This window comes from Cornus florida, unplaced genomic scaffold (assembly GCF_030987335.1).
Source record: "Cornus florida cultivar Cherokee Brave unplaced genomic scaffold, ASM3098733v1 CherokeeBrave_3.0.0_Hap2_Chr02, whole genome shotgun sequence".
NCBI classification, from domain to species: domain Eukaryota; kingdom Viridiplantae; phylum Streptophyta; class Magnoliopsida; order Cornales; family Cornaceae; genus Cornus; species Cornus florida.
In genome coordinates this window covers 23342457-23414545 of record NW_026775572.1, presented here as the reverse complement: position 1 = coordinate 23414545, position 72089 = coordinate 23342457, and the positions used below count along the sequence as shown (strand labels likewise).

The window sequence follows — 72089 nt, the reverse complement described above, 5'->3', positions numbered from 1 at the left end:
GGATGAACTTTTGGTAGCTGCAAGGATTCCAACATGAGATCTTCCGAAAAGATGCAAAGAACAATACCACTGTGCTATTTAGCTCCTCGTGTCCTCCTATCTGCCTATAAATACTTATAACCTCCAGTGCTGCAACGCTTCTTCACTTTATCTCTATTTTTGCTTGCTTTCTTCCCATTCTCTACTTATTACAAATAAAATATAAAACATATATATAATAGTAATTGCATAATATAAATAATAATAATACATATACATTAAGTATAAAAAATAATGATTTCTGTGCCCTTATAAATTATGTGGGCGTGTAATCATAGGCACGTACTTCTTTAAATAATATATAATTTATATTTTTACGTGTTGCAAAACTTTAGGTTTGCAAGGGTACTCAGTGTAAATGACTTCAGGTTAAAGAACTTCAGGTTCACTTGGACTTCAGGCCAACAAATTTTATGAAACTTTGAGTTCGCTTGGACTTCAGGCCAATAAGTTTTGCGAAACTTTGGGTTTGCAAAAAGTACTAAATATTCGTGAAACTTCAGGCTCACAAAGAGTATATTAATATATGCAAAACTTCGGCTTTACAAAAATCATTAAATATAAATAATTTAGTATTTGTGAGACTTCGGGCTCTGTAATTCATTTTTCTGTAAAGAATGAACTAAAATATTATAATATAAATAAATAAATAAGTTGAGGATGCAATAAGTGGCATGGGCCGGTTATAGCTCGCGGGCATGGGATCGGGTCAAACAATTGAAGTATGGCCCATGCAAAAGCATCACGGAATGGGCCGAGCTTAGAGGATCCACTGAAGAAGATCAAGCCCATTGGAAAGTCAGGCCCAAGAGGAAGAAAACCCTTGAATAGGAGCCTTATGTAATCAGTTAGTTAGAGTATTTGTAATGGTCTATAAATAGACCATTACGGAAGGAGTGAAAGAGGATTAGAAGTGTAATAATTCTAGAGAGAGAAAGAAGAATGAATTTCTTGCATTTTCAATTGGGGCCGTCTGTGGGAAAGATGAAGAAGATCGATTCGAGCCTGATCAGTATCATGTTAGTTCAATCAAGTTTGTGAGCACACAGTTTAATTTCTGGAAGTCGAATCCAGATCTGTGAGATTGCAGTTTCTTCAGAGAAAATTCTTGCTTATTGTCGATTCTGAGGCATTTGCTTCGGAATGACATAACTGTGATTTGTTCAATTGCTGTCAGATCCGGTGAATTCAAAGCTAGAAAAGCTCAGATCTAGCAAACGGTGACCACAATTCAGTGAAGTTGAGCCCAGATCTAACGAAATTTGCATCGGTGACGCTCAGATCTGTTTCGGAGTTCGTAATTCATGCCTTTGCTTTGATCCGGAATCATGATAGGGGGTGAGAACTCCAATACGGTAGAGAACGTCTAGCAGGTGAAACTTAATGAGTAAATGAGCATGATCGAAGCTCTCCGGAGAGAAAATGCGGATCTAAGGACTGAAATGCAGCGTCAAGAAGCTTAAGTAATTCTGCGACCGCTCCCGGTAGGGGAAGAAGGTGCACGTACCGATGCGGCACCTCACGGTAAGGAGGTCGGAAACAATCTAATAGATCCTCACCCCGAGGAAATCTGGCCAAACGGTTTGCCGCCAAATCTTCATCGTATTGATGATCGTGAAGGATCGACTCACGTAGATCCACGGCGTGAGCAGATCAGGCGAAACGAAGCAATGACTTTTGATCCACATCAAGAAACACTCAGCCGAGGTGAAGCAATAGAGTTGGATCGTCACAAAGCTACGCCTCCATGGCGCAAAGATTTTGTTGAGGACAGATCATTCGATCCGACTTATCGGCCTTCCATGGCGACGTTCGACTATCACGGCTCAGAGAGGAGATCTATAGACCAGAGAGCAACCGCGGGGTGCAGAGGGAAAATGAAGCACTCCGTTCAGCAGCTCGAACGGTTGATTCACCGTTCACCGATGAGATTCTGAATGCTCCGAGTCCGAGGAAATTTTCCACGCCCGTTTTCATTCTGTTCGACGGAACGACCGATCCGATCGATCATGTGTGTCACATCCAGTTGAAAATGGCTCTGAACACTGAGAATGACTCTTTGATGTGCAAATGCTTTCCTACGAGTGTAATTCCCCTAATTTTAAAAGGTTATTCCTGGAATTTAATTTATGGTTTATTTGCATAAAATTTGCTTATTTGCGTAATAGTTTTATTTAATTAAGGTTTATTTGTTTAATTAGTCATGTTACTTAAATTATTTTTTGGTAATTATTTATTTAAATTTTTTTATTTATTTAATTGTGTTTATTTAATTGTTTAATCAATTTGATTTAATGGAAATTTAAATTTAAGGGAATTTAGTTTTTCTGTTCTCAACGTGAATTTAGGTTTGCAATTCATATGGGTGACCGACGTAGGTATATATCCTAGGTTGGTTTATGGGCCGAGATGGGCTTTGGCTTTAAGGTTGCGAGGATTAGGGTTCAGAGTTAAGCTTATAAATATATTACGTGCGGTAAGCTTAGGGTTTTGGATTCATAGCAGTTAACTCAGAGACGTGAATTGAGTTTTGTGAAAGACACAGGAACTGTGAGTTACAGAGGGAGAACAGAGGAAGATAGGAGGTGTCTCTGGGTTGAACCAAGTTACTGGGGAAGCATACTTGCAGTTTAAGACACAAACATATCACCACAGAAGCTGAGAATTTAGAGTTTCAAGTCTGAAACTCAAAGGCAAGTTCTTTTCCTTCTTTTTCCCTTTGCTTGTGTTCTATGCACCTAGGTGGCCTCTAGGATTTAATTAAGAATTAACTGAGTTTCTTATGTATATTTGATGGTATATCAATGTTCTGTATGTGTGAATTATTCAATTACAGTTTGTGCGTGTCTGTGATTTATTTGTTTCTTGAAGCATGAAAAATCTGATGAATCTGTAGCCTCTGTTTTTGTATTTAACTGTTATAAACACATCTTGGGAATGATACTGGACTTAGATGGAACTCTTAGGATCAGTTTAAAACCAACTAGACTGGTTGTGAATGACCGAAAACACTGCAGAAAGTTGTAGGAGCAACAGAGGTTGAAGGAGGCTCGAGGAGGAGGAGAGAGACGGCTCTGGAATACAAAGAGCCGCCTCCCCCATCAAAGAGCCGGCTCTAGGAGAGGTAGAGCCGGCTCTACCCTCCTAGGAGGCGGCTCCAGGTGTATTTAGAGCCTGTTCCAAAAATCTGGAGAAGGCTCTTTCTCACGTATAGTTTCAGAACTTGTTTTTTTTTATAAATTATGAGACTGTAGGAATTGGGGACTGTTTGGACTGAGTTTGGGACTTCATTGTATGACTAAAAAGTTAGTCCTAGGTATTATTAAGACCTTTAAAGGGCTAAAAGCTTATGTTTAATCAATGGGACAAGCGGTATAAAAATTACTAATTTTCTATACGGTTAACGGAGGAAAGATGGATTAATTGCCTAACTAAATTTTGGCAATGTAGTGGGATGTAGGATGGTTACAAAAACCTACTAGAATGCATGATAGGATCCTCTATATATTTATTTTTTTGAATCTGTACATGTTTTGGGATCTAAATCGTTGAAACAGTAAACTTTTCTACTATTACATAGATTACTGTTGATTTTCAATTGCTAGTATAACAAAACCATTTATGAAATTATTTGGATACTAGTTGGGACTGTAAATTACTCAGTTATGATTTATATATTGTAATTTGCATGGATATGGAGGATTGTATGCACCGGTATGGGACGGTGTCATATTGGGGATGGTTTAGCTCAAAACGCTAAGACCTAACCTACCGGATGGAAAGTATGGATTGTAAAATATTGAATCCATTAATGTGTTGAGTTAAATCAATTGACCAGGTTGAATGACTCCTTTAATTAATTGGTTGTGGTTAAGTCACTTCAACTGAATAAGTTGAGTGCTTATCTGGACGGTATTTTATATGTCTCCTTATTGAATAAGTGAATGACATACTATGGTTTTGGATGGACTTTAGATATATGATTATGATACCATAATATGAGCGTGAGTCTCAGAGTCGTTGATTAAGGTGCGTATATGCAGTGGATGCGTAGCTGGATTTAGTAGGTAGGTGTACCCTGTTAGGTCTAGGTACTCATGCCCACCTTTGGGTGCGTTTTCGCATGTTGCCTTCTATTCAGGTTGAGACCTCTGCTATAGTCCAGTGAATGTCCTTAGTATGGATATATATGTATATTTATGGATTACGTAGTTATGTTGAGGGTATCTAGGGTGTATCTGCGTATCGGGCACTGTATGGATTACATTGGAATAAGGACTTGCATGTGGACCTGACCCACTTCTTTATTATTCTTTTCAGGTAACAGACGGTTCCAGTCTCAAGCTTGATCGTGCTAAGCAGGAACTCTTATTCATTCTACCGACGATGTAGGATTTCACTTCATGATTTAGTTTTGGAATATCTATACTTTCAGTTTTTCAGTTCAGTTGGAGTTTTATTTCGGGGTCCACTAGTTGGATTCCCAAGTTGTAACCTTGGAGGTTTTTGAGCTGGATTATTGAATCTTTATTATTTGAGGATTTTATTTTAGTTTCTATCAGCTTAAACTTCATTTCTTATTTCGGTTTGTATTCTGTGTTCATTATAAAATATTAATTGTTTGATATCCCTCGGGTTTGGGCCTGGGCCTGATCAACCCGTGTCTCGGATCCGAGGGGTATCACAACGAGTCTAGCTGGACCAGCCCTCTCAATTGGTTCAAGAACCTGCCGAGGGGCTTAGTGGATAGTTTTCGAAGCTTGTGTGATCGGTTCATAAGCCAATATTATGGAAATAAGCGTCCAGCGAAGGACATTTCGAGCCTATTCACAATGAAGCAGCATGACGATGAGCGTCTCCAAGCTTTCCTAACCAGGTTTAACCTTACTAAAAGCATGGTGATTGAATGTCACCCTTCAATGGCAGTCCAAGCGTTTATATTGGCCATGACTCGTGGCACTCCATTCCACACAAGCTTGGTGGTGAACATACCGAAAACTATGGATGAACTTAATGAAAGAGCCGATGGATTTGTGCGCTTGGAAGAAGAAGAGGCAGCAAACTCTCGGAAAACATCCATCATATCCACGGAGGAAAAGACCAAAGCAAAGATCAGACAAAAGCAGGTTCAGCCGCAGCGTTCCTCGTGGAAATCTGAGAAGAGGCCCAGAAAGGAAGAGCTGGTTACTCCATTGAAAGTTACGTTAGCAGGATTGTACCAAGAAAATAAAGATAAGTTCCGACCTCCTTTACCAATCAGACAACCCCTCAAACAGAGGGATCAGTCTAAGCACTGTGCATTTCATTCTGATTTTGGCCATCAGACTAACGAATGCAGGAACCTAAGGAGACAGGTAGAGATGCTGATAGCCAGAGGGGAGTTCGCAAGTTATATTCAAGGCCCAGCGGTGGAACAGAACCGACCAATGAAGCACGTGAAGAGGAATCAGAAGTCTAATTCTCACAACACGCAACCAGTCCGAATAATCAATGCAATTCACGGTCGGCCTGAACCTGTTGAAGAGTCAGATGAACTGCTTTGAATACGTCTTCGCCAGGCACAGATGAAGAGAAGGATAAGCAGTGTAAACACTCTGCACCAACAGAGCGCATCAACGCAGATAAAGTTTGAAGGAACAGATCTATTGCGTGTTCAGATCCCTCATGAGGACCTGTTGGTCGTAAGTTTGACAGTGGCCAAATGTTTGGTGCGTAGAGTTCTGATTGAGCCTGGAAGTAGTGCGAACATCATGCCAAGGGATACATTTGATCGGCTTGAGATCCAGTAGGATCGGCTAAAATCCACCAGGAATCCTCTACTAGGGTTTGATGGAAAACGAGTGGAGCCCATCGGTACGGTGGAGGTAGCGGTACATGCTGCTGAGAAGGTTCTGATAGAAACCTTTGTGGTTGTTGAAATTCATCCCTCTTATAATCTTCTGATGGGCAGAGGGTCGATCCACATAGTTCAATGTGTTCCTTTTACTCTGCATCAAGTAATGAGATGCCTGGGGCCAGACGGGACAAAAGTGATTGACATTCATGGAGACCAGGTTGTAGCTAAAGAATGTTATTCAGTAACGCTGAAGCGTACCGGAAAAGGGAAAACTCCCATTCGTTCAGCAAGTCTGAGATAACAATTACAGGAGCCTCCCTCCAAGCAGAATAGGGAGGAGGAGCCAGGGGGCTTGACTGAAGAACCCCTGGTTGATGTGCAGATAGATCAGTTCTGACCGGAACAAACAACCAGAGTGGGAGAACGACTCCCTGAGGAGGAGGAGCAGGAGTTAGTTAATTTCTTGTCTCAAAACATAAATTTATTTGCATGGAGTCACCTAGACATGCCAGGGATCGATCCTTCTGTATCTTGTCACTCCTTGAACGTTAATCCCAATGCAAAACCTGTAAAGCAGAAGCAGCGACGGTTTGCTCCCGAACGCAATCGGATCATTACCGAAGAGGTTAACAGGCTGCTTGTTGCGGGATTTGTAAGAGAAGTGTACTACCTTGACTGGTTATCAAATGTTGTCGTTGTGCAGAAGAAGAATGGGAAATGGCGAGTGTGTATTGATTTCACCAATTTAAACAAAGCCTGTCCGAAGGATAGCTTCTCGCTGCCAAAGATTGATCAAATGGTGGATGCAACTACTGGATATGAACGTTTGACCTTTTTAGATGCTTATTCAGGTTATAATCAGATCCCCATGGACCTTACTGATGAAGAAAAAACTTCTTTTGTTACCGAACCCGGGACTTATTGCTACAAAGTCATGCCATTCGGACTGAAGAACATCGGAGCAACTTACCAAAGACTTATTAGCAAAATTTTTAAGGGACAAATAGGGAAGACCGTGGAAGCTTACATTGATGACATGGTGGTAAAAAGTAAAAAGAAAGTTGACCATGTGAAACATCTACGAGACGTAGTTGATGTGTTGAGGTAATATGGAATGAAGCTCAATCCAATCAAGTGCTCATTCGGTGTAAGTTCTGGCCAATTCCTGGGGCACGTGGTTAATCATAGAGGCATCGAGGCAAGCCCTGCCCAAGCAGAAGCTCTGACTAAGAATGCCGAGCCGACGACAGTCAAAGAAGTGCAAACACTTACGGGACGGATCGCTGCACTGAGCCGGTTCATTTCTAAATTGTCAGATCGCTGCAAACTATTTTTTGACACAATACGAAGCCATGGCAGGCAAGTTTGGGGGGATGAACAGTGCCTAACGTTAACTGCTCTGAAAAAGTATATGCAGAACCTTCCAGTCCTGTCAGCTCCAGAACCGGGCGAAAAGCTATTTTTATATCTCGGAGTATCCAGCATCGTGACAAGTGGTGTTTTGATCAGCTATGCAGAAGGGAAGCAATATCCAGTGTTCTACGTTAGCAAGACAATGACTGAGGCTGAAAGGCGTTATTCAAAAGCAGAGCGGGTGATACTCTCGCTAGTGCATGCGAAAAGAAAGCTCAGGCATTATTTTGAATCCCATCATATCATCGTTCTAACCACTTTTCCTATCAGAATAATCCTGCATAAACCAGACCTCTCAGGAAGGATGATAAAGTGGGCCATAGAGTTAAGCTCATTTGATATCACATACGAACCCAGAATAGCAGTCAAAGGGCAAGCGGTGGCAGATTTTTTACTAGAATGTGATTCAGAGGACATGGAGGAAGACCTTCGTGGTTGCTTATGGAAACTCTTCGTCGATGGATCCTCAAATCAGATGGGTGCAGGCATTGGGATCAAACTGCAGATGCCAAAAGGTACATTCTTAAGTTAAGCGCTTCGGCTTGAATTCAGAGCCACGAACAATGAGGCGGAATATGAAGCACTGCTGGCAGGAATTAAGCTTGCCAAGGAGCTGAAGGTCAGGAATTTGACTGTTTTTAGTGACTCGCAGTTAATTGTTCGGCAGGTGAATGGCGAGTATGAAACCAAGGATGAAATGATGGAAGCATATCATTCTGCTGTTATGCGGGAGGCCAAAAACTTTGAAAAAATTGAATTCATTCAAATTCTGAGGGAGCATAACGAGGATGCCGATTGGCTAGCATGTAGTGCCTCGGGTTCTGGAGAAACATTGGCAAGGGTGATTCTAGTAGGAATATTAAACCAGCCATCCATTTTCGAAGAACCTTCAGGCTCAGATCCTTGGTAAGTGAATGTTATTACATATGAGCCAAGCTGGATTGATCCGATCCTAACTTACATCCGGGATGGTACTCTGCCTGAGCAAAGAGATGAAGCTAGGAAAATCAAATCGAATGCTGCAAAGTACGCCATAGTGCATAACCAGTTGTACAGAAGATCTTTTTCCGGACCGTACTTAAAGTGCGTCACCCCCACAGAGACTTGGCAGATATTACGAGCTATTCATGAAGGTGTATGTGGAAACCACTCAGGGGGGAGGTCTTTAGCGCACAAAGCAATGACGCAAGGGTACTTCTGGCCGAACATGTCGCGAGATGCGGAAGAATTATCCAGGAGGTGCTTTAAGTGCCAAAGGTTCGGACCACTGATTCACCAACCACCTGAGGACTTGCATGTAATGGCCACACCATGGCCTTTCGCACAATGGGGGATGGATGTGGTTGGTCCTCTGCCAACTGCAAGAGCTCAGAACAAGTATGTGTTGCTGGCTACAGATTACTTTACTAAGTGGGTAGAAGCAGAGCCGTACCCGAGCGTGATTCAAACTCATGTGAAACGGTTCATTTGGAGTAATATTATTTGCCAGTTTGGTGTTCTGAGGTCAATTGTCATGGATAATGGGACCAATCTTGACAACAAGCAAGTAAGAGGGTTGTTGGAGGAATATAGAATTAATCAAAAGCTGGCGGCAGTTAGTCACCCCCAGGCCAATGGACAGGTGGAAATCACAAATAGAACAATCTTTGCTTGTATCAAGAGGAAGCTTGAAGAAAAGAAAGGAAAATGGTTAGATGAACTGCCGAACGTCTTATGGGCTTACAGAACGACCCCAAGGCGACCGACCGGAGAAAGCCCATTCGCCATGGCGTATGGTACCGAGGCAGTTATACAGGTCGAGCACTTGGTTCTGACTGTTCGAAGCTTGGTATAGAACCGATAGCATAATGACAGTATGTTGAGGTTTAACCTCGATTTGTTGGAGGAAAAAAGAGATGCAGCGGCGGTAAGGCTCGCATCCTACCAGCAGATGCTTGCGAATAGCCATAACAAAAAAGTAAAGCACAGAGACTTTACATCGGGTGATCTGGTTCTAAAAAAGAAGGTGGGGATAGTCAAAAAGATGATGTCCCCATAGGAAGGTCCATATAGAATTGCAGAAGCCATAGGAAATGGGGCATATACCTTAGAGACCATGGCCGGAAGGCTGGTTAACAAGCCTTGGAATGCTACTTCTCTGAAGAGGTATTATCAATAAAAATTTGAATTTCAATATTGAATTTTGTTCATTTTCAATTGAATACAGGCGAATGTACAAGTTCCTGAGATTTATAAAAATAATATTCCTCTTTAAGAGGTTGATTAAGTAAAAATAAAAAAGCCAAGTGGCAAGTGGCATTCTAGCCAAGCGCCAGGCACCTAAGCAAAGTAAGTGGCAGCTGGTACTATGAGCCGAACGCCAAAAACTTGCCAAAAGAAATCAAGGAGTGAAAGTGGCAAATGGCATTCTAGCCGAGCGCCAGGCACCTAAGCAAAGTAAGTGGCAGCTGGCACTATGAGCCGAACGCCAAACACATGCTAAGAAATAAAAAGCCAAGTGGCAAGTGGCATTCTAGCAGAGCGCCAGACACCTAAGCAAAGTAAGTGGCAGCTGACACTATGAGCCGAACGCCAAACACTTGTTAATAAATAAAAAGCCAAGTGGCAAGTGGCATTCTAGCCGAGCGCCAGGCACCTAAGCAAAGTAAGTGGCAGCTGGCACTATGAGCCGAACGCCAGACAATTGCTAAGAAATAAAAAGCCAAGTGGTAAATGGCATTCTAGCTGAGCGCCAGGCACCTAAGCAAAGTAAGTGGCAGCTGGCACTATGAGCTGAACGCCAAACACTCGCTAAGAAATAAAAAGCCAGGTGGCAAGTGACATTCTAGCTGAGCACCAGGCACCTAAGCAAAGTAAGTGGCAGCTGGCACTATGAGCCGAACGCCAAAAACTTGCCAAAAGAAATCAAGGAGTGAAAGTGGCAAGTGGCACTCTAGCCGAGCGCCAACCATTCAGCAAAATAGGTGGCAGCTGGCACTATGAGCCGAACGCCAAAAACTCGCAAAAAAATAAAAATAAAAAAAATGATGAAAGTGGAAAATGGCGTTCTGGCCAAGCGCCAACCGCTCAGCAAAGTAAGTAGCCTTTGGCACCATGAGCCGAACGCCAAAAACTTGCACAAAAAACTATTTTTGCTGTGACACACTAGCTGAAAGCCAACCAATGACATACAGGGAAGAACCAGATCAAATCATTAAATCAAAGAATTTACAGAAAAAGTTTGATCAGAAGTCAGCCATCTCATTAATAATAAAGTTTAAAGAGTTACAAAAATGATAAGGTATACAGATGGCAAAAATACAAAAGAAGAAAAGTCAATACATCAAAAAGGTTCTAACTAAGAAGCGTTTGCCTCATCAGCTTCTTGATGGTGCTGGACGGTCTCCTCATCATTGTTGGTGTCACCGTCCTCACGGGGAGGAGAGTCGAGCTGAATGACAGAATCGTTCTGCTGAATCCTATCCTCAATAGCGTTGGAAGAATTATTCCGCTGAGGGTTATCTTCAGCAGCAGTAACAGATGGAGTCACGATAGACAGAGGAAGAATGTCCAAAATCAGAGCAACAGAAGGAGTAGGAGTGATCCGGGAAGAGGCAATCTCTTGGCACTCATCAAATATGCCCTCAACAGCGGTGGAGTCTGGATCGGCATAAGTACCCGGAGGGTCAATCTCCAGCTCCCTGTCAATATCATCAGGGGTAGAACCAGTCTGACCTTCACCCAGAACACGATTGGCATAACCCTCTCGGAACCCCTGAGCATATCTGAGGGCCCTAACTCTGGAAAACCGAGCATGCAGAGCTAGCATACCACCATTTACCCTACTAATGGTGTCGAGTAAAGCATTGCGCTCGTCCAAAGCCCTTTTCTCAAAGGCCATCCGAGCGGATTGCTCATCACTTAGAAGGTGTAGCAGTTCTTCCTTTTCAGCCTTAAGGGATTCCCGCTCGATATGCCAGATGCTCTTCTCGAGCTATAATGCATTCCTCTCATCCTGAAGAGAGTCGGTCTCCTTCCTCAGCGAGTCCCTCTCCTTTTTAACCTTACCAAGCTGAACCATCAACCCGGTCTTCTGAGTAGCCAAAGCATTGTTCTCCTTGTTCGCTACATTAAGGCTGTCAGAGAGCGTACGAACCTTGGCGTTCACAAGCTCAACCTGCTTCTGCATAGCCATCATCCCGTATAGGGTTTAAAGAGATATACAGGACAACTGGTTAAGCCGAGCAGATGGTTAGAAGAAACTAAGTGTAAAGACTGTATAAAGATTTATTGACTAAGAGGCAGAAGCTACCTCCATGGCAGATAAGGGAAATCGGCTGAACACTTCCTTCTGAGACAGACCCTTGGCTACCTCAATGTCCTTGGGAGTCCACATGCTCCTGTAGTATGCCATAGAGGTCTGACCATCCTTGAACATGGTCTCATTCGGTTTTACAGACGATCCGTTTGTTCGAATGAAGCGAGGGTTCCATGGTGCCGTTCCTGAGGCAGAGGCATGCCCAGAAGGGGTAGGGGGCCTAGTTTGAGGAGGCCTTGCTAGAGATAGCACATTCGGCCCAGAGGGCCTAACCCTCTGTGACAAAGGAACATCATCGAGGCTGAGAGCACTATCAGGCTGGTGCCTTTTTCTTCTTACCTTTTCCCATGCGGAAGCAGTAGTAGAGCCGGGAATATTACTGACAGAGGGGGTCACGTTCGGACTGGCGGTCGCTGTGTTTGAGATCTGGTCAATAACCATCATGATCGGATTGGTGGAAGGAGTGGTATCAGAAAGGGTAGCAGAGGAAGATACTGAAGCTGGTGAAGAATTTGCTAGAGGGGTGATAACAGGCCTGGGGGCAGTTTTCCTCCTGCCAAAAGAAGGGATCTGGAGTTGACTCATTGTTTTGCCGAGGGCTGAGAGAGCAAGGAGGTTGTCTAATGTGAGGAGGTCTGAGCATGAGGGAACGTTGGTCAGAACGTACTGCTTCATGTAGTTATCCCTATCCCTGCACATACCGTAGCTCAAATCATCACAAGGAATGCCTAAGGAACGGCACAAGAAAGTACAAAAACGGGGAATGCAAATCTCGCAAGGACAGTCACTCTTATGGGTTTTGTATTTCTTATAAAAAGAGATAGAGCACTCTCCAAAAGCGCTCGGGATAGGGAAATCCTCCACAGTTAGAGGAAACTAGGCTCCCCTAACCCCAATTATATTTTTCCTCCAACCCTTCTCGGATTTGATCTTATCTGTGCAGATGTACCTCTTCTCAAAGGGGTAAAAATGGTAAAACGGTTCATCAGTCTTGATCTTGCTAACCTTGTAACAGAGGAGAAGATCAATAAGGTCCAGATTTAGACCTCTGTCACAGATCAGAAGTAGCATAACAGACAAAATCCTAAGGAAATTTGGGTTTACTTGCAAAGGGGAAAGTTTCAGTTTGTTGAAAACGTAGCAAAAGAAGGGATGCAAAGGGAACCTAAGGAGGTTAAGATGAAGGTGTGAAAATAGAACCTCGCCGAGAAGAAGGCCAGCACTGGTTCTAATATTCACCTCTCTAGGGCAATTTCTAATTTGTATATCGTCAGGGAGGTGAAGTTTCATGCGAAGAACATCTAGATCTACAGTCATAGTGAGAATGAATGAAGATTTTAAGGAAGAGAAAGAGGTCTTCTGAAAGAAAAATGCAAATGAAACTAACCTCAGAAAGTGAGAACGGCAAAGAGTACTGCAAGGTCGCTGGAAGGAGGATCTTTTGCAAGAAATTACCGGAGAAGATTCGAGTAACAGAAAGTGAGATGGAGATGGTAAAGAGAATCGATGGAACATCTATGAGGCTTATAAAGACAAGGTAGGCCCGAGGGCCAAGGAGTCAGGAAAGCGAGGAGTTTTTTTTGAATCTCGAAGCGCCGACCCCCAAATCTAACCGTCCATTCTCCCACGCGATCTTCTCGAGCCGTCAGGTCATGATTAGCAGCCTCTAATAATTACTCCCTAATCAATAGGGAGTAATTATGGGGGTAGTTGAGGATGCAATAAGTGGTATTGGCAGGTTATAGCTCGCTGGCATGGGATCGGGTCAAACAATTGAATAATGGCCCATGCAAAAGCACCACGGAATGGGCCGAGCTTGGAGGATCCACTGAAGAAGATCAAGCCCATTGGAAAGTCAGGCCCAAGAGGAAGAAAACCCTTGAATAGGAGCCCTATGTAATTAGTTAGTTAGAGTATTTGTAATGGTCTATAAATAGACCATTACGGAGGGAGTGAAAGAGGATTGGAAGTGTAATAATTCTAGAGAGAGAAAGGAGAATGAATTTCTTGCATCTTCATAAGTATTTGTGAGACTTCAAGCTCAACAATTTTAATTAACTATAAAGTATGAACAAGAACAATTTAATATAAATAATTATTTTTCTTACCATTTGAAGTGAGAAAGAAAAATAAAATTTCTTCCCAGTTGGCAAAGTATCGTGCTGATAACGTTTTATAAATATAGAGCAAGAAATATAAAACACAAAAGATGAGAATGAACGAGAAGAGACAAAAAATTTCTAATATTTCATCTTGTTCGGTGTATTGAACTCAACACAATTCATGCATATTTTTAGGCAAATTTTCGCTCCCACTTTATTGTTATTTTACTCTATCTCTTGTTCACAGTCCATGCCTACACAAATACAAATTATACATTTCTTTTCTTTTGACATACATAACTCATATAATTAGTACAAAACATTTAATATATGAACCCCACATCAACTTTTACATCACATCCGGATAATTGAGCAGGCCATCATCTTCTTTTTTTTATTTTATATATATATACACACACACACATACATACACAAACACACATCTGGCTTTGTGCACTCCGCTGTAGATTTTTTAATTAATGTTATATAACTTATATGTGTGTATCTGCTCAAGATAAATGGTTCTATCATGATTATTAAACTAATTGGTTTTTGTGTGTATATACATACACACACACACACGTGTGTGTGAGGTTTTGTCATTCTTTGGCATTGACATATTATTTGAGTTGTAAATTTGAAATGCTTGGATTTTTCAGAAGAATTGATGGTTTGATACTAAGTCTACTGACATTGGGTCCTTTACAGCAGAACAATTCTCGGAGGATTCAGAAAACTTAGAGAAGGGGGTGTCTAATGAATTGGAGTGGAGAGCTGATACACTCGACGACACCCGACTAGTCAGTTGTCTCACACAACACCCGACTCTTTGAGTTTTTTTTTTTTTTAATTTTATTTATTTTTTTTATTTTCCATTGGGGAGAGCTGTCCACCTGAGGGTTTTTTCTTTAAGATTAATAAAGATACAACATGGATAGGGATGGCAAAAATTCCCAACCCGGTGGGGAATCGCCCCACCCCCGCCCTGTTTACAACGGGTTTGGAGAGTTTAGTTAAATGGGGTGAGGATGGGGATTTAAAAAAAAAAAACTGGCCGGTTTCAGGACGAGGACGGGGGAGTCCAATCCCCGCCCCAAACCTGCCCCGCAACCGCCCCTGATTAGTATATATTATTATATTTACCAAATTAACCTACACTATATATATATACATGTTGTAAACCCTAGACTCAATTCACTTCCCATATTCCTCCTAATAACAGTGAGGCAGGGGTAGGAGGTGGCACTAATAGATCTAACGAAAAAAAAAAAATTGCAAGGAGGACGAAGCAACTAGCAAGCACCCGGAACTCCTACCGTCCTACACTCCCTCCTGTCTCCTTCACCATTTTCATCCACCGCTTCAGCCGACATCCACCTGTTTTCACATATATTTTTCTTTTCTTGTTGAATGATATATTGTGTACTCAATCCTGGATACTTGGAAGCCCATTGATTTGTTCAAACAAAAAGATCCACCAATTATTTTTCTGGTTCTGATTTGAAGTTATTAGAGGTGAGATTACAATTTTGTTAATATTTGATTTTCTTAATATTTGATTAAAGAATCAGAGGAGTCCGCACATCTCAACGAATTGCTTTGAGTTATATATATATATATATATTTGGTTGATGAGTGATGATGTCGATTGATGATGTTATTTTGTGTTTGTGTGGTTTATATTTGCTTGAAAGTTTAGATTTATATGGTTTTGTCTTATCGAAAAAAAAAAAAAAAAAGTTCAGATTTATGTAGTTTTGGAGAATAAAAAAAATTAGAATTTTCAAATTTAATCAGTTATGGGGCGGTGGTGGGGCGGGGGCAGTTGTGGGGGTTGGGGGTAAAAAAATAATCGATTTTGGGGCGATTTTGGGGGGTTTTAAATTTAAACGGGGATGGGGATGGGGACTGAGAAACCCGCCCCAAACCGTCCCATTGCCATCCCTAAACATGGAGTAAAGAACTTCATCAAAGCAGAGGAGGTATTATAATTATAGAGCTGCTTGCTTTTTTTCACCTTCAACAAGTGCCAAACCCTACTCTAGTAAATATTGGTACTTAGGAAATCAGCTAAATATATTATGAGTTTCATTTACTATTGTCAAGTTGTTTTTGAATATGATACATAAGGTCTTGTGACAAAAATTTCATATTTATCTTATGTGGTACAAGATATTATAAAAAAAGTAGACACCGAACCCTAACGTACAGAAACAATATTGTGGATGTGCGTATGCTTCGCCTTTCGAAAGGAGTACCAAAAAAAAAAAATTCAGATAGGGGTGGGCTTTCTTTGTCCCTACTGACCAATGTGAATCTATGAATAAAAATCAAAGCAACATAAAAAAAATGCTTGGTACACATTTCTATCTCCATCATTTTCATTTTCATCTATTTATCTCCATCATTTTCATCTGCATAGTCACCATGGACTCTGTGAAGAAGCCTCATGCTCTTTGCATTCCACTTCCTGCCCAAGGCCACATTAACCCAATGCTAAAACTAGCAAAACTCCTCCACTCCAGTGGCTTCTACATCACCTTTGTACTCACAGAGTTTAACTACAATCTGTTTGTGAAGTCCAGAGGTCCAAATTATCTGGACAACTTGACTGATTTTCGGTTCGAGACCATACCGGATGGTTTGCCATCGACTAACCAACGGGGAATACTCGACCTCCCGGACCTGTGTGCGTCAATGACAATCCACTGCTCGCGGCCATTCAGAGACCTCATAGAAAAGCTCAATGCTTCACCAAATGTGGCCACTTGCGTAGTCTTGGACGGTGTCGTGAACTTCACCTTAAAGGTAGTAGAAGAGCTCGGCATCCCAGAGGTGCTCTTTTTCACTCCTATTGCTTGTGGTTTGTTGGGCTATTATCAATTTCAGGAGCTGATTGAAAGAGGCTACTTCTCACCAAAAGGTAAATATGTCTGTATAGTAAATTTTGTTGAAAATTCATACACAAGCACAACACACAAATAACTAGTCACTAAATGGCTATATTTGATGTGGGTGAATGGAATCAAATCAGAGGGAATGGAATGATTTTCTTTCCATTATTGTGTTTGGTGTGGACTATTAAAGGTGGAATCATCATTCTCCACCATTCTTGGAGAATGGTCATTCCATCAAAATCATTTATTCTCTTTATCAATGGAATGGGCATTCAATTCCCACATGGAATAGGATTAAAAAAAATAAAATAAAATAAAAAAAACCTATTCATCATTCTTTTTCTAAACCAAACCCATCTCTGTTCTCCTCCAACCTATTCGTCTCTCACTACCCCTTATCTCACCACCGCCGCCGTCTTCCTCTCTCACTACAGATTCTTCTTCCTCCGTCTCCCTCTCTCACTACCCCTTATCTCACCGCCGCCACCGGAGACCACGACACAACACAACACAACCCAACCCAGCTATCTTCCTCCATCGCCGGAGACAGATTCATCTTCTTTTCTCACTACCCCTTATCTCACCATCGCTGCCGGAGACCCTTCACCTGCAGTTACAATTAAAAATTGGCATAATTCCATCCACGAGTGTAATGTGATACATGCTGACATCTGATGTTGTGTCAAAATTGTAAAAAAATTTAGGGTAAAGTACAACCACACCCCCTGAGATTTAGCAAAAGGACACCTAGAGGAAACTTAGCTGTTTTTTTGGACAAAGACACCCACTGAAGGTTCAAAAATGGACAAAGACACCCCATTACAGGAAAAATTGACCATATTACCATTTGACCGTTTAGGAGACTTTTTTAACTTTACAATTAATTAAATTGGACCAATTTACCTTCATGAACAATTTATGCATAAAAAAAAAACCTTTATATTGTTCACCCTTTTTTTTATTTTTTTGTTTACTTTATAAATGTCCTAACTTCTTAAAAATGTAGACGTCTAAATTGATTTTTTGATCCAAATATATATTTCAAATAAATTATATTTTGTTATTACTTCTTTTCTTTTTCTTTTTTCTTTTTAAATTAAGATACTTAATTCTTTCATCTAAAAAATAAAAAAATATGGTACCAATATAACTTTATGCATCTTAAATTATACATCAAATATTATGTGTTTCCCAACATAAAAGGGAAAAAAAAAAAAAAAAAAAAAAAAAAGGCAATCATAAAGTTAAGATGCATAAAGTTATACTGGTACCTATTTTCTTTTATGTTGGGAAATGAATAATATTTGATATATAACTTAAGATGAATAAAGTTATATTAGTACCATATTTTTTATTTTTAAGGAAAAAAGATTGGTTTAATTTTTTTACATGAAAGAATTAAGCATCTTAATTTAAAAATTAAAAAGAAAAAGAAAGGAAGTGATAACAAAATATAATTTATTTGAAATATATGTATTAAATCAAAAAATCATTTTAGACGTCTACATTTTTAAGAAGTTGGGATAATTTTTTTTTAATGCATAAATTGTTCATGAGGGTAGATTGGTCCAATTTATTAAATTGTAAAGTTAAGAAAGTCTCATAAACGGTTAAAGGGTAATTTGGTCAATTTCTCATGTAAAGGGGTGTCTTTGTCCATTTTTGAACCTTCAGGAGGTGTTTTTATCCAAAAAAACAGGTAAGTTTCCTCTAAGTGTCCTTTTGCCAAACCTCAGGGGGTGTGACTGTACTTTACCCATACTTTTAATTTGGGATTCTACTCCCTGCAAAGTTTAAATGAGAATTATCGCCTCCCCTTTCGATCACCTTCTTCTCAACATGGCGTCTTCTTGCATTCTTGCCCTAATCTTCAACAGCTTACCCCAAATTGACGTTAATGCTTGCCCTAAATTGATGTTAATTTTTTTTGTTAAATTTTTTTTTTTTTTTTTTCTTTTAAGTTAAATTTCTTTATTCATGATAAAGGGTAATTTGGAGATATCAATATGAATTAATTCCATTCTATCTTTTAAATTGGTTTAACCAAACATATGAATGAGAATCATCATTTCATATTTGCAGCATTCTGTATTCTCATTCTCATTCTCATTCACATTCACAATTTCATTCCATTCCCACTTCATTTTGTTTTTGCCCACCAAACTAGCCCAAAATTCCTAGTGAGAGAGTTTAGAGAGAGAGAGAGAAAATGAAAGGATGGTGAAGATGATGTTTGACTGCACAGTCCATTCATTGCTACCGTGTATAAAATTTCTGACCAGACCTTTCTCATCAAAGAATCCATCGAATCATAGTTTAATTAGCCCCTACCAAGTGTATTCTTTTACCACCACCAATCAATTAGTCAGAGTTTATAGTAGGGGTGAACCTAATCCGATCCGCTCTCAAAAAATTAGAAAAATTTTAATTCACGACTGATCTGTTATTCCACTGATCGAATCCATGCAATAACGAATCGAATCGAACTGGATCCGCGGATTGAGTTGTATCTAAATTATCCATTATTATTATTATTATTATTTTTAATTTTTATAAGTAATATTATTTATTTACCTTTTAACCTTAACCCAATACATAAAATTTTAATTTATTAATATTAATTTGTATATTTAAATAATTATTAACTAATATATTTTTAGAGTACATTAAATTATTATTAACTAATTAAATTAACTAATATATTCTTTGAAAAAATATATATATATTTCACAGATCGGATCAGGTCAGACTCACGGATCAAATCGGATTTTTAAACTGCCCAATCCATGAGCTACGGATTTAATTTTTTTGACTCCACCACCAATCTGTGAGTGTAGCAATTCGATCTGATCTGCACGAATCGAATTAGATTTGCAGATTCACGAATTATTTGCCCACTCCTAGTTTATAGAAGAAGAAAATGAAAAGTACTAATATCCACCATAAGTCAATAAGACGCCTGCGCGCTGTACACAAAGATTTTTGCACTCATAGAATGTATTGTGGTGGTATCCAAACGGATCTCACCGCAGTGCATTCTACAGATGCAAAAAAAAACTAAAATTTTCTGCCTGAATATCATTTTTCATTTCATAACATGGAGTATTCCTTTGGAAACATCCAATCATTAATCTAGATTTTTATTTTTTATTTTAAAACAAAATGGTAATCAATGGAAGCCCAAAATGCATATATGTCCTAAGTCCTCACTATATATATATTATTACAAAACATGAATATACAGTGTTATTAAAAGTTTTTATAGTTTTTCTCAAACTTTTTGAATGTTTAATGTAGATGAGAGCTGCTTGAGCAACGGATTTCTTGATACTGCGATTGATTGATTACCAAAAACAAAATGGTAATCAATGGAAGCCCAAAATGCATATATGTCCCAAGTCCTCACTATATATATTATTACAAAACGTGAAATATACAGTGTTATTAAAGTTTATAGTTTTCCTCAAACTTTTTGAATGTTTAATGTAGATGAGAGCTGCTAGAGCAACGGATTTCTTGATACTGCGATTGATTGGGTACCGACAATGGAAGGGATTCGATTAAAAGACCTTCCCATGTTCATTAGATCGACTAATCGCGAAGATACAATGTTCCACCATAACTTAGATTCAGTGAATAATTCTCAACACATTCGATGATTTGGAGCAAGAAGTGTAGACGCCCTGAGAAGCAAGTGTTCAGAACTCTACAAAATAGGCCCTCTATCAATGCTTCATCGACGACTTTGTGAAGCAAAGCAAGAGTCTTCTATCGAACTGAATCTGTGGAAAAAAGATGTTGGATGCTTAGATTGGTTAGACAAAAGAGAGGCCAAATCAGTTGTGTATGTGAACTATGGAAGCCTAATTATAATGACCCCTGAACAGCTGAATGAGTTTACTTGGGGACTTGCTAATAGCAAGTGCTCATTCTTGTGGGTTATTAGGCCTAACCTTGTGAAGGATTGGTGTTGAATTGGTGTCCACAAAAGAGAGTTCTCAGCCATCCTTTTGTTGGATGTTTTTTGACGCACTCTGGGTGGAATTCTACGTTGGAAAACATTTGTGAAGGCGTGCCTATGATCTGTTGGCCATTTTTCGCAAAGCAACAAACAAATTGCTTCTATTTGTGCAATAAGTGGGGGATCGGCATGGAGATTGACACCGATGTTAAGAGAGAGAAAATAGAGGGGCTTGTTAGGGATTTAATGGAAGGAGAGAAGGGAAAGAAGATGAGGGAACGAGGCATGGAATGGAAGAAGAAAGCGGAGAAAGCTACTAGGCTTGGTGGGTCATCTTACATCAGCTTTGATACGCTAGTCAAGCACCTCAAAAGGTGAGAATCCTCGGCGGTGTGTTGATGCTGCTCATACGCGCAAGTGTTGAAATTCGTCCGATGCAGTACGGCACCACCGTTGATTATCACAGCTCAACGCTCAACGCTCAACGGTGAGACGTGTCATGGGTGTTTGTGTAGGTACAAGTTTTTAAGTAGAAACTTTGCAAGGGCAAAAGCAACCCACTCATTTTTACTGTTTTCTTAGGTTTATTATGTGTATCCATCCTTGTGGGTAAACAAGGGTTGTGGAAGTACTAGGTATATAGTAATAACTTTTTTTTTTGGAATTTAAGTGTATAGTAGCAACTTGAATGAATAAGAAGAACTACTCTTTAATGTTCTTTAATGTTTTCTCATGTTTGGTATGTCTACCCATCTGACAATAGACACCATCTTTAATCTACTATTTTTTTTTTTTATAAGCGCAACTAAACTTGGAAAACATACCCTCGAAACCTATCTGAAATTACTTGGTAGGGTAGATATCATCACACAAGAAATGGAGTCCCATCATTCGCTATATCTCCAGATTCTCCACCCTCCCTCTCTGGACAAAACTCAAATTCAATTAAGAGATACACCTCTACCCTCCCCTACCGTCCAAATCGTACGACGAAATCAAGACAAAAAGACAGAGAGATTGAGAGAGAGAGAGCACAGTTACAAAAAGACAGAGTGATAGATGTGGAAAAAAAAACAAAATGTGCCGGTGATCAATAGGGAGGTTTATGTACACGCGCGTGTATGTGATCATAGTTTGTCCATCGACTAAGATCTAACTCCATGCATGAAGACACAATACAACAACTTAAAGGATTCTGGCATAGTCAGAAATGTTCCTCATGTTTTATGCAAGCAAAATGTCCAGGGACCACACTCTTAAATTTCGAATACAAAAATATAAAATGTAAAATAAGAAGATTAAAAAGAAAAAAATAGAGAACACAACATATACATGGTTCGGCATTAAGGCCTATATTTATGAATCTAGAGTCATTAAGGCTACATTTCTCTTATTGCTTGTAGTACTTGATATGTTTACATTGTATTAATAATATATAGGAATAAAGTTACAGATAAAGGGAATAAATCAAGGAGTAAATTACAAACAGTGTTTTAATGAGTAAAGATTGAATCTTTGAATGAAAATACCTCAATCAAGAAAGAGGAAAGAAAGGAAGAGAAATAAATTAAGGAGTAAATCAAGGAAGGAAAAAAGGGGGAAAAGAAATATAATATAATACATATATATAAGGATAATGCTTAGCTACTCACCAGTGAGTAGGGTAAAGTTACTCACCTCTATGTGATCCAATAACAAAATAACACATCACATTTAATAATAAAATAATCCACACCTAAAAACACTATATATATTTATTCGATGGTTGATTTGAGAAAGCAGAGAAAGGTGTGGATTATTTTATTATTAAAGGTAATGTATTATTTTGTTATTGGACCATATAGGAGTGAGTAGCTTCACTCTACTCACCGGTGAGTAACTAAGCATTGTCCTATGTATAATATATATTTCAATATTTCCCTGCAAACTCAAGATGGGTTTCTCGAAGCTAACTTAAGTTTAGAAATGAAATCTTGAAAACGGTGGTGGAGCGAAAAGCATCCGAAAGGCCGGAACAAAGCAGAGAAATAGTCGGAACAAAGCCGATAAATGGATCGGAACAAAGTCGAGAAATGGGTCGGAACAAAGCCGAGAAATGACGCCGAGAAATGGACCGGAACAACACCGGGAGACATCGGGGTGATCCATCCGAGAAAAAAAGATCCGGAACAAAGCTAGTAAAAGGCCGGAACTAAGCCAGTAAATGGCCTTTCTTTTTTTTTTTCTTTTCCCCAACAAATCATAAACTCAAAAAGAAACCAAAAACAAACCTAGTAAAATAAGGCAAACACTGCCCCAAAATTATACAGGTGGTGAAAACCAATCAAGGAAAGAGAAAATAGTTGATGTGGTGGAAGAAAGAGGTCGTCAGCATGAGAGGTAAGTAAAGCAAAGTAAGCCTCTACAACCAAAGGCGAATTCGAAGATGACGCCGAATATTCACCAAACTGAGCATAGTAACGACGACGGCGAAGCGAGTAAAAACGTGGAAAGTGGTAACGAAGGACTCGGCCGGTGATAACACATCTCGCAATGGCTAGAACACAAACAACCTCTCTCTGACCAGGAACTGAAACAATGGTGAGTCGGTCACTACCTCCTAGTCTTTGTCTCTCGACTCTCTTCCTCAATTCCTCATCTCCAAAGAACTGATCTGAGTAAACCCTTTCACAATCTTTACATGCAACACATATACATATATGCACATGATGCTTACCTTGAGTTATCTTATACTTTCTGGATGTTACTAAACCATTTAATTGAAGTCCAAAAAGCTGGGTTTAGGCTGCCCACTCTGAGTTTGGTTGTTAGTGGTTAACTGAGACATATGATGCTGTTGTTGCTGTTGAGTTTGGTTGGTGCCGAAGTGATGAAATGCCTACGATGGGGTGAAAATTGGGGAAGCAAACCTCTGCTGAAAGGATTTCCATTAGCAGCTGGGAGTTCCCCAGTTGTTATCTTAAACCGCTACACTACAATATAATCATATTGGACTGTTTGAAAAAGCCTAATCCGTGGAAATCGAACTGAACTAATTCATTATTTCACGGATCGGTTTGGTTCGGATTGAGAATCCCCACGGATTGGTTCGGTTTCAGATTTAGCCAATCCATAAGGATCGAATTGATTTGAATTTTACCCAAAATCGAACCAAATTGATATGTGATCAGTCGACTTTATTATATGTTACCATATGACGTTAACTAATACTTTCTTCTTGTCGACTTTTTATTGTAATATATATTGATTTTTATTGGGGTGCAACTTAGCATGACCCAGTCAAGGTTGAAGTGGGCCGACTTCCCTGTAGTGGGCCTAGGCCCTTTTCCTGGGAACCAAAAATGTTACCATCTAACACCGAATTATATTCAACATTCGAATAATTAAGCAGTCCAGCATCTTCTTTTTTATTATTTATACACATATATGTATATAGTATATACACAAACACACATCTTGCTTTGTGCACTCCGCTGTAGATTTTATTAATTAATGTTATATAACTTATTTGGGATGTATCTGGTCAAGATAAATGGTTCTATCATGATTATTAAACTAATTGGTTTTTGTATATGTGTGTGTGTGTGTGTGTGTGTGTGTGTGATTTTGTCATTCTTTGGCATTGACATATTATTTAAGTTGGCAAATTTGAAATGCTTGGGTTTTTCAAAAGAATTGATGGTTTGATACTGACATTGAGGATTAATGAATTAGAGTGGAGAACAGATACACTCGACGACACCGACTAGTCAATTGTCTCAATACCGAACTCTTTGAGTTTTTTAATTTTTCTTTGAAGAGAGCTGTCCACCCGAGGGTTATTTTCTTTAAGATTAATAAAGATGCAACATGGAGTAAAAAAACTTCATCAAAGCAGAGGAGGTATTATAATTATAGAGCTGCTTGTTTTTTTCACCCTAGCAGATAAAACTTAGGAAATCAGCTAAATATATTATGAATTTGACTTACTATTGCCAAGTTGTTTTTTAATATGATACCGTTGATACATAAGGTGTTGTGACAGCAATTTTATATTTATTTTATGTGGTACAAGATGTTATAAAAAAAAGAAGACACCGATCTTAACAAAAACAATATTGCGGATGTTTGTATGCGAACTTTCAAGAGGATAAACAAAAAAAAAACATAGATAAGTGTGTTGATGTCATAATGACAATGGGGTGGGCTTTCTTTGTCTCCATTGGCTAGTGTGGATAAAATCAAAGAAACATGGAAAAAATGCTTCGCGCGCGCGCGCACACACACACACACACGCACACACATACATATACATCTCTCCTTCATTTTCATCTGCATAGTCACCATGGACTCTGTGAAGAAGCCTCATGCTCTCTGTATTCCACTTCCTGCCCAAGGCCACATTAACCCAATGCTAAAACTAGCAAAACTCCTCCACTCCAGTGGCTTCCACATCACCTTCGTGCTCACAGACTTCAACTACAATCTGTTTGTGAAGTCCAGAGGTCCAAATTATCTGGAGGGCCTGAGCGATTTTCGGTTTGAGACCATACCGGATGGTTTGCCATCGACTAACCAACGAGGCATACTCGACCTCCCGGCCCTGTGCGCGTCAATGACAATCCACTGCTCACGGCCATTCAGAAACCTCATAGAAAAGCTCAATGCTTCGCCAAATGTGCCTCCTGTCACTTGCGTAGTCTCAGACGGTGTCATGAACTTCACCTTAAAGGTAGCAGAAGAGCTCGGCATCCCGGAGGTGCTCTTTTTCACTCCTAGTGCTTGTGGTATGTTGGGCTATTATCAATTTCAGGAGCTGATTGAAAGAGGCTATTTCCCACTAAAAGGTAAATGTCTGTATAGTAAATTTTGTTGAAAATTCATACAAAAGCACAAGACACACAAAACTAGTCACTAAAAATTCCTAGTGAGAGAGTTTATAGAGAGAGAATATGAAAGCATGGTGAAGATGATGTTTGAGTGCATAGTCCATTCTACTGCTACTATGCATAAAATTTCTGATGAGACCTTTCTCATCAAAGAATCCATCAAATCATAGTTGGCCCCTACCAAGTGTATTCTTATTCCATCCAATCAATTAGTCACTAGAGAGTTTATAGAGGGAGAAAATGAAAAGCACTTATATCCACCATAAGTCCATAACACGCATGCGCGCGCACACAAATTTTTGCACTCGTAGAATGCAGTGTGGTGGTATCCAAGTGGATCTCACCACAGTGCATCTTACGGAGGCAAAAAAACTGAAGTTTTCTGTCTGAATATCATTTTTCATTTCATAACATGGTGTATTCCTTCAGAAACATCCAATCATTAATCTAGATTTTTATTTTTTATTTTAAAACAAAATGGTAATCAATGGAAGCCTAAAATGCATATATGTTCTAAGTCCTCACTATATATATTACAAAACATGCATATACAGTGTTATCAAAGTTTATAGTTTTTCTCAAACTTTTTGAATGTTGAATGTAGATGAGAGCTGCTTGAGCAACGGATTTCTTCATACTGCGATTGACTGGGTACCGGCAATGAAAGGGGTTCGATTAAAAGACCTTCCCACGTTCATTAGAACGACTAATCGCGAAGATACAATGTTCAACTACAACTTAGAATCAGTCAATAATGCTTTGAAAGCTAAGAGTGTAATTCTCAACACATTCGACGATTTGGAGCAAGAAGTATTAGACGCCATGAGAAGCAAGTTTTCAGAACTCTACACGATAGGCCCTCTATCAATGCTTCATCAACGACTTTGTGAAGCAAAGCAAGAGTGTATCGAACTGAATCTGTGGAAAGAAGACGTTGAATGCTTAGATTGGTTAGACAAAAGAGAGGCCAAATCAGTTGTGTATGTGAACTATGGAAGCCTAATTATAATGACCCCTGAACAGCTGAATGAGTTTGCTTGGGGACTTGCTAATAGCAAGTGCTCATTCTTGTGGGTCATTAGGCCTAACCTTGTGAAGGGTGCTACAGAGGTCGTATCGGACGACTTTATGGAGGAGATTGAAGGCAGAGGATTGGTGCTGGATTGGTGTCCACAAGAGAAAGTTCTTAGCCATCCTTCTGTTGGATGCTTTTTGACGCATTGTGGGTGGAATTCTACGTTGGAAAGCATTTGTGAAGGCGTGCCTATGATCTGTTGGCCATTTTTCGCAGAGCAACAAACAAATTGCTTCTATTTGTGCAATAAGTGGCGGATTGGCATGGAGATTGACACCGATGTTAAGAGAGAGAAAGTAGAGGGGCTTGTTAGGGATTTGATGGAAGGAGAGAAGGGAAAGGAGATGAGGGTACAAGGCATGGAATGGAAGACAAAAGCGGAGAAAGCTACAAGGCCTGGTGGGTCGTCTTACATCAACTTTGATACGCTAGTCAACCACCTCAAAAGGTGAGAATTCGAATTGGAATCCTCGGCAATGTGGCAATGTGTTGATGCGACTCACACGTGGAAGTGCTGGAATCCGTCCGATGTAGTATAACACCACCGTAGAGCAATCCGTCCGATGTAGTATAGCACCACCGTAGAGCATCATAGCTCAACACTGAGACATGTCATAGGTGCTTGTGTACATACAAGTTTTTAAGTAGAAACTTTGCAAGGGCAAAAGGAACCCACTCATTTTTACTGTTTTCTAATGTTTATTATGTGCATCCATCCTTGTGGGCAAACAAAAGTGGGACAAGTAAAATGGGTTTGTGGGAGTACTAGGTTTTTAGTAGCAACTTGTCTGAATAAGAAGAACCACTCTCTCTAATGTTTTCTCATGTTTGGTATGTCTACCCATCCGACAATAGACACCATCTTTGTCGGTAAATATGTTTTCCAAGTTTAGCTGCGCTAAAAAAAAAAAAAGGGTACAGGTTATCAATACTTGTACAAGATTCATATGAGTATAGTGGTTATACCCTCTAAACCTATCTGAAATTACTTGGTAGGGTAGATATCATCACACAAGAAATGGAGTCCCCTCATTCTCTGTATCTCCACCCTCTCCCACCCTCCCTCTATGGACAAAACTCAAATTCAATTAAGAGATAGATCTCCACCCTCCCCTACAGTCCAAAGCATACTACGAAATCCGAATTCAATTGAGAGAGACATTTCCACCCTCCCCCTAGGTCGAGAACACAAGACAAAATCCAAATTCAATTGAGAGTGAGAGAGAGTGACTAGATCACCACCCTCCCCTACCGTCCAAAGCATACGACGAAATCCGAATTCAATTGAGAGAGAGAAAGAGACATTTCCACCCTCCCCCTAGGTCAAGAACACAAGACAAAATCCAAATTCAATTGAGAGAGAGAGAGAGAGAGAGAGAGTACAGTTATAAAAAGACAGAGTGACAGATGGGGAAAAAAAGTGTCCGTGATCGATAGGGAGGTTTATATACATGTGCGTGTATGTGATCATAGTTTGTCCATCAACTAAGATCCGACTCCATGCATGTAGACAATACAGCTACTAAAAGGGTTCTGGCATAGTAAAAAACGTTCCTCATGTTTTATGCAAGCAAAATGTACGAGGACCAAACAAACCGACTCAACAATCTGCATGACGTACAAACATGTGGACAACAACATATTTATGATCCCATATCCTGAAACTATGTGCATAAATGGATGAATTGTCACATTTTTACATAACAATCGCAATATATTTTGGGGAAAAAAAATGCACTGTAAAAGATTCAACCCACTCAACAGCAACAGCGACAAGATAAAGCATCCAAACATGTGTAGGGTTTTGACTTTTCTTCAAGTTCCTGTGCTGTTGGCAGTGGTTCCATACTATATATGCTGCGTTGAGCACAACAGAAGTCGTACAAATTTCTGCATGCCCCTTTACTAAATGGAGACACACTTTCAGGAATCCCCCTGTAGATCAATTCACAGTGTCAACTGAAACTGGCAAAGAAACCAATGGATAATAGTCTATTTTGTGTGTGTGTGTTTTTTTTTTTTTTTTCACTTCACCACCATATCCAAGCACATCTTGGTAGTATCAAGTCAGTTTAGAAGAGGTTGGTTTGAACAAGTTTTCCTTCCATATCATGCGGCCATGGAAGCATATACAGTTCATTGGTTATTAGGGTTGTAAAACATTAGGGTTGTAAAACAAACCAAGCTACTTATTTAGTGATTGCCACAGATGTAGGCTAGCTCAAAATAATTTTTTAGATGAAAAACCCAAGCTCAATCATGTTTTGTAATTCAACCGTTTATTGAGCCTGTGCCTCAAGTTGAACTTGATAAGCTCACAAGCAACCTAGGACAACATATACAACCAAGCTACTTAAATAAATATCAAGCTCATGTACTTCACTCGAAATCAACTCCTCAAAGAAGCTCCTTAAGTTTTCAGGTTGAGCTTGAGCATCCATAGCTCCAATGGGTGTGCCTCTTCTTTTTACACACATATTTGTTCTTTTTCTATGTCCTTTTTTTTTCCTCCCTAAATCAACTTATTGTTGCTTACAAGACCATCTATTCAATTAATGAAGAAACATGCTCCACTAGTATCATCATTTTTTTTCTATGAGGCTTCGTGAGAGAAATATATAATACATCCATCATGCACTGATTAGCAATGTAAGTCAAGAAAAGATAACTTAGATTTGAAAGCTTTGAACAAATCAACTGACCTCAAATAAGGGATCCGACGTCGTCTTACAAGTTCATAGGTAGTTTGATTTGTCAGAACAAGAAAGCTGTACAAAAAATGACACGATCTGTAAACAGAATGCTATCTAGGATGTTTGAATTGCTTGACAAAGGATTAACAATGTTCCATAGAAAACAAGGGTGCCCGCAAGCCCCCTCACAACTAACACTTGAAGGTGCTGACCTAGGAGAAGGAATAAAAACACACATGCCGAACAGTGCATAAACAGAAACTTAAAATGTGACTCAATTAGATAAACCACTATGGCAATAAAAGTCCTCATCAAAGCACACAACTGAATCATATACTTCCCATTCACAATATGCAGGTAATAGCCACCTTTTTCCATCTAGCATTCACATATGTATATTGATTGATTCATTTAAATAGATCCAAAATCTGAAACTTTGACAAATGCCCATAACTTAAGTCTTTCTAGCAAGGTTACTGTGAGAAAATATCACATGGAATTTATGGAATAGAAATGTTATTCTCCTTGCTTAACTTTTCTTCTTATTTGTTTTTTCCAATTACCCATTAGTCCTCACTGGTCTTTAGGGGCATTCCTTACAAAGTTATACCTTAAACAACATGGTAACAAAGACAAATATCAAACTGGGCTTTAATATCTTTCAATTGAGATGAAGAACAAACTTGCTTTATGATCAGCCAGTTCAAGGTCGTCTAGTGTTAGGTGATGGACCTTGGAACCAATAGTGCTTCATCTACCAATTCTTTTAGAGATCTTATCACATCATCACATAAATAAGCTGAAGTAAAGTAGACTTAGAGAATCAAGTATTAGGTAAATAAGATCAGTTGGACACTTGGACCTATAATTACCCATATGATCTCAGCTATGAATTGAATAAACTAAATAAGCTTGGGATAGAAACAGTAGCTACTCAACAGACTAAATGAAGGGACAATTCACTCAGAAACCATAATTTGAAACCAGTAGTTGCTCAATCAATCAAGCATACGCCCGACCAATCGAGCTCTCAACAGAATGTTGCGGATCAATCGAACTAATATCATGGACTGATTAACACAAGATTATGGACCAATAGAACCAAGGTCATGAACCAAATGGAGCTCTTTAGGAATGAATATTTGAGGAGCTTTAGTATTCCAAAACAAAGTATTTTGCTATTACGCTTGTTTAGAAACTTCTAAATCCATTACTAAATAGTCTAGGACTTGGAAAAGAGACACAACACCAAAGAGCTCAGTGTGTGTGTCAAAAAGAAACAAGAACAATGCACTAGAAATGAGGAGGCTACGATTGATGATAGGAGTGCCTAAAGAAATAAGATCAGTAATGAACGAGGAAGGGCAAACCTAGGAATAACGATTATTGATGATAAAATTAGAGAAAGTAGACTTAGGTGGTATGGTCATATACAACGTAGAACCGAAGATGCGCCAGTTAGGGAGAGTCGCATAGAAGGTAAGTGACAAAGAGGCCAACCAAAACTTCCATGGAATGAAGTAATTAAAAATGATTTAAAAATTAAATAATAGAGGAGACATGGTGTATAATACCAAAGAAGGAAAAAAGAGAATTGGATGTTAATGATGATAATTTCAAGGCCACAATGAATCTCTGATAAAGGTTGTTTTCTACAAATGAATCATATAAAAAGTCAAAATATCTCAATGAACACAATAAACTTTGTGGCTACACAAACGGTTGATGTATCTCTGGATCTGGTCCAAGATGAACTATTTATAGACCAAAAATTTTAATGTGTAAGACTATTTAACTGAAACATTGAAGGTACGGAGTAACATTAAACAACAAATAATTAAGAGTAATGAACTTCATTTTCCAATGCCATGACAATGAATATCAATTAATAAATAAGAAACAAAATATATGATGCTGGACAAAAAATATTACTTTCTCAAGACAGATGACAACACTTACCTATGAAAAAGGAGGAGCAGCAGCAGAAATATCAGGGAAACTAATAAGGTAGCCAACAACGATATCATGATTACATTTATCCACCTGAAACCACCCCAAAACCCAAGACATATTGATTCAAAGATCCAACTGCAAGGAATTCAATAAGCTAAAAGATATCATAAAGACCACCATAATCTTAGCAAATGATTTCTTTTCCCACTTCTTCTTTTACTTTATTTCTTTTAGGGGGAGGCTGTTGAATTTGATGGCACAATAGCATAAGAAGCTACAAGTTCACCTCAAGCACCCAGGGTTCTTTGACATTGCATCTATCATTTGGTCTTATAAATTTTGGAACTTTCTCAAGCAAAAAGAATGCCCAGAAAGATACATACCATGACTTTGATATATAAGCCTTCAGGTATGCAATGTACATGATGCCAGTCCAAATGCACAATGCTGTTTCCTCACATATGAACCACCTAGCATATCAATTTGTAACAACATAATTGTTACGAAAGTATATTCGAAGTACATAAAAACCAAAAAAAAAAGGGGGTTGAAAATTCTAAGTTATATTACAATTACAAAAGAGTTCATAATTACAAATTTGCCTACATATCTAAATTTTTACCAAAAAAAAAAAAAATGAAGAAGTGAAATTAAACTTCATAATTCACCTGGACACATTTTAACACCACCCAATCAGAACTAGACCATTCCCTTCCATGTCAGGTTTGTGATTTGTATGTTCATTACACTACTCTATTCATCAAACACAGATTGAAGATGAAATAAAGGTGATTAATCTGACATCTAGAGAAACAACCAAACAAAGTAATAGAAGTTCATTCATCGACACAAGAAGGTCTAGTAAACAGGGAAGACAATTATATTAGATATCTAAAACCTTAAATTTATTTCACTGATGGTCCTTTAATGGCTAGCAGAGTAGCAGTTGTAATCTAACCAAAAATAAAAGCATCAACATGAGAATGAACAACATCTATTAATAACATAACAAAGGGTACAGACTCACCAAAATCGACAATGGTTTCTCTGTCCTACGCATGTCCCAAGCCAAACACAATGATGATCAAACTGAAGAACACATTTGTCACAATCATGACAATGCTTCGCACGTGGGGGCTGAAAATATATTACATGCAAAATAAACAACAATCGAACATTGTGCCAAAAGTTAAGAACATCATAAAAATCTAAATATGTGGTAGCATATAATAGCTTTACTAATGACTTTCGGTGATTTATATAACAAGATGGCAAACATGTAATGGCACTATTGTAAGGGCCTAAAAGGCAGACTTCTTGGTAACTACAACTTTCTCTAGAACATGTCTTTTTAGGATATGTCCAACTGAGAATCCAACACTTGAATGATATATTTCCCCACATGGGGGTTTCCAGAACATAGCTTCTGGGCAGTGTATGCTATCTTAGGTTTCCTAGTGCTTCTAGTAGAACCTAGTATTTTTCCTGAAAGTTATGGTGAAACCTTCCTAAATGGGGACACACCATGCACATAGAAAAAAGAAATAAAATAAATCAGGTCACTTAAGCAAGATTGCATATTTTTATGCAAGCAATTGTCCAAGCAACATTTATGGATGTTGGACGTCATGCTTCCCTCATAGCTGCAAAAATAATATACAATAAATAACAAATGATAGAGAAACAAAAAGGGTGTATCTTCCAACTGGAGCAAAATGAATGTCTATCCTCCATGAAGTTTGCTAAGTCTTGCTCCTACTTTCTGGGATTCAGGACGCAAATGACTGAATATGAAAATATCCAAAGCATTGATTTATCCAAATAAAACACATATTGCCAAGATAAGATTAGTTTGTCAGAGATTAGGGTACAAAACAGCCATACTTTTCATTCCAACATATTAAAAGTTCAAAAAATGGATAAATTATCTGCAGTCATTTATATTGGTAATACCATATCTTCCAAGCAAATTCAGTAGCTTAGAGAGCAAGATAATTTTCTCATAAGAAACTCAAAAGTCAAGAGTTAGCATGTAAGGGGTTGGTAATAACCATTTTAACTATGTACACCATCAACTGACATTCTGCCCAACTAAAAGGTTGAGTCACAATTGCAATATTCCTTTTGTCAAAAAGGATTTGCACCTCTTTTGAGTTAAAGGTAAATGAATCAAAATTTGAGGACTACTTGTCATTTTCTGTACCTTTATATCTTCAGATATATGTTATCTTACTTTTCATTTGAAACTAACATTAATCCCTCACTGGTTTATAATATATAAATAAACACAGGCAGTGGATGTCACAATCTTCTTTATATTGCAAGGAAGCCTATGAATCTAGTTAAACCCTCTTAGAAAAGCTAAATTACTTTTCTCTTTTTCCAAATACCTTTTGTTTTGAAGGAAAGCTGTTTTATTTTTCTTAATTTTCATTTTACTGAATATATGTAGAAGTAAAATCAAATTACAGCAACCTAGTAGGGTTCTCTGGGTGTGTGCACATCACTCATTCATGTGCACTTGTGTGAAGCGTGAACATAGTGAGAGCTCTGCCTCCCTCTAACTGGTACCCACACAATTTTGGCCTTATAAAATTAATGAATTTTCTAAATCAGATTGTGTCATACCAGAACTAGTAAACACACCCAAGACCCATTATTTAATGGACCCAAATAAAGGAGTAAAGCTAGATAAAGCCAACATGATCTAGTTTATTAGTTCTTGTAATATTTGTGCTAAGTTGTATTCATCTCCCCTACACATCATGTTTACCCCATTCACTAGCATGTGAAAAAATAATTCTCATTTCTTTAATTTCTTAGTCTATTAACAGAACGTTAGTTTTCCTTTTATCAGAGAGGAGGGGGGAACCTGCATGAAGGAGACTATGACAATTTTCATCGGTTACATGATTGGGCATTAGACAGATTGGTAATATTTTTAGTTAACAGAAAAGACGATACAAAATGAGAATTTTACCTGCATAACATTACAATAAGTGCAAGTCAATGTTCTGCAAAAATACAAGAGGAAGCAATCAGATGTAGATCTGTGGTTAGTCTATATTGCTCAAATGAATTTATATTCAAGAAAATAAAATTATTTTGATTTATCTCTAATTGGTACATTATTTAAGTTATAGACAAAAATTATGCCAGTTCAAAACAAGATTGCTTGAAATTGGTTCAATTCATATTATTCAACCAAAAAAGTTAAAAGATTGCATTGTTCATCTGCAACATGGTTAAACTACTTTGTCAAAAGTTCATACCAATATTATGTTGGTCCATCCCACAAATCAATATTGCAGATTGAAAGAGTGTAAATAACCATTCACATTCCAGAAAAGTTATATAATAATGGTCCAGTGATTATGCCACTGCGACACTATAATAGATATTTCCAATTTTCCACCATCTCAGTTTCACATAAATCAAGTACTCTATTGATGACTCAAAGGAAACAGCATGGTGTGAACAAAATTGACTGTATGCCCAATATATTTGCATACAATGTAGGAAATGATGTGCTCAAAATTGATTGTATGCATAATATATTTGCATATAAAGAATAATTGCTACAAAGATACCAAAATAAGTACTATCAGTCAACCCATGAGGTTTTTGTACCTTATTGAAAATCCAGGAGGATACATTTCCATCACCAGCTTTGTCCATGATGTTGCATTACTCCCTAACAGATTTTTCCCCAATTGATTCTCACTCAGAGTAACAACTAAGCTGCCATTTTTGCTTGAAGTAGGTTGTCTTTGCTTGATCATTTTAAAAATCAACATAAATAGAAAGATGTTCCAATTAGATGGTAGCCACAATCAGAGAACACTCTCCTACAACCACCATATGGTATATTTATAAAATAAAAAAAGAAGAAGAAAAAAAATAATATGCTTCGGTTATTTTCCTGCATCCTTCTTCCCATTAACAATGGAAATGAAGAGCAGTGCTTACTCTGAGTTCAATGATGTCCTTCTAAACAAGGCATCTGTCTCATTAGCAGCCCTCATTGCATCAAGAACATACCTAAAAGAGTAAGGAACAAAGAAATCAAGTTAGGCAGAATATGACAAGGATCCAACGCGCTGTTAGCACAAACTCTAAATTAAAGCTCCTTGCAACAAGAAAAGGCTATGTAATCGAGTGACATTTACCCAGGAGAAGAACCGGCGGTTAAGAAATATTGAGCCAATGTAGCAACAACCAACAACATGTACAGTGCTGTGTACCTGAGAAAGAAAGAAAGAAATAGAGTTAGGGAAAACAACCAGAAATTTTTTAATTAATCAGCAAACAAGGATTTTTGCACAAACTAAAAATTGAAACAATATTTCCCCAAATTTTCACATAGTCCTGGAAAGTGCATGAAATGTGTTTCAAGGCTTGCACATCAAATGTAGCACGAGTTGTTCAAGCAAAACAGCTTGACTCCAAGGGCACCTGCCTTGATAATCCAGTGCATTAAATATTCCTGTATAATATTCTCCAAGGCACATGTTGTAACTCCCTTGATAATATTCTCCAAGGCACATGCTGTAATTCGAAGCATAGAATCAACATTCCTTCTTTGACAAGATGAATGACGTTTTAGCAGACAACTTCTTTGCTTGAGCATGCAAGTGGATGCCATATCCAATGTGGATGAACAAAAAGTAAAGTATTATTGTCGAGTTCATGGGACATGATTGCACCCTCAATAGTTCTTGAGTTGCTCATGGAATTTGAAAACCATGTGAAAAGATTGGTATTTCCTTATGAAGTCCTTTTTCCAATTCAACGTATAGTCATTTTATTGGCTTTGAAGTTTAATCTTCTATAAGAGTATCTGAAATGCTCGTCTCATTCAATCATATAAACACAATGCATATTCATTAATTAGTGAATTGTCAATTTATTGTTCTAAATGATCTAATCGAAGTAACGGCAGAAGAAATATTGAAAAATGAATAAAGCTTGAAATTATATGACATGGTGGGTTGTAATTACTGTTGTCACTTGCGGTGACTTATTCATAATTATAGGAAGAAATTCTCAATCACTTTCCATTTTCAATGAATCAAACATTGACAGTTACATTTAACTTCCATGGTTGGTTCATGATGTATGAGTGAATGAATGTGTTGAGTTAGGCTCATTCTAAGTGCAACCCATGTTATCCCAGGTCCCAAACGACAGGAAACTGAAAATTCAAAACCCTAATTTTCTTTTAAATTATTTCCTTGCATTATATCATCAACCAGACAGGGTTACAGGAGTAGAGAAAGACAGATATAATTACCATGGTTCTCGTGTTGTTTTCTCTATCAAATCTCCGAAAAGAAAAAGAATGCCAACATAGATCAGATGCACCGTCACCAATGCAAGTTTCAAACACAAGGAATTTCTCCGAGCTAAAAAAAACCCCAAATTATCACAAAACATTGAACACATATATGTGTGTTTATTGGGAAATAGAAGTAGAATAATTGAGTACCTGGATCAGACAGACAGGGGAAGAAGTAGAAGAATCGATCCCATGGTGTGTTGTAGAAGGGACCGCTTGAGCCTATCATCATCTGTATCACTGACCCATTAACATCACTCGCATCTCAAGAGCGCCAACTGATTTAACCTAAAAAAAAAAAAAAGAGCGCCAAATGTTCACGAACCCCTGTTTGATTGATAAAGAAGAAAAACAAAATTTGTCTTTGTGTCTGAAAAAACAGATAGGTAAATGAATATATGTTATTATTTGAATGTATGTACGTGTGTATATTATAGAGAGAGAGAGATGCCTTCCTGCCTGGATAAAGAATTGGAACTACGAGGTAGACAGAGTCCCGCGCATTCTTCGACTGGATTTGGCTGGACTACTGGAGCTGGGCTACCGAAGCGTTAGCATCGGGTTTTGGTTCCGATATGGGACGGACATTGGTTTCGGGTGGAACAGGTGGGCCCGGATTGATTGTGGGCCGACCACTCTGTAAGTTTTAGTTCTTATGTTTTAAGGGTCTTCGTTTCGAATAAATATCGGGTGTGCTAGATAGTTTAGGTCATTGGTATGCTCGATCAATGAAAATTAATACGGTAATTAATTGAGAGTAGTTTTAAAAAATAGGTTAGACTAATTTTATGATAAATTATTTGATGTTCTTGGTATATCTTATATTTGGTGAACTAATTCAATGGTAGCCCTCTCATTAAGACATGTTCTAATATTTAATACACTCTTATAAGAACATTTTTTCAATCTTAGAAATTGTATTTAACTGGTCTATCAAGTGTTAATGGTCCGGGATTATTTAATAATTTTTTCAAATTTCATAAAATAATGTATTTCTATTGGTTGGGGCATACTAATGATGTGGCATGCCTGACGCACGGAATATCTTTTCGTTCATTTGATGCATACTAGAAAGCTTTACTTGGGATGCCATGTTAGTGTCAGACATGGCTATAAATGTCTTAAAATTTTGAATATTTATATATTTTTAATACGACCGAGACACGGTATGGACACATTTTAGATACTTTCAGGACACAACGAGTAATTTTGTAATAATTTTTACTAAAAAAATGAGATTCAATGCAATTTAAAAAATATTATGTGCTAAGTAGAAAATAATATAAAACTTAAAAACAAAAACGTCTACATGTCTTTTGAAATTTTCAATTCTCTCAAGTTAGGAAGTACGGATATTTTTTGTTAAAGTGTGATGGTATGATCAGATACTTTTCGGATATATAGATATCATTCGGATACGTGTCAAATATGGTTAGAAGTATCCTATATGGTGAGTATTTTATTTTTTGGTCGGATACGAATGAGATATTACACAAGAAGGTAAAATACATTTTAAAAACTTTCAGGATATGGTAAAGTGATTTTGTAATTATTTATTTTAGAAAATAGAATTCAATACAATCTAAAATGTATTATGGGTTAATTAAAAATAATAATATAAAATTACGAAAAAAAAAAAACAAACAAACTTCTAGCTCTAAATACCAAATTATTGATTGATTTATGATTATATAGATAGAAAGGCAAAAAAATTATTATATATATATAATAATCTATATCATGTTATTTATTTTTGACGGGTCCATGTTGTACTTGTGTCTTGTTTCATTGAGATTTATTGTATTATCATGTCTGTATCATGTTGTACCCGTATCCTAGATCTGTATTCGTGCTTCCTATAACTCTCAAATTTTAAATAAGACAAATTTTATTAAGATGATGTAAATGCAATTTTAAGTGGGCTAACTTCTCATCACAACATAAAATGCACATTATAAAATCATTTGTAATTGGTTTAAATTATTTTATTTTTTATAATTTGTTTAAAAAAATTAATTCCATGATTTTCTTAATTATACTGTCATTTAAGAAATTTCTTTTTTTTGGTGAATATTTAAGAGTTCACCTCACCAATCCAAACTAATGATAGAATTGTTCAACTCTTAAACCCGAATTGGAGGCCGAACCCACCTTCTTTCTCCACGTGGATGGGGTGATTCAAAAGAGCACCGTGCAAGGTGCGATAGTCTGTGGGTCCCACCAATGGGCCAGTGCTGCTAACTTGATCCGTAATCTACTGTAACATTTAAAAGAGTTCCACCTCACTAATAGTTCAAAAGAGCACCCTCCAAGTTGCAATAGTCTGTGGGTCCCACCAATTTGGCCGTCAGTGCTGCTAAGTTGATCCATATTCAAACTACTGTAACATTTAAAGAGTTCCACCTCACTAATAGTCCAAAAGAGCACCCTCCAAGTTGCAATAGTCTGTGGTCCCACCAATTGGGCCGTCAGTGCTGCTAACTTGATCCGTATTCAAACTAAGCTTCATTTTAAAATTAATTTCAAATAAGTATTCACACCTTATTTAAAAATTATACGATAACAATTCTTTCAAATTCATTCATTTGAAATTCTCCAACTATATCAAATTTTATTTTCTCACGTAACTGAAGCAAAATCTAAAAATTCGAAATCTTTCAGTAACCCAAAATCAAAGGATATATAATTGCTTCATTTATCAACCAAAAAGGATAACAAAGCTGGTCCAAGAGCTAGAAAGTGACAGACGATGGTACCAATTAGTAAATCACTTTGACAATAGGCCCTCACAGACAAGTTTGTCCATATTCAGATAAGAAGATCCACCATGTCCAGTAGCCTCCTCTGCTTTCTTCTTCCACTCCATTGCCTTAATTTTCATCTCCACTCCCTTCTCTCCCTCCATCAACTCTCTCACAAGCTTCTCAACTTCTTCCCTCTTCACATCACCATCTATCTCCATCCCAATCCCCCATTCCCTGCAACTGTACCGGCAATTCGTCTGCTGCTCGGCGAAGAACGGCCAACAGACCACCGGCACGCCACCACACAAACTCTCCAACGTCGAGTTCCACCCACTGTGGGTCAAGAACCCTCCCACGGACGGGTGTTTAAGCACTTGCTCTTGTGTACACCAGCTCGCCAACCTGCCTCTTTCTTTTGTCTCGTGCACAAACTCACTTGGCAGCATGGCAGAGTTCCCTGTCACAATGTCCGGCCTTATTATCCACAAGAAATGCTTGTGACTATTAGCCAGTCCCCATGCAAACTCCGTCATCTGTTTCGGTGTCATGACAGTGATGCTGCCAAAATTCACGTACACCACGGAGTTGGTTGGCTGTAAGTCGAGCCATTTGATGCAATCCGGTTCGTCTTTCCACAGATTTGAGCCGATGGGTTCTGATCCGTGGCCGGAAATCTGATCCGCCATTAGTTGGAGTGGTCCGATGGTGTAAATGTGGGGATGGATGGATGAGAGAGTGTTGAGGACGTCTTGTTCCAAGGCATGGAAAGTGTTGAGGACGATAGCAGAAGCTTGGTGAATGCGGTCTGTTTCATTTATCATGAAGTTGAACATGAAGTCGTTTGAGTCTGTTGTTCTGATGAAGGATGGGAGGTCTCTCAATCGGATGTTGTTCATTCCTGGAATCCAATTTAGGGTTGTGTCTAGATATCCATTTGTTAGATAGGTTTCATCTGTACACCAACGCATAAGTTAGCTGAGAAATGTAAAGAGTGGAGTGATGATATAGAGATATGGTGTTATTACACATATGGTGTTATGAATCCATATTTATGATGGAGTCAAAGCCCTAGTAATTTTTTTTATAAAAAAAAATAATTAAAAAAATAAATAAATTTGACCAAAATGTCCATCTGAATATGAAAAAACACTGTTCATTTGTCTAAACTATCATAATAGAGGTACCATTTTAGGCATAGAGGTACTACTTTTTGTTATCCGGTACCACTTTTTATATTATACAGAAAATGATATATGTGTGCACAAAAAGTGATACCCATGTATAAAAAAAAATGATACTTATGTGCATAGAAGTGATACTTAAGTGTCCAAAACAAAAGTAGTAAATAAAAATAGTAAGGGTAATTTTGACAATAAATATTATTTTTCCATGTCCATAACAGCTATTTGGTCAATTTTATTTTGTTGAAACATCGTGACTTTGATTATATCAAATGATAAACATGAGTACATAACACCATGTATGTGTAATAATTCCAAATTTAATTTACACCATAAAAGAGACAAATGGTGTGTGATAAACCTCATGCAGTAAATCAAAGAGACAAATGGTGCATGAATTTTTTTGTTAATAAATAAAATTAAATTAAATTCACAACTTAAATAATAATTAAATTTAATTAGTATGAAATTAACTTATAAATTTTTTAAAATTATAAATAATTATTTTTTATTATCAAAAAAATGTTTAGGGTGAATCCCGAGGAGGCCTTCTCTTGGAGAGTTCCTGGTGCTAACTAAAAAAACTACAGAGTATTGAATATTCAATTATGTATCAGGATGAGTCATTAGAGGATTGGTAACCTGGGTCCTCGGCCACTCGAAAATTTATTCTCAATCAGACTTTTCAAACACTTAATAGTTCGTTTGGGACCCCTTAGACTACTAGTGACCCACGTAGCGGCTGACTATTTTCTCTATTTTTTTTTTTAATGGTAAAAAAAATAATAATAAATAAATAAATTCACAAATTCTCAATCAGACTTTTCAAACACTTAATAGTTCGTTTGGGACCCCTTAGACTACTAGTGACCCACGTAGCGGCTGACTATTTTCTCTATTTTTTTTTTTAATGGTAAAAAAATAATAATAAATAAATAAATTCACAACTCAAATAATAATTATTAACCAATAAGTCAAGGAATTATTACAAATAAAAAGTGTTAATGACTCATATTTATTATTTAATGGAGTCAAAGTCTTATATTTTCCAAAAAAATAAAGTTGACCAAATAATATGAAAAAACACTATTTACTCTCATTGAGGCACCACTTTTTTGTGTACGGAGGTACCACTTTTATACATCATATATCACTTTTATTTTGAGTATAGAGGTACCACTTTTATTCACATTGATACCACTTTTTGTGCATGATGATAAAAATTGATACTTGCATACATCATAAAAAGTGGTAACTAATAACAAAAGGTGGTATCTGCATGCACAAAAAATAGTATTTATGTGCTCAAAAGTGGTACTCACTGAGGGTAAAAAGTGTTTTTTCATGTCTCAATTTTTTCGAATTTATGAGACTTTAACCCCATCAAATGATAAATATGGGTCATTGGCACCATTTAAATGTAATAATGAAAAAAATAAATAAAATAAATAAAAATAAAAATTGGTTACCTTTGGGTGGTGTTAAACCCCTTTCCAATAGATGGCGGTACAGGGTATAACCATAGAAGCCACAAGCACTCGTGGTCCAAAACAACACTTCAGGGATTCCAAACTGTTTTGCAGCTTCAAGAGTGAAGCTCATGACACCATCGGAGACGATGCATGTCACCGGTGGGACGTCGGAGGACGAGCAATCGTTGAGTTCCGAGAGGAGGTTGCAGAAAGGTTTCAAGGAGTTCTTGGGGGTGGACTCGCAGAGAGTAGGGATGTCTTGGGTGGCGTCGACGGTATCAGAAGGAGGGAGGCCATCGGGGATGGTGGCAAAGCGGAAGTCCGGCAGGCCGTCGAGGGCGTTGGGACCTCTGGACCTGAGCAGTCGTTTATGGTTGTACTCAGAGTTGACAAAAGTGATGTGGAAGCCTCTGTGGTGGAGGAGTTTCGCTAGTTTGAGCATTGGGTTTATGTGACCTTGAGATGGGAATGGAATACACACAGCATGAGGTTTATCACACACACCATTAATGGAACTCATCTCTCTCTCTCTCTCTGTTAGTCTCTCTCTAAAATTATGGGATTGATGGAACAGGGGAAGAGAAATGCCTTTCTCTTATAGTAGTAGCTAAATTGCCTAGGCAGAGGTGTACTTTGATATTTAACTACAACGTACCCTTTTTATTAATACTTGGAGCAACCAACTTACCTAAAAATTAAAGTTCACTAGTGGCTTACAGATGAAGCTAGATTTTAAAAAGGCATCATGTATGTACTGATCTTGACGCAATTGAATGAAAAGTTTCTCGTTCTCTTTCTTTTATTTTCTCTCACTCTCAAAGCTAGTCTCATGTAATATTACTCTCTCTCTCTTTTCAGGTACACACATATTTATTACACGTTATTAGCACGAGCTCTATCCATCTGAGATTTGAAGGAGAAATTTTCTCTCCCTCTTTTTATCTCAACTATATATCTCTTTTGTGATATTAGTTTTGATATATTATTGGGTTTGTTTGCTTTATCAAAGAACATTGTTTCATAAAATAAATTTGTTCACTTAAATGATATATGTGTTCACACTATGGTCGGTTCTACCACCTTTACTATTTAATGATTTATGAATGATTTTACCGCCTTTATTGTTTAATAATTTATTCACTATGCCTGGTTTTACCACATTTGTTATTTAAATAATTCATATTATGTTATTGTTTCACTTAATGCCATTTTATTTATTTATACACTATGCTAAATTATATTTTTATATTGTTGTCACATCTAGTTATTCTGAAAATGTCAAACTTTATAAAGCTGGAATGTAATACCCCTAATTTTAAAAGGATAGTCTCAGTATTTATTTATTTGTTTTAATTGTATTGTTAATTATTTAATTGATTATTTGATTAATTACTTATGTGTTTAATTGAATAATGGTATTTCTTGATTATTTGATTATGTGTCTATGTATTATTTGTATTTGTTTATTTGTTAATTGTTTAATTAGATTGTGTGCTTAAATAGTGTTTTGATTAATTGTAAATTAAATATTTTTTTTTATTATTATTTTTTTTTATTTTTCTTTTATGGTTATGATTAATAGTAATGTGCCAACCAATTGAGTCCCATGGACTACTTGGATAGAAGGTTGGCTGTGTGTGAATTATTACCCATGGATAGTTGTATATGTATATATATAGATATATATTATATACATATATAAAAAGGAAAGTAATTTATTAATTACTTTTATGGTAACTTGGGTAGTAATATTTAATCTGATGTATATGTTTTATATTTAAATAATAAAAATATACATAGATTTGATACATGTTATGTTTTAAGTTACTTTATAATATTATGATAACTTAAGTATTATTGGATAATTCATTAATAAATAATGGAATGTGTATAATTTATTTATTTAATAAACATATACATAAATTATATACGTAACATATTTTACTTACTTTTTTAATATATATAAAAGGAAAAGTAATTTATTAATTACTTTTATGGTAATTTGGGTAATAATATTTAATTATGTTTTATATTTAAATAATAAAAATATACATATATTTGATACGTGTTATGTTTTAAGTTACTTTATAATATTATGGTAACTTAAGTATTATTAGATAATCGATTAATAAATAATGAGATGTGTATAATTTATTTATTTAATAAAGATATACATAAATTATATACGTAACATATTTTACTTACCTTTTTAATATTTTAATATTTATTTTTTTTAAGTTAACTTGGATTGGGAGAATGGTTTGGGTTATTTTATTTAACCTATAAATATATAACTATAGGTTGTAAAAGGGGGATAGAAATATTCACGTGATATATTCTAGAGAGAGAGAGTTAAAGAGGGAAGGAGGAAAATGAAGGAAGGAGGAAAAAAATCCTGTAGAGAGAAGATTAAGGAAGAAGAAGTTTAACTTTTGATCCGAAAGTTTAAGGCAAGTTCTTCTTCTATCTCTTTCCCTTTGATTCGTGTTTCTATGCATGCCTAGGAAATTCCAGAATTTATTAAGCACATAAAATTAAATAATTATGCATTTTAATTGGATTAGAACATAGATTTTATGAAATTGGTTTATATCTGTTCTTGTGTTATGAATTGATAAATGCATGATTTTGATTTGATTTCCGGTGTAAATTTTTATATGTTTACATTATGTATTTTTTTATATCTGTGGAATGATGGAACGTAGAAACATGCCTAGAATTCCTGAACATTAAATAGGAACTAGGTTTGAGTTTAAATAAATTTAAATAAACTCAATCATAATGATGCTTGCTATTTGAATGTTTTAAACAAACGAATGAATTTAATCTTTCAATATGTTTTAGCAATTGAGATTAAATGTGTAGGATGAATTGGATATGAAGAATACTTATTTGACGGTATAATAAAATATCATCATATGTATAAGATTCAGTTTATGTAGGTCATATGATATAGGAAGCTTAAATAAATAATAAGTCATTCTTGTTTTGTGATAACTTGATATCATATTATCATAGTTATTTCTGGATTGTTTGATGTATTTCCTTAATGGTTACATTAATTATTGGATTGTGTGGTTTAATGCACCGATATGGGACGGTGGCATTCTAGGGACGGATTAACTTATCAGTTAAGTCCTACCTATTTTATATAAGGGAATGGATTAACTAAAATGTTAAGTCCTACTTATATTCAAGTCAGGTCAGCTGAACAAGTTGAATGACTTATGGAGGATTAATTTATTATATAAGGGAATGGATTAACTAAAATGTTAAGTCCTATTTATATTCAAGTCAAGTCAGCTGAACAAGTTGAATGACTTATGGAGGATTAATTTTATATTGAATAGGATGGTTACTAGATTTTATATATATAAGTATGGTGCCATGATATGAGCTTGAGTCTCAGGATCAGTGGTTATGGTGCGTATATCGCTAGGGATGTGTAGCTAGATATAGTGTAGTTGTGTACCCTGGTAGGTCTAGGTACTCATGCCCATTATATGTGCGTTTTGCATGTTGCCTACTATTCAGGTTAAGACAACTCTATAGTCTAGTGAGGTTCCTTTAGTGTGTGTATATATATATACGGACTACTAGTTACTGTTGGATTGACTAGGATGTATATGTGTATCGGATCTCTGCTTGGACTGTAGTAGAGTAAAACTTGTTTGTGGGCCTGACCCACCATTAATTTTCAGGTGTTCGTCAGGAGTAGAGGTTGTTCGTGCTGAGCGGGGATCAGTCTACTTCATTCTTCCGATGCTACATATGAGTTCCTTTATGATTCAGTATCCTGATTTAGACAGTTATTGCTGTCATTTGTTTAGTTTGGATTTTCTAGGGGTCCACACAGTATGGATTCCCGAATTGTATTTTGGAAGATCAGTTGTATCAGAAGAGTTAATTAATTAATGGAAATATATTCTGAGGTTTATTATTAGATTATCATTTTAGTTTCTTGTCAGTATTTTATTTATTCTTTTGTACTCTGTGTTCGTTTATTATCAATTTGTTTTGATATCTTCGGGTATTGGGGCGTGGGCCTGGCCAACCCGCATTCGGAAATCCGGGGGTATCACATGGAATTCGTGGCTTTGGACATTTCTGACAAAAATTATTTATCTTGGATTCTGAATGCTCAGATTCATTTAGATGCCATGGGTCTCGGGAACACAATTAAAGAAGAGAATGATGCATCATTACAAGATAAAGCAAAGGCCATGATTTTCCTTCAACGCCATATTAGTGAGGAGTTAAAAACTGAATACCTAACTGAAAGAGATCCACTGTGTTTGTGGAAAAATTTGAAAGAAAGATATGATCATTAAAAAACTGTTAGCCTCCCAAAGGCTCTAGCTGATTGGCAGCAATTGCGATTGCAAGGTTTAAAAATTGTGACTGAATATAACTTTACCCTATTTAAAATCAGCTCTATATTGAACTTGTGTGGTGATACCATCACTGATGAACTTTTATTGGAAAAAATACTCACCACATTTCACGCCTCGAATGTACTCTTACAATAACAATATTGAGAGCGTAGATTTGAAAAATATTCAGAGCTAATATTATGTTTACTTGTGGTAGAGCAAAGTAACGAGTTTTTGTTAAGAAACTACCAGTCTCGTCCAACTGGATAGACACGGATCCCTGAAACATATGTTGCCTCATCCCGTGGTTATGGACGTGGTCGTGGTAGTAAAAATGGCTATAATAATGAATATGGTCGTGGTAAAAATGACTACCACAATAATGAATGTGGTCGTGATATAAATCATTTTTATTACCGTGAAGGATATCAATCCTTACATTTTCGCAATCAGAGATCCGGCCATACCATATCCCCAAATGAGAGATTATAATGAAATGAAACAAGTAAAAGGGAAGGATGTGGCTCAACCTCCCAAGGCACATGATAATACTTGTTATCGGTGTGGCATGACAAGGCATTGGTAAAGCATTTGTCGTACACCCTAACATTTGGCTGAACTTCACTAAGCCTCAATGAAAAAAAAGGGAAAATAAAAGAAAATAAATTTCATTAATCATGATGAGTCAGTTGACATCACAAATCTAGATGTATCAAATTTTTTTAAGGACCGTGATGGAAAGATAGACTTTCTGATGGTGATGGAAATGCCCATATCAATTAATCCTATTTTCTTTTCATGTTCTGTCTATTATGTTTTTATTTTCCTTGTATTAAAGTTTTTATTTTTTAGTTTGTATTAAAGTTTCTTTTGTTATAAAAGTTTCTTTTTTGACAAATAAATTTGCATGAATAGGAATGGATCTGACTAGTTCCAAAATAAATAGAAAAAATATATGTCTTGCAGATAGTGGAACAACACACACAATCGGCATTTTAAGAGAATCATTTATTTATTACCATGTTGAAATCGGCATTTTGTCGGTTTTTTTTTTTTTTTTTTGTCGCCTAAAATATCATTTTCCTATTTTAAGGGTTTGTTTGGAGTAAATATTGGGTGTGCTAGGTATTTTAGGTTATTGGTATACTCGACCAATGAAAATTAATATGGCAATTAATTGAGAGTAGTTTTAAAAAATAGGTTAGACTAATTTTATGACAAATTATTTGATGTTCTTGGTATATCTTATATTTGGTGAACTAATTCAATGGCAGCCCTCTCATTAAGACATGTTCTAATATTTAATACATTCTTATAAGAACATTTTTTCAATCTTAGAAATTGTATTTAACTAGTTTATCAAGTGTTTATGGTTCAGGACTATTTAATAATTTTTTAAAATTTCATAGAATAATGTATTTCTATTGGTCGGGGCATACTAATGATGTGGCATGCCTGACGCACGGAATATCTTCTCGTTCATTTGATCCATACTAGAAAGCTTTACTTGGGATGCCATGTTAGTGTCAGACATGGCTATAAATGTCTTAAAATTTTGAATATTTATATATTTTTAATACAACCGAGACATAGTATGGACACATTTTAGATACTTTCAGGACACAACGAGTAATTTTGTAATAATTTTTACTAAAAAAAATGAGATTCAATGCAATTTAAAAAATATTATGTGCTAAGTAGAAAACAATATAAAACTTAAAAACAAAAACATTTACGTGTCTTTTGAAATTTTCAATTCTCTCAAGTTAGGAAGTACGGATATTTTTCGTAAGGTGTGACGGTATGATCAGACACTTTTCGAATATATAGATATCACTCAGATACGTGTCAAATATGGTTAGAAGTATCCTATATGGTGACTATTTTATTTTTTGGTTGGATACGAATGGGATATTACACAAGAAGGTAAAATACATTTAAAAAACTTTTGGATATGGCAAGGTGATTTTGTAATTATTTATTTTAGAAAATAGAATTCAATGTAATCTAAAATGTATTATGGGTTAATTAAAAATAATAATATAAAATTACGAAAAAAAAAAAAAAAAAACTTCTACCTCTAAACACCAAATTATTGATTGATTTATGATTATATGGATAGAAAGGCAAAAAAATTATTATATATATATAATAGTATATATTATGTTATTTATTTTTGACAGGTCCATGTTGTACTAGTGTCTTGTTTCATTGAGATTTGTTGTATCGTCGTGTCTATATCATGTTGTATTCGTATCCTAGATCCGTATTCACGCTTCCTATAACTCTCAAATTTTAAATAAGTCAAATTTTATTAAGATGATGTAAATGTAATTTTGAGTGGGCTAACTTCTCGTCACAACATAAAATGTACATTATAAAGTCATTTGTAATTGGTTTAAATTATTTTATTTTTTATAATTTATTTAAAAAAATTAATTCGATCATGATTTTCTTAATTATACTGTCATTTAAGAAATTTTTTTTGGGGTGAACATTTAAGAGTTCACCTCACCAATCGAAGACTAATGCAATGATAGAATTGTTCACAACTCTGAAACCCGAATTGGAGGCCGAACCCACCTTCTTTCTCCACGTGGATGGGGTGATCCAAAAGAGCACCGTGCAAGTTGCAATAGTCTGTGGGTCCCACCAATGGGCCAGTGCTGCTTACTTGATCCGGATTCAAACTACTGTAACATTTAAAAGAGTTCCACGGTTCCACCTCACTAATAGTTCAAAAGAGCACCCTTCAAGTTGCAATAGTCTGTGGGTCCCACCAATTTGGCCGTCAGTGCTGCTAACTTGAACCGTATTCAAACTACTGTAACATTTAAAGAGTTCCTCCTCACTAATAGTTCAAAAGAGCAACCTCCAAGTTGCAATAGTCTGTGGGTCCCACCAATTGGGCCGTCAGTGCTGCTAACTTGATCCATATTCAAACTAAGCTTCATTTTAAAATTAATTTCAAATAACTATTCACACCTTATTATTTAAAAATTACACGATAACAATTCTTTCAAATTCATTCATTTGAAATTCTCCAACAATATCAAATTTTATTTTCTCACGTAACTGAAGCAAAATCTAAAAATTCGAAATCTTTCCGTAACCCAAAATCAAAGGAAGTAAAATTGCTTCATATATCAACCAAAAAGGATAACAAAGCTAGTCCAAGTTGGAGCTAGAAAGTGACCGACGATGATACCAATTAGTAAATCACTTTGACAATAGGCCCTCACAGACAAGTTTGTCCATATTCAGATAAGAAGATCCACCATGTCCAGTAGCCTCCTCTGCTTTCTTCTTCCACTCCATTGCCCTAATTTTCATCTCCACACCCTTCCCTCCCTCCATCAACTCTCTCACAAGCTTCTCAACTTCTTCCCTCTTCACATCACCATCTATCTCCATCCCAATCCCCCATTCCCTGCAACTGTACCGGCAATTTGTCTGCTGCTCGGCGAAGAACGGCCAGCAGACCACCGGCACGCCACCACACAAACTCTCCAACGTCGAGTTCCACCCACTGTGGGTCAAGAACCCTCCCACGGACGGGTGTTTAAGCACTTGCTCTTGTGTACACCAGCTCGCCAACCTGCCTCTTTCTTTTGTCTCGTGCACAAACTCACTTGGCAGCATGGCAGAGTTCCCTGTCACAATGTCCGGCCTTATTATCCACAAGAAATGCTTGTGACTATTAGCCAGTCCCCATGCAAACTCCGTCATCTGTTTCGGTGTCATGACAGTGATGCTGCCAAAATTCACGTACACCACGGAGTTGGTTGGCTGTAAGTCGAGCCATTTGATGCAATCCGGTTCGTCTTTCCGCAGATTTGAGCGGATGGGTTCTGATACGTGGCCTAAAATCTGATCCGCCATTAGTTGGAGTGGTCCGACGGTGTAAATGTGGGGATGGATGGATGGATGCGAGAGTGTTGAGGACGTCTTGTTCCAAGGCATGGAAAGTGTTGAGGACGATAGCAGAAACTTGGTGAATGCGGTCTGTTTCATTTTTCATGAAGTTGAACATGAAGTTGTTTGAGTCTGTTGTTCTGATGAAGGATGGGAGGTCTCTCAATCGGATGTTGTTCATTCCTGGAATCCAATTTAGGGTTGTGTCTAAATATCCATTTGTTTGGTAGGTCACATCTGTACACAAAAGCATAAGTTAGCTGAGAAATGTAAAGAGTGGAGTGATGATATAGAGACGGGAAATTTTAATGGAATCATTACACATAGGTGATGTTATGAATTCATATGCACGATGGATTCAAAGTTTTATAGTTTCAAAAAAAAAAAAAATTGACCAAAATGTTAATTTGAATATGAAAAAATACTGTTCATTTGTCTAACTATCATTACAGAAGTACCATTTTAGGCACAAAGGTATCACTTTTTGTCATCTAATACCACTTTTTATGTTATACAGAAAATGATATATGTGTGCACAAAAAGTGATACCTATGTATAAAAAAAAATGATATTTATGCACATAAAAGTGATACTTAAGTGTCCAAACCAAAAGTAGTAAATGAAAATAGTAAAGGTAATTTGGAAAATAAATATTATTTTTTTCATGTCCATAACAGATATTTGGTCAATTTTATTTGTTGAAGCATCGTGACTTTGATTACATCAAATGATAAACATGAGTACATAACATGTATGTGTAATAATTCCAAATTTAATTTACACCATAAAAGAGACAAATGGTGTGTGATAAACTTCATGCAGTAAATCAAAGAGACAAATGGTGCATGAATTTTTTTGTTGATAAATTAAATTAAATTAAATTAAATTCACAACTTAAATAATAATTAAATTTAATTAGTATGAAATTAACTTATAATTTTTTTAAAATTATAAATAATTATTTTTTATTATCAAGAAAAATACAGAGTATTGAATATTCAATTATGTATCAGGATGAGTTATTAGAGGATTGCTAACCTCGGCTTTATTCCTAATCAGACTTTTCAAACACTTAATGGTTCGTTTGGGACCCATTAGACAACTAGTGACCCACATGGCGGCTTACTATATTCTCTATTTTTTTTTTTTTTTTGAATGCTAAAAAAAATAATAATAAATAAATAAATTCACAACTCAAATAATAATTATTAATCAATAAGTCAAGGGATTATTACAAATAAAAAGTGCTAATGTCTCATATTTACCATTTAATAGAGTCAAAGTCAAAAATAAAGTTGACCAAATGACATGAAAAAACACTGTTTACTTTCATTAAGCACTACTTTTTGTGTACGGAGGTAGCACTTTTTATACATTGGGTACCACTTTTATTTTGAGTATAGAGGTACCACTTTTATTCACATCGATACCACTTTTTATACATGATGACAAAAAGTGGTACCTGCATGCACCATAAAAAGTGGTACCTGCATGCACAAAAAATAGTACCTATGTGCTCAGAAGTGGTACTCATTGAGGGTAAATAGTGTTTTTTCATATGTCAATTTTTCTTACAAGACTTTGACTCCATCAAATGATAAATATGGGTCATTAGCACCATTTATATGTAATAATGAAAAAAAAAAAAAAATTTGGTTACCTTTGAGTGGTGTTAAACCCCTTTCCAATAGATGCCGGTACAGGGTATAACTATAGAAACCACAAGCACTCCTGGTCCAAAACAGCACTTCAGGGATTCCAAACTCTTTTGCAGCTTCAAGAGTGAAGCTCATGACACCATCGGAGACGATGCATGTCACCGGCGGGACGTCGGAGGAAGAGCAATCGTTGAGTTCCGAGAGGAGGTTGCAGAAAGGTTTCAAGGAGTTCTTGGGGGTGGACTCGCAGAGAGTAGGGATGTCTTGGGTGGCGTCGACGGTATCCGAAGGAGGGAGGCCATCGGGGATGGTGGCAAAGCGGAAGTCCGGCAAGCCGTCGAGGGCGTTGGGACCTCTGGACCTGAGCAGTGGTTTGTGGTTGTCCTCAGAGTTGACAAAAGTTATGTGGAAGCCTCTGTGGTGGAGGAGTTTCGCTAGTTTGAGCATTGGGTTTATGTGACCTTGAGATGGGAATGGAATACACACAGCATGAGGTTTATCACACACACCATTAATGGAACCCATCTCTCTCCCCTCTCTGTTACTCTCTCTAAAATTATGGGATTGATGGAAGAGAAATGCCTTTCTTTTATAGTACTCCTAATAGCTAAATTGTCTAGAGCAGGTGTACTTTGATACTCCCTCTGTCCACAGTTTTTAAACATGACACTCTTTTTTAATGGAAAGTGTATTTAACTACGTTATACTATTTTTTATTAATACTTATAACACCAACTTATCTAAAAAAAACTAACTTAATTCCAAAAATTAAAGTTCTCCGTGTGTGGCATTAATTGTCCGTCTTTTTCTGGCAGAACGACGGTTAAAGTATAAAAAAAAATACCAAAAAAAAAAAAAACATAGCAATCATGAGAGAGAATATATAAAAATGGTTTTTCTATTTAGACAATGAAACAAATAAGGAAATAAAAGATAGACTGTCTCATTGTCCAAACAAAAAGTCACAAAAGAGAGGCTTTTAGACACAATTTAGTATTGGTATTTTTATTTTATTAGTATTTTGGGACAATTAAACTATGCATGCACATAAATTTTTTGGTCAAAAAGCAAACAGTTAACCTATTATAACTAATATTAGAATCAAAATTAGTATTTAATATGATGCCACACTAAGTGTCAGCTTATAAAATGTTCGAATATTTTCTAAATAGGTAGGATGATCCGATCATATCAAATAGTATAAAATTTTGAATTTTTGTTCCATTACATTATTATTAAAGTCAAAATCAGAATTTAATCTGATGTCTCTGCTCATAAAGTATTTGAATATTTGTTGAATGAATAAGATGTTCCCATCACTTATCAAATAGTTTAAAATTTTGAATTAAATAGTCAAATCAAATTTCCTATTTTCAATTTGTTAAAAATTTACATGAAATTTTAGTATTCTAATAGGGACGATGCCGGGGAGATAAGGGAATGTGTAGGGGCATGCTTTTGACTTTTTTATATCTGCTTTTGGATATAATAGTCAAAGTTTCAGACTAATTATACAGAAGGAGTAATAAATTTATTGCAGTCCTAACCAAATAATTTTTCAGAATCTTCATCATTTTTCTACGAAGTTATCATGTGCCTGTTTGAAAGTATACAAATCTACTATGAGATAATTTTTGGTACTATCTCCAATAGTGTTTCACAAGATCCTAACCTTGGCATATATTACTTCATAGAAAAATGATGATGAGTCTGAAGAATTAGACTATCTGACACTCGAGGTGGGCCCTATCGCAATTAGTAAACCTAAAGATTTCAAATGTTGTGAAATAATTCTAGTATAGCAAATCCCAACAGAAAATATCATTTTCCTATAAATTAACAACATTTGAAATCTTTAGGTTTACTAATTGCGATAGGGCCCACCTCGAGTGTCAGATAGTCTAATTCTTCAGACTCTTCATCATTTTTCTATGAAGTTATATATGCCATGGTTAGGATCTTGCGAAACTCAGATAGTACCAAAAATTATCTCATAGTAGATTTGTATACTTTCAAACAGGCACCCTTTTTTTTTTTTAATTTTTTTTAAGAAAATTAAGCAACTGATCTAAATGATAAAATAATTACATAAGGTGGGCCATTTGGCCAAGACAGCCCGAAAGGGAAACAACTCAAAGAGGGAAATAAAGCCCTGGCGACCCAAAGAAGAGAAGTCCAGTCATGAAGTCAAACTAATAACAGCAATTAACGGCTAATTAGATGTTAAGTGTGGTTGTTAGTGCACGATCCGGTGAGAAACCCTAATAGAGGATGATGGCTGATCATCATCCGAGCATATCAATCCGGCGGTCTTGGAGAAGGGCGACAGTGAGCAGGCGACGAATTCCAATCCCTGAGAATTTGCCTTGAAGATTGGTTGTCTTTCAAGAACCCCAACTTGAGCAAAGCTGTGACTGTGGAGTTGATTCTTGCAAGTACCACTCTCTGAGTTGACTTCTTCTTTTTGAAGATCCTCTCATTTCTTTTTTCCCAAGTATGGTACACCATGGATGAGAAGCAAATTTTCAGCAATAGGTTCATGGGAGTATTCCTTTTCCATCGAGTGCTTATGGAATGAATCAAGTCCTCCTGACTTGTAATTAAGGTTCTGAATTTGCATTTGATTTTGATGAATCGCTATATTGGGGAGGTGAAGTTGCAATTGAAGAAGATATGCTGGTGTGATTCATAGTGGTTTTGGTAAAGAGCACAAACATTTTCATGGCGAGACATTGATTTGCAGTCAAGAGTTGGAAGTCTGGATTGCACTGCTAGCCAGAGGTTGAACTTCATCCTGGGTATAGAAGGTGACCTCCATACTAGATTGTGCCAGTGTACTTCAGGAGAATGCTCTGCAAGATGGCTTTTTATATGTTTAAGGCTATAAGAACCATTTGGGGAAGCAGTCCAAAGTTTTTTATCACTTCTGGAAGTGCATGGAGGTGGTAGTGAGAGCAGCTCTAGAACAACATTTGTAAAGCAGATGGGGAAAAGACCAAGATGAATTCTGAATAAAAGTATTGACTGTAATTGTATCATTGAATCCTGCATCAGTGAGTAAACTTAGTAGGTATTTTGTGCAGAGGGGGCCTCTAGAGATTCAGTTGTCCCACCAAAAGGCTGTAACATTGCCATTGCCAATTCTGTGTTGGATAATTAGCCTTACAGGATGCCTGAGCTATAAAATTTTCCTCCAACTCCAAGAGCAAGGCTGGAGAATCTTGAGAGTCCATAGGTTCCTTGACTTAATGAGATGTGCGTTGCACCAAGTGACCTACAACCTGTTACTCTCATTGGTTTGTAGATCCCATATATACCTTAGGATAACAGCTTTATTGGTAAGCTTTAAATTTGGGATGCCAAGGCCACCTTCCTCCTTTGGTTTGCATACCTTCCCCTAAACAACTTTTGCTCCACTAGTCTTCATTTCTGAACCAGACCACAAGAAGGGTCTTAGAATTTTGTTAAGCTCATTGATGACTGCCTTTGGGAGGATAAAAATGCTTGACTAGTAGATTTGTGTTGAAACCAAGACTGCTTTAATGAGCTGAAGTCGACCTGCATAAGAAAGTCATCTTGCAGACCAATGAGTTATCCTATTTGTGATCTTCTCAATAAGTATGCTGCAATGTTGTGCCTTTAGGTTTATGGAAATGAGTGGAACACCAAGATACTTCACTGGGAGGGTGCTTGGACCAATACCAAGTAGTGATGTGATTTGTGATTGAGTGTGAGGATGAGTTCCAGAGAAGAAGACATTACTTTTGGAGAGATTTATGTCAAGACCAGACATGCTGCAAAAGTGATCAAGGGCTGATTTCAAAATTGAAATAGAAGTAATACCCCCATGGCACAAAAGGAGGAGGTCATCAGCATAGGAAATATGTGTAATCTTCAGTGCTCCACATCTCTAATGATATTTAAATGTACGAGCTTGTAATACCCCTAATTTTAAAAGGATAGTCTCGGTATTTTATTAATTGTTATAATTGTGTTTTTAATTCATTAATTGATTTCTTGGCTTTTTGTTAATTGTTTATATGAATTAATTGATTATGTGTTTATTTGAAATACTTGTTTAGTTAAATTATGTGCTAGACGATGTATATTTGTTTACTTAAATATTAGGTGTTTTCTTGTAATTAATGTGTAGGAATTAAATATTTTAAATGGTTGTTGTATTTTAATTATTTTATTTTATTTTATTTATTTTATTCTAATGGTTATGGTTATTAGTCATGGGCCAACTAATTAGGTTCCATGAACTACTTGGATAAGGGGTTTAATGGGTACGGATGATTACCTATGAATAGTGTATATATATATATATATATATATATATATATAAGGAAAGTTCTTTAGTGGTAATCTGATGTATTTATTTTATTTATATAAAAATAATATACATAGATTATACGTAATATATATTTTGGTTACCTTTTTAGTATTTTAATTTTAATTTTTATTATTTTCTTTATTAATTTGAGGTGGATTGGGAAAATGAATAGGACTATTATTTAGCTTATAAATATGTAACTATATGGTTAAAAAGAGGACTGGAAATATATTACGTAATATTTTAGAAAGAGAGAGAAAGAATGAGGAAGCAGGAAGAGGAAGAGGAAGAGGAAGAGGAAGAGGAAGAAGGAGGTTAGGGTTTTTATCAAATCCCTAAAGGCAAATTCTTGTTCTACACTTCTCCTTTGATCTGTGGAATTTATATCTCTAGTATAATCTTAGGGTTATTTAAAAAACAATTAAAACTGGAATTTATAATTTAATTGATATAGAACATAGATTTTATAAATTATATTCTCATTGTTGTTCTTGGTGTATGAATTGATAAATTCATAGATTTGATTTGATTACTTTATGATTTGTTACATGTTTTAAAAGATGTAATTTCATATCTGTATATTGATGGAATCTAGAAACATGCCTTAGAATCCTCAAACAATAAAGAATAAGTTTCCAATAGAATTCTGGGTTGATTCGCGTAGCAGTGCTCGTACAGCTGTTACAGTGCTCGAGACTTGGGGGAAAAGCTCGAGCCATGAATGAAAAGCTCGAGTCTGAAAGGAAAAGCTCGAGCAATTGGATGAAAAGCTCGAGCCTGAAAGGAAAAGCTCGAGCAATTGGATGAAAAGCTCGAGCCTAAAAAGGAAAGCTCGAGCAATTAGGTGAAAAGCTCGAGCTTGAAGCAGGATGCTCGAGTCTGAAACAGGATGCTTGAGCAATTGGAACAAAAACTCGAGCCTTATCTGGGGAAGTTTTGTAAACAACGTTGTATTACTTTTAATTGAATTTGAGGAGTCCTAGACATCATATAAGGACTAGTAATGAGTTCAAATAAATTTTAAACAAACTTAAATATATCAATGCATGTTATTGGATTCTTTGAGGAATGAACGGATTTAATCTTTAGTTTGTTCTAATAATTAAGATTAAAGGTGTAGCATGAATTGTATATGAAGAATGCTTACTTGACTGTATAATAAAATATCAGCATATTTAAGATTCAGTATGTGTAGGATATGTGATATAGGAAACTTAAATAATTTATAAGTCAATTCTATTTTGTGATAACATAATACATATTATTATGTTTATTCTGGATTATTTGATGTACTTTTATAATTGTTACATTAACCATTGGATTGTGTGGATGTAGTGCACCAGTATGGGATGGTGGCACTCTAGGGATGGATTAACTTATCAGTTAAGTCCTACCTATGTTATAAGGGAATGGATTAACTAAAATGTTAAGTCCTACTTATATTCGTGTCAGGTCAACTGAACAAGTTAGATGATACATAGTGGATTACTTTAGATTGGATATATATATATATATATATATATATATATATATATATATATATATGGACATATGCCATGATATGAGCTTGAGTCTTAGGATCAGTGGATACGGTGCGTTTATTGTCAGGGATCTGTAGCTAGATATAGTGTAGTTGTGTGCCCTGGTAGGTCTAGGTACTCATGCCCATTATGTTGTCTACTATTCAGGTTAAGATAACCCTATAGTCTAGTGAGGTTCCTTTAGTGTGCATATATATTTATGGACTATTAGTTATTGCATGGGTTAACTATAGATATATAATTTTTTCGGTCTCTGTTTGGGTTGTCGTAAAAAGAACTTGTTCGTGGGCCTAACCCACTATTATTTTTCAGGTGTTGGTCAGTTTCAGACATAAAGCTTGTTCATGCTGAGTAGAGACAGTCCACATCAATCTTCCGAATCTACGTAGGATTCTCTTTATGTTTTAGTTTCGGATTATAGTTATTTTCAAGTTTTTCAGTTGGGTTATCAATAGGGGTCCACTAGATGGATTCCCGAGTTATAATGATAGTAAAGGTTTTGGATATTTCATTTGGAGGATTAATTATATATTCAATTAAGGATTTATTATTTAGTTTCTTTTCTGCTATTTATTCATTCTTAGGTTTTTTTCTTTTGTAATCAAATGCTTGTTTATATATTTAATTGTTTGGTATCCCTAGGATCTGTGCTCGGACTTGATCATCGGTGACTCTAGAATCGAGGGGTATCACAGTTGGTATTAGAGCATTCCAAGTTCAAGTGTCTCTAGGATTCTTTCGTATAAGACTTCCGCGTAGCGTATTCTTTTATTTAGCGCCTAAGTTTGGGATTCATTGTATTTTTTTACAGTCTGCTAAAATCATACTGATGTCGGTCTTTCTATATTAACAGAATGGTTAACGTTAGAAGAAGACGGGAAAATCAGAGAAACAGGCAGCGAAGAGGGGCAGCACATGAGCAGTAGGATTTCCTATGGCGTCAGCAGATGGAGGAAGAACAACAACTGCCTAGGTTTCAGGAGGAAGATGGTTTGGTGCACATTGAGCAAGAGGAAGTCCAGCAGACTCAAGAGTCTCAAGAACGGGGCTATAATCAGGGCAGGGATCCAGAGTTTCCTCCCCATATAAATGACCTTATTACTAGGGCTATAGAAGCAGGTATAGCAGCTGCACTTCAAAATCAGCCACAGGTTCAGCAGGCACCTGTCCCAGCACCAGTGGTTCAAACTGATCCTTGGGAGAAGGCTAGGAGTTCTTTCACAAAGGGAGCCCACCTGAATTTTCAGGCTCCACCGATGCGAAAGTAGCTCACCAGTGGAAGAAGGACATCGAATGACATCTTCGCATAGTTTAGTGCACAGAGGTTCAGAAGCAGATACTTGCTACATTCAAGTTTGTTGGAGATGGACTATAGTGGTGAGAGTCAGTTACCACTGCAGATGAGAGGACTTCATTTACCTATGAGTAGTTCAGTACTCGCTTCAATGAAAAGTACTTTCTATATGCAGTCAGGACAGTTATGAAGACAGAGTTCCTTAATTTAGATTAGGGGAATATGACAGTGGTAGAGTATAAGCAGCAGTTCACGCGCTTATCTTTTTTTGCTCTAGAGGAGGTGGATACAGAAGAGAAGAAACGTAATAGTTTTGTTAAGGGACTTATGTAGTCTATTAAGCGAGCTATTACAGGTAGTCCAGCCTATAATACTTATGCTTAGGTGGTAGACGTTGCTCTACAGCAGTATCAGTTGACCGTGAACTTCAGACAGGCTAAGGGTGAGAAGTGGGGTGACAGAGACTCTGCTAATCAGTCAGCTGAGAAAAGGAATGGCAATGAACACTAACACAATGATAAGGGTAAGTTCCAGGGACAGCAGTCCTGGAAGAATCACAAAGGTGGTTCAAATGCTCACAGGAATAGAGTACCTATTCAGAGGTAGCAAAATGGGGGACCATATGCAAGACAGGGTCAGCCACAGGCTAACCGACAGAGGAGGCCGTTTGGCAGATTCCAGGGTAGTTGCTACACTTATGGAGAGTTTGGTCACACTTCCAGACAGTGTCCTAAAGTAGGACAGAGACAGGGACAACATGTGCAGCAGGGACAGAAGGTACCATTACCTTTACCTACTCCACAGATTCCACGGATTCAGCGACAGACGTATCTGTCTTTATTAGCACCGCCACAGCCTCAGGGACAAGCACCGCAACCGTTGCATTATTGCAGGGTGTATAACCTCATGCCATAGGATGTTCAGGCGCCTCAGGCTGTTGATGGTATGTTTCCTATTCATGGTAGATCTGGTCATGTTTTATTTGATACGGGTGCTACACATTCATTCATGTCTAGTACTTTTGTTGCATTATCTGGGATGACGACGCGAGTATGCGATAGACCTCATGGTATTTCTACTCCTATGGGTGATACAACTATTTTACATGAGAGTGATGGGCCTGTGACACTAGATATTGGTAGATTTCGATTTCTAGCCAATCTATTAGTCCTGGATATGCACACTTATGATGTGATACTTGGGATGGATTGGTTATTTCATTACCATGCCCAAGTTAATTATTATGATAGGTCTATTATTTTCACTATACCTAGTCAGGATATGTATATTGTTGCTATGCCACGTTTTAACGGGGTTTCTAGCACTTATTTGTTTTATATGAGGAGGAGACCGAAGAGGAGATTACTGTGTCACTGGATAGCATACTATTTATACAGGAATTTTTAGATGTTTTTCAAGAGATTCTAGGGTTGCTACCTAGTCGAGAGATAAACTTTGAAATTGATTTAGCTCTAGGCACTACGCCTATTGCTAGGGCACCATACAGGATGGCACTAGTGGAGATGCGTGAGCTGAGGGATCAGATTCAACAATTGCTCAGTCAGGGTTTTATTCGTTGGAGTACTTCACCTTAGGGAGCACCAGTTTTGTTTGTGAAGAAGGAGGATGGTTCACTTCGTCTGTGTATAGATTACAGGAAGTTGATAAGATTACTATTCATAACAAGTATCATTTGCCCAGGATTAATGATCTTTTTAATCAGTTAAAGGGAGTTACATACTTCTCTAAGATTGATTTGCGTTTTGGATATCATCAACCTTGGGTTAGGGAGCAGGATGTATCTAGGACAGCGTTTATCACTAGATATGATTTTTATGAGTTTCGTGTCATGCCTTTCGGATTGACTAACACACCAGCAGTCTTCATGGATTTAATAAACAGAGTCTTCTGGGTTTGCTTAGATCAGTTTGTCATCATGTTCATTTAAAATATTTTGGCCTATTCTAAGACAGATGACGATCATGCTAGACATCTTCATATAGTGTTGTAGACGCTTCGTGAACACCAGTTATATGCCAAATTCAAGAAGTGTGAATTTTGGCAGTGAGAAGTGAAGTTTTTGGGTCATGTAGTATCAGAGAACGGGGAATAGCGGTAGATCCAGCAAAGGTTTTAGCAGTGGTAGAGTGGGGACATCCTACTTCACCTACCGAGATTCGGTGTTTCCTCGAATTGGCAGGATATTATCGTCGGTTCATTCAGGAGTTCTCAAAAATAGCGGGACCACTCATTCATTTAACTAAGAAGGGTGTGCGGTTCATGTGGGATGAACACTGTCAGAAAGCTTTTGATGAGCTAAAGAATAAGTTGACTTCTGTACCAATTTTGTTCACTCCACAGAGCGGGATAGAGTATCATGTCTACACAGATGCTTCTTTGCAAGATCTTGGGTGTGTTTTGATGCAGGAGGAACGACCAATTTGGTATGGATCTCGTAAACTTAAGCTTCATGAGCTTAATTATCCAACACATGATTTGGAGTTGGCACATGTGGTCTTTGCCTTACGTATTTAGAGGCATTATCTGTTGGGCGAGCCCTTCAGATTATTTAGTGATTACAAGAGTCTGCAGTATTTATTCACTCAGCGAGAGCTGAATATGAGACAGCGCAGATAATTAGAGTTTGTGAAAGACTATCATTTCTCTATATAGTATCATCCAGGGAAAGCGAATGTGATGGCAGATTCACTCAGTCGTCGACCCTATGCGAGTCTTTCTGCTTTATTCACCACTGAGTGGAATACTTTGAAGACAGTTAACGAGTTGTCTGATGCTTTTATGGCTTGCATGGTAGTTACACCTTCTATCATTCACAAGGTTTTGAAGGCACAACTCATGGATGATCGGTTGATCAACTAAACATCAACCTTCGCAATAGCACGAATCATTGTAAAATAGGGCTATTGGTCGGGTAAGTCGAACCACTGGGACTGCGCTAGTCTATGGCAACCTAAGTGTCTAGAATTGTTCTTAGAATGATAATGGGTTTATAGAGGGTTTTGGTTGTTTGTCACTTAAACTTAGAACTTAGAATGCATAAAATAGTAGTGCTAGTAAATGAGAGTTAGAGATAATAAAAGGGGAATCTAGAGAAGTGAATCCACCTATGCCCTAAATACATGCTAAATCAAGACTAAATTGGGGATAAACACTATATAAGCAATGATCAAGAATTATATAGCAACACATAGTTGCTTCATAACCAATAAAAAGCTCGTGAGATTAAAACAAGAATGGTCTATCAAAAGACAACACATTTGGACTACCTAGACTAGGGTGTAGTATCAAATACATTAACTTAAGCAAAAGACCATCAATCATTCAATCAAATGATGAAGCACATGAAAGTAGAATCAAGCATAGTCCATCAAAGGAGGTACCTAAGCAATGGAATATCAAGTTTTAAAATTAACATGCCTTGAAAACCATTCATAGTTAATATCTTCATTGTCACTATGAAAATAAAAGCAATAAGACTAATGTAAGAATCATCAAGACAAGCTAAATAACTCACATCAATCATTTAAACATGAATGTTCATTACAAGAAGTAATAAGCTCTTAAACTATGAAAAGACCAAAGTTTATACATTATAATCCCCAAAATAGAACCTAATCTAGAACATGAACAAAAGGGGAGGCTTCATCACCTCCCTAGATGAGGTTTAGTTACCCATGAGTGAGCTAGGAGAAGGAAGAAGCTTGCCCTTTTCCTCCATTTTCGAGCTCCCTTCCTTTTGCTCCAAGAACCCTCTTCTTCTTGCTCTCTTCTCTCTCCTCTATCTTGCTAAAGATCAAAAATTCCTCATGTATGGCCCTTGGGTAGCTTTTTATGCTCCAACAACACCCTCTCTCCTCCAAGGAACACCTCCAACCACTTCATAAAGAAGGAAGATGGCATTGAGGAAACCAATGTGCAAGTGGGCTGAAATGAGCCATTTCCGAAGGGCATTCTGCCTGATTTTCGAGCACTCGCTTGGTGATCTCGAGCACTCTAACTTAGTGCAATGTGCAACATGCTCCTCTTGCTCAGCGCTGACCTATTTTGGTAAAACTGCTATAAATTTGTGTCCCGAACTCCGAATAATGATCTGTTTGAAGATTTGGAGAGCTGATTCAGTGCTTTAAAAACTTCATGTTTTGATGAAGACCCAATTCTCAAGTCTGGTTGGTTGAAAATGGGAAGAAAGGCAGTACATCAGTGCTGCCAGGCAGTTCTGCGCACCTCTGTTATGAAGATCATAACTCTCTGCTCCGAACTCCGAATGATGAACCACTTGAAGATTTGGAAAGCTGATTCAGAGATCTAAATCTTTCATGTTATGATGGAAGTCTAGTTCTTGAGTTTGCTAGGTCGAAAATGGCGACAAAAGTCAGGATCACTGCTGCCAGAAATTCAGAAATGGCATCCTTTTTGTTCAAAATTCCACAAGGCCTCATTTTTGCTTCCTTTTTGCACTTCAACCTGAAAATGCATAAAAACATGCAAATGGAGTTAATCTACATAAAATAATTAATAACTGAACTTTGTTAATGTAATTTAGGGCGCTTGAATATACAATATTCGGCGCTTATCACACCCCCAAACTTACATTTTGCTAGTCCCTTAGCAAAACTACAATGAAAAACATACTGAAAAGACAACCATGGGCATGCTACTACAAAAATATCATCCATGGTAAAATGAGATAGATACATAGCTCAAATACAACTTGAAACAGACAAAAACTGGAGATGAGGTCATTGGGAAAACTACCTTGCATATATGAAGCATTGATACAAAAAATGGGAAAAACCATTTCAACATGCATGCATCAACATCATAGTCCATATAAATAATTCAATTGTCATCTCTTAAATGGAAATAACTCAAACTCCAGTGAAAGTGAATTGGATTCTCAACATGCGGCTTTTATTTTCTTGTCCAATTCCAAGGCACAAGTTTTCAAATCAATGAATTCCCTTTTATATGAAGTCCCTAAGGCATGATTTTATTTTCAAGACAACTTTTGTTGCTTGTTAACAATTTATTTCAACACATAAGCGAAACATAGAATGGTTGTGCAATGCTAAAGTCCCTTAAGCTTTCTAACCAACCTATGTAGCAAGCGTTAGGCCAACAACTCCCAAATCAGACGGCTTTAGGGTGTTAAGTGTAGAGACACTCCAAAGGACTTAATAGCTTAAGTTGGAAAGGCTACGAACTTCAGCTAACCATGTTTATTACAATTTTTTTTGAATGACCGTGCAATGTTTAAGTCCTTTAAGCTTTCTAACCAACCCTTGTAGCAAGCGTTAGGCCAACAACTCCCAAACCAGACGGCTTTAGGGTGTTAAGTGTAGAGACACTCCAAAGGGCTTAATAGCTCGAGTTGGAAAGGCTACGAACGTCAACTGGTCATTTTTCATTCATTTTTTTTTTTTTTTTTTTTTTTTTTTTTTTTTTTTAACTACTTAAATCATGCCAAAGATATTCATCTATCAGGTCCATCAAATCAGATTAACTAGGCCAAGGTCAAGGTTAATCAGCTGCATGCCTCACAGTTAAGTTTCCAATTTGCATCTGTGCATTGTGAAGCTTATAAGAGTGTAAATCCAGCAAGAATCTAATTGAAACATTTATACAGACTAGTTTGAATCTCCATGATCATTTCAACTCAAATTTTTCTTTATTTTCAAAAATTTCAATTGCTTCTATACACAAGGTATTAAACATATGTTTCATCTCCGACAAGTGTCAAGTTATACTATCATTGCTTAGCAAAAATTATGGAACCAAAAATATGCCGAGAATGCTTTGATGCACCCCCAAACTTAAACTACACAGTGTCCTCAATGTGGGACATGGAGGCAAGTTAGAGACAAAAAGGACAAAGAGTATAAAAGGAACAACAATACCCAGGGGGAGGGAACGGCATTTTGAGACAAAAAACCCCCAAACTTGAATTGGACTGCGCAACCTGGAGAGCAACATGAAGAACAAAAAGAAACAACCACAAACAGCATTAATAGCACAAGCATAAATACAGAAAAAGAATGTAGCGAAAGTTAACAGAACATAAAGAATTTGCATTACAAAAAGAGTTTACATGATGACAAAAAGAGCTGTACAGGGATAATGTCGACCAGATCAACCTATACATAGCAAATTCTGACAGTTTAAAAGGAAAACAAAAGATACAAGAGAAATAGTTACAGATGAAACAAAAAGAGAAAGTCCACACTCGCAACAAGCTACTGTCCAGAAGGTAAACGGGCGAGGATGGAATGGAGGAGAGATTGAGTCTTACGCCGTTCAGCGGAAGCCAAACGACGGTCCTCAGCAGCGACACGGCGGTCTTCAGCAGCAAGACGGCGATCTTCTTCAGCACGTGAAGAAGTCTCACACAGAGTCTGAGTGCACGCGGACAAAGAATTCTCAAAACGATCTAGTCGCGCATGAATACCGGCAATGGAAGCCCGGATGAAAGCCTGGTCCTGGTGAGAGTCGACCGGAGGCTCTACCCTTGCAGCGGCTGCGGCGGTGGAAACCGCCTCAGAAGGAGGAGGAGGTGGAGCGTGGATGAACAGGGGGGCAGGAGGCGGAGGGGTACTAGAATGGCTCAGAACATTGATCCACCGGCGCTGGGTAAAAATTTTAATTTTGTCGCCTTTTGGTTCATGGGGAGGAACAACGAAACCCTTGTGCTGAAGGAGCCGAGTGATGAAAAACGGCAAAGGCAATTTCCGATTTTTAACTCGCGGAGCCCGTGTATTATGAGCATCATTCCAAAACTTCATAAATGTGGTCCAAATGAGCTCTGGAATGGAGAACTATTGGCCTTGGTCCATGGCATATAAGGCTTGCAGAAGGAGGCCCCGACGCTCGGTGCTATGCACCAAAGGGCAGACATTGTGCTTGAAGACAGTGTCAATGAACCATAGGCGTTCCGGAAGATTGGTTTTGCGGATAAAAGACCGGGGCCGAGTAGGATCGTCAATAGTGCAAATGGCAGCGGCAATCTGCGCCACAGTTAATGTATCCGGCTCCTCATATAAAGGGAGATTCTCACGATTGACAATGTCATCGGGGCACTCAATGGGGCAACCAGAAACCTGAATGATGTCGGTCATAGTGAAAGCATAGGCGGTGCCATCAATGGATGTAGTGAGAGAAATGGGTGGCTCTTTAAGGCATTGGAGATTCTGGTAGAAGAGGCGCACTACACGGGGGTATGCAACCCTGGCAAGGGGCGCACAAATGTGCTGCAGACGCCGGTTAGTCAATTCGGCTACAGCCCATGAAATAGTGGGTAGAATGTCAAAGGCATCCGTGAGCGGAAAAGAAAGCTCGTAGTTGAGTTGTTTGCCAACCCAAGGATCACGTGGGCGCTCATGATTGACAGCACGGGCACCCGCAGAGGGTCTAGGAGGGCGAGAAGGACCGGCACGAGACATTTAGAGAGGTGGACTTGGTTCAGGAATTTCAGCGAACACCTGGCGTGCACCACAAAAAGGAGAAGGTGAAAGTGAGTGGGATGGAGGAGCAAACCCAAAAATTTTGGCAAGAAAACAAGCTCTAGCTACTCCCAAACAATCATAAATCTCCATTACATGCAAGCCCATCCTCCATTTATACCAAAAATGTGAAAGAGAATGGTAAAGAAGAAACTTACCAAAAAATGGAGAACCAAAGGCCCTTTGTGCGTGGGATAAGTGGTGGTGATGGGTAGGAGGTGGGTGATGGTGCTTGGGTTTGAGAGTTGGGCTTGGTAAGGTGGTGGGTGGTGTGGTTTGAGGTGGTGGGTGTTGGTGGTCGAATGGGGTGGTGGTAAGGGTGGGTGGGGAGTTGGAGCCAAGAGTGAGAGATGAGGGTGGCCTGGGGTGGCTAGGGTGGTTTTTTTAAAAGAGAAGTGGCTGGGTTCGAGCACTCGAAGTGTGTCTTCGAGTGCTCTAAAACGGGTCAGTGGGCTCGGGTGTTTGTTGTGTGAGAACTCAAGCAATTGCGAGCACTCGAAGCTTGGCTTCGAGTGCTCGAAAATATGGCAGAGAGGTGAGGGGAGCTTTGTGCATGAAATTGTAGGTTGTGGGGTGGCTTGGGGTTGGCATGGAGTGGGTTATTAGAGAGTTGGGGTTGTGGATGGAGACGCCGAGAGGGTGGGTTGTGAGGTTGGTTGGTGCATGGTTATGCATGGAGGACGTGGGAACATGGTTGATGGAGGTTGGGTTGCATGGTGGTTGGAGTTGTTTTTCGAGGTGCATGCAAGTTGCATGAAAGTGCCGAGAGAGAGAGATGGTTTTGGGCAGGCATGAGGTGGAGGGAATGGTGTTGGTTGGTTGATGAAGGGTTCAGGCAAGATGCCGAGAGGGTGATGTTTGTGGTAGCACCTGCATGGTTGCATGCATGCATGGTGGAGAGGGAAGTTGGTTTGTGACTCGGTTGGATGCATGGTGATTCATGCATTGTGGTTGCTTGGGTGAAGAGAGAGAGAGGAAGAAAGTTGGGTGGTGAGAGTGAAGTTGCGAGAGAGAGAAGGTGAGGGTTGGTTTGATGAGATGTTGGTTAGGCTCGAGCACTCTAAATGGGAGCTAGAGTGCTCGAGCTCTGGGCAGTGAGATTGGCCAAGATGTGGTAGGAATGTCGAGCACTCGAAATGCCAATTCGAGTGCTCGAAATTGGATCAGTAAGCTCGGGGAAATGAGGAGGATTGTGGGATGAAATGTTGAGCACTCGGAATGGGTGCTAGAACTGTCGAGCACTCTAAATGGGTGCTAGAGCTCTCAAACTGGAGGCAGTGAGCAGGTTATTGACGCATTGAAATGGACTTATGCAACATTGAGATGGAAGTTGTAAAGTGAGGAACATTATGCAACATAGCAACATTATTCAAATTGGATGGAAATCTCAAAAATGAAATTTTCAAGCTTCAAAACATTGCAACCTTATGCAAATTGGATTGAATTTGCAAAAATGAAATTTTCATGCATAGAGAATTTTTGAAAATTTGTATGTCAGTCCTAAATTCAAGCCATGCATGGAAAATTTGAAACTTTGCACATTATTCCAATCCAATGCATGGATGGATTTTTAGAAAAATTTTGAAAACTTTTCAACTTCTTTCCAATGCATGGGAAATTCTCAAACTTTTGAACTCCAATCCATTCTAATGCAAGGAGGGAAAAATTGAAATTGCATATCATCTTAAATGCATGGAAATTATTGAATTTTTTTTTTCTTTTTTTTTTTTTAAAAAAAACTTTGCAATATCTAATGCATGGAAAAAAAAAAATGCCAACTTTCAGAACATCACACAAAGCATGGGTGGATGTAAGAAAATTTTCAAACCTTTGCAACATCACACAATGCATGAATGAAATTTCTGGAGAAAATTTTTAAACTTGCAAATTCATTCCATTCCAATGCATGGGAAATTGTGAAAGTTTTGTTTTGAAACCTTGCAATTTTTCAACTTTTTAAACATCTCAAATGCATGAAGAATTTTGAGAAAAATTTCAAACTTTTTAGTAAAAATGAGAAAATATGCACATGAGTCGCATTTGAAAAATCAAATGAAATTGCTAGAAAGCGATGGAGACTTCCGGGAATGAAAATTAGAGTTGAGAAGGTCTAAGAAAAATCAAATTTTTGGCTTTTCTAAACCGTTTACCAGAAAATTTTTTTAAGGCACGAGCAATTTCAAAGAGAAGGAAACTTGGAACATCGAAAGAATTTATTCCCTTGCTTTGCTAAATTTAATGTCGATAGCTAGACCAAGCTAGAGCAGGCACTAATCCTCATAAATTGGATCCGTCAAGAGGACTTCCTCAACTTTTCGAGTTAGAATTGTGCCGTCAATGCAAGGCTTAAGCCTTTGGCCATTTACCTTGAAGAGTGATCCACTTGCAGGATCATGAAGTTCGATTGCTCCATGAGGAAAGACGGTAGTGACAATGTATGGACCATCCCATCTTGACCGGAGTTTACCGGGAAAGAGTTTCAAGCGGGAATTGAAAAGCCAGACCTTTTGTCCCGGGGCAAAAGACTTTTTGACGATGTGTTTGTCATGAAAAGCTTTAGTCTTTGCTTTGTAAATTTTTGCGTTTTCATACGCGTCATTACGCAATTCCTCAAGTTCATTTAATTGCAACGCACGATTAGAGCCGGCTTGTTTGAAATCAAAATTGAACCTTTTTATGGCCCAATAAGCACGGTGCTCTAATTCTACCGGGAGATGACATGCTTTGCCAAAGACAAGTCGATATGGTGACATGCCAATGGGTGTCTTATAAGCTGTCCGGTAAGCCCAAAGTGCATCGTTTAGCCTTAATGACCAATCTTTGCGGTCCGGTCTAACCGTTTTTTCTAAAATGTGCTTAATCTCCCGGTTAGAAATCTCTACTTGACCACTCGTTTGAGGGTGGTAAGGTGTAGCAACCTTATGAATGACTGAATACTTAGCAAGGACGGATTTGAGATAACGATTTCGGAAATGAGATCCGCCATCACTAATGATTGCTCGGGGCGTACCAAAACGACTAAAGATGTGAGATTGAATGAAATGGATCACGACTTTATGATCATCGGTTTTGGTAGCCGCGGCTTCAACCCATTTAGACACATAATCCACCGCTACAAGGATGTACTCATAGCCATAAGAAGATGGAAATGGTCCCATGAAGTCAATCCCCCACACATCAAAAATTTCAACAATTAAAATGTTGGTGAGGGGCATCATGTCTCTTCGAGACATGGATCCAAGTTTTTGACATCGTTCACACGATTTACAAAAATTGTATGCATCCCGGAACAAGGTAGGCCAAAAGAATCCGCTTTGAAGGATTTTGTTAGCGGTCTTTTTGGCACTGAAATGGCCTCCACAAGCAAGAGTATGGCAAAAATTTAAAATGCTTGTGGCCTCGGTTTCAAGAATACATCGCCGGATGATTTGGTTCGGGCAATACTTGAATAGTTCCGGATCTTCCCAAAAGAAATGCTTGACTTGGGAGAAAAACCGGTCCCTCTCTTGTTTGGACCAATGAGCTGAAATTTTGCCAACCGCAAGATAATTGACAATATCCGCAAACCATGGAAGAGTAGAATGTGAAACTTGAAGAAGTTGCTCATCCGGAAAGGAATCACGGATGGCTGCAAATTCTGAAGATTTCTCAATAAGTAAGCGAGAGAGATGATCGGCGACAACATTGTCGGTCCCTTTTTTGTCCCGGATGTCAATGTCAAACTCTTGAAGTAAGAGGATCCATCGAATTAAGTGGGGTTTTGTCTCTTTTTTCGCTAACAAATGCCTAAGAGCGGCATGATCTGAAAAGACGATGACCTTGGAGCCAAGAAGATAGGAGCGAAATTTATCCAAGGCGTACACCACAGCTAGCAATTCTTTTTCAGTGGTGGTGTAGTTCAATTGGGCATCGCAGAGAGTTTTGCTAGCATAATAAATGACATGCGGAAGTTTATCCACACGTTGGCCCAAAACCGCCCCTAATGCATAGTCGGATGCATCACACATGATCTCAAAGGGAAGAGACCAATTAGGGGGTTTCATGATCGGGGCAGAGGAGAGGAGAATGCGAAGTTTGATGAAAGCTTCCATGCAAGCGTCATCAAAATTGAACGGAACATCCTTGGCTAAGAGATTACACAAGGGCCGTGAGATTTTGCTAAAATCTTTGATGAAGCGACGATAGAATCCGGCATGGCCAAGAAAAGAACGGATTTGACGGATGGAATTCGGAGGAGGAAGATTAGAGATTAACTCAACTTTGGCCTTGTCTACCTCGATTCCCCGCTTAGAAATGACATGTCCTAAAACAATGCCTTCTTGGACCATAAAGTGGCTTTTCTCCCAACTTAGAATGAGATTCGTCTCTTTGCATCTTTGGAGCACAAGAGATAAATTTTGGAGACACGAGTCAAAGGAGGAGCCAAATACGGAAAAATCATCCATGAAAACTTCCAAGAACCTTTCAACCATATCGGAGAATATGGACATCATGCACCTTTGGAACGTTGCCGGTGCATTGCATAGACCAAAAGGCATGCGTCGATAGGCAAAAGTACCAAAGGGACATGTGAATGTTGTTTTCTCTTGATCTTGGGGGGCGATGGCCACTTGGTTATAGCCGGAATAACCATCAAGAAAACAATAGAAGCTTTGGCCGGCTAACCTTTCTAGGATTTGATCAATGAATGGGAGTGGGAAATGATCCTTCCTAGTTGATGAGTTGAGTTTACGATAGTCAATGCACACACGCCACCCGGTGGTGGTTCGTTGTGGCACGAGCTCGCCCGCTGAATTTTCAACAACGGTGAGCCCGGATTTCTTGGGTACAACTTGTGTGGGGCTCACCCACTTGCTATCAGAGATAGGATAGATGATTCCCGCATCTAGCAATTTGATCACCTCTTTCATGACCACTTCCTTCATGTTTGGATTTAACCGGCGCTGGACCTCTCTAGTAGGCTTTGCGTCATCCTCCATATGAATGCGGTGCATACAAATGGAGGGGTCAATTCCTTTCAAATCCGCCACTGTCCAACCAATAGCTTCTTTATGCTCTTGGAGCACCGCTAAAAGGTTGGTCTCTTGGTCTTTTTGAAGGTCCGAGGCAATAATGACCGGAAGGGTTTGCTTTGGACCAAGGAACACATACTTGAGATGGGCCGGGAGCGGCTTAAGCTCAAGTTGTGGCGGAGATAACAATGATGGGACCGGAGGAGTGGTGGAAAGTTGGGGAAGTGGTTCTTTTGGAATTTTCCAAGGAGGTACATCCATGATAGCATTAATATCAAGCAAGGAATTGACTTCTTGAATGGCTTGATCAACATCAAAGTTTGAGAAGTCAAAATGGGACATGCAAGTTTCAAGGGGATCTTTGCTTAGGATGAAGGGGAGAGATTCTTCGACCACTTCATCAATGACATCCACAAGAAAACAATCATCCTCATTGGAGGGATGTTGAGTTGCATGAAAGATGTGGAGTTTGACTTGCATGTTTCCAAAAGCAATGTCCATCACCCCGGTTCGGCAATTAATTGATGCATTAGCCGTGGCTAAAAATGGCCTACCAAGGATCACGGGAATGTGC

General features: G+C 37.7%; 2 protein-coding genes and 2 pseudogenes across 5 annotated transcripts; 2 read left to right on the top strand and 2 right to left on the bottom strand.

Annotated features, from left to right (window-relative positions):
- Positions 1–16114: 16114 nt before the first annotated feature.
- Positions 16115–21597, top strand: LOC132286178 (7-deoxyloganetin glucosyltransferase-like; annotated as a pseudogene).
- Positions 21598–24820: 3223 nt separating this feature from the next.
- On the top strand, positions 24821–27373 carry LOC132294269 (7-deoxyloganetin glucosyltransferase-like). Its single transcript, XM_059792068.1, has 2 exons — positions 24821–25371; positions 26018–27373. Exons 1-2 carry the CDS (start codon positions 24870–24872, stop codon positions 26938–26940), a joined length of 1425 nt encoding a protein of 474 aa, XP_059648051.1. The 5' UTR covers positions 24821–24869; the 3' UTR covers positions 26941–27373.
- A 654-nt stretch (positions 27374–28027) lies between these two features.
- LOC132294268 (protein S-acyltransferase 10-like) lies at positions 28028–37081 on the bottom strand. Of its 4 annotated transcripts, none has more exons than XM_059792066.1 (12): positions 36924–37081; positions 36623–36760; positions 36428–36539; positions 35304–35378; positions 35104–35175; positions 34765–34902; positions 34115–34148; positions 32162–32223; positions 31518–31604; positions 31141–31224; positions 29191–29256; positions 28028–28423 (listed from the first exon to the last, which is right to left on the bottom strand). In XM_059792066.1, exons 2-12 carry the CDS (start codon positions 36702–36704, stop codon positions 28246–28248), a joined length of 990 nt encoding a protein of 329 aa, XP_059648049.1. In that variant the 5' UTR covers positions 36705–36760; positions 36924–37081; the 3' UTR covers positions 28028–28245. The 4 variants fall into 4 exon arrangements, with proteins under 4 accessions (XP_059648049.1, XP_059648048.1, XP_059648046.1 ...); XM_059792065.1 differs by having other exon boundaries at positions 32162–32271; positions 36895–37078; XM_059792063.1 differs by having other exon boundaries at positions 32162–32271; positions 36924–37078.
- Positions 37082–39166: 2085 nt separating this feature from the next.
- LOC132295853 (7-deoxyloganetin glucosyltransferase-like) lies at positions 39167–52340 on the bottom strand (annotated as a pseudogene).
- Positions 52341–72089: the final 19749 nt, after the last annotated feature.

Excerpts from the sequence above, each read along its gene's own strand:
- LOC132294269 (XM_059792068.1), top strand. The coding sequence starts at position 24,870 with ATGGACTCTGTGAAGAAGCCTCATGCTCTCTGTATTCCACTTCCTGCC. Across the intron at positions 25,372-26,017 it reads AGGCTATTTCCCACTAAAAG|ATGAGAGCTGCTTGAGCAAC; the intron begins GTAAATGTCTGT and ends TGTTGAATGTAG.
- LOC132294268 (XM_059792065.1), bottom strand. The coding sequence starts at position 36,704 with ATGATGATAGGCTCAAGCGGTCCCTTCTACAACACACCATGGGATCGA. Across the intron at positions 35,176-35,303 it reads ACCGCCGGTTCTTCTCCTGG|GTATGTTCTTGATGCAATGA; the intron begins GTAAATGTCACT and ends TTACTCTTTTAG. Across the intron at positions 34,903-35,103 it reads AGGACATCATTGAACTCAGA|ACAACCTACTTCAAGCAAAA; the intron begins GTAAGCACTGCT and ends GATCAAGCAAAG.